This window comes from Rhinopithecus roxellana, chromosome 9 (assembly GCF_007565055.1).
Source record: "Rhinopithecus roxellana isolate Shanxi Qingling chromosome 9, ASM756505v1, whole genome shotgun sequence".
Taxonomy (NCBI): domain Eukaryota; kingdom Metazoa; phylum Chordata; class Mammalia; order Primates; family Cercopithecidae; genus Rhinopithecus; species Rhinopithecus roxellana.
In genome coordinates this window covers 102749345-102819958 of record NC_044557.1, presented here as the reverse complement: position 1 = coordinate 102819958, position 70614 = coordinate 102749345, and the positions used below count along the sequence as shown (strand labels likewise).

The window sequence follows — 70614 nt, the reverse complement described above, 5'->3', positions numbered from 1 at the left end:
CAACCTACTATTGCAAAGTGAAGGATCCACCAGAAGAAAGAAGGGCTCCTACCCAGTCCCCAGCAGCTAACAGCCTGCAGAGCCCCAGGGCATGCCCCAATAGACTTTGCAGAGTCAATGGAGAGTGCTGGTTAATCTGGCATATAAGTTAAGTGAGATTTATATTAAAAAGCCCCTATTGGTGGGGTGTGGTGGCTCATGCCTGTAATCCAAGCACTTTGGGAGGCCGAGGTGAATGGATCATCTGAGGTCAGGAGTTCGAGACCAGCCTGGCCAACATGGCAAAACCCTGTCTCTACTAAAAATAAAAAAATTAGCCGGGCATGGTGGCACGTGCCTGTAGTCCCAGCTACATGGGAGGCTAAGGCAGGAGAATCGCTTGGACCCAGGAGGTGGAGGTTGCAGTGAGCCAAGATCATGCCACTGTACTCCAGTCTAGGTGACAGAGCAAGACTCTATCTCAAAAAAAAAAAAAAAAAAAAAAAAAAAAAAAAAAGAGCCCCTACTGATAGAAATACACACACAATATGTATTTGTGTATGCCAGACACTCAAAATGAATGAATGAATGAAATACTTGTGTGGAAATGATTTTGCTTTTCTGGTTCTTTTTCTCTTCTGGCTCAATCTTTTCTAAAGACTGGTTCTAATTTGAACTGGTTCAGTAGGATTTTAAAAACAGCTGATTTTGTTTTCGGTGCAGTAAAAAAAAAATTGCTTGGGTTGGGTTCAGAGTTCAGACAATTAGTGCAGTCCATTTTGGTTTATGAGTCATATTCTCCTGGTCCACATTACTCATAGCAAGGAATGATTCAAAACCAGTGCCTTTTCCTTCTGGCTCAGAGTCTAAAAATGCCTTAGGTCTCTTTTGTTCTGAGCTGTTCCTGTTCTAAGCAATCCTAAAATGACACTTATTGGAGACCAAAAATCATGAACAGAAGGAGACTGATATAAAACCCCACTTGTTCTGATGCTGAAGACGGTCATCACACTATGGAGTAGGCAGCCCCCGTGGAAACCACTAACTCCTCTCACTCAAATGCTCACTGAGCAGACTGGCCCTCCCAGCTGCAGGCCTGTTTTCCAGGAAGAGGCCCAATCCCATCGTGAAAGCCCTGCAGACTCCCCAGGGACTGGTCAAAAGCTAGCTTCCTTAGTTTCCCCAATTTTTACTCATATTTCTCGGATGTTCTTTCTTTTCCCTTCCCTTGCGTGCTATTAACATTGGCTGTACACATTTTGAGCTTGTTTAATGTTGTTTACATTATGATCAAAAGACATCAGTATTTCTGGTTTAGTTACAAAGAAGTCATGGGACATTCTCTTCAGAACCTTGGGACAATTCCTTGGGTATCAGGCAGCAGAGATCCAAGGAGCACTTGGTGACAGCCTGCCTTGGGCACAAATTCTGCCATCCAAAATGGAAGTACAATCGGTCCACATGTAGGACATTACGTGATTTGCTTTGATTCTTCTCATGGCCTCCCTGCCTTCCCACTTTTTTTAGAGACAGAGTCTTGCTCTGTTGCCCAGGCTGGAGTGCACTAGCACAATCATGGTTCACTGCAGCCTTAAACTCCTGGGCTCAAGCAATTCTCCTGCCTCAGCCTCCCAAGTAGCTGGGACTACAGGTTCATATCACCATGCCCAGCTAATTGTCATTTTTTGGTTTGTTTGTTTTTTGTAGAGACAGTGTCTTGCTATGTTGCTCAGGCTGGTCTCAAACTCCTAGACTTAAGTGATCCTCCTGCCTTGGACTCCCAAAGTGTTGGAATTACAGACATGAGCCCCTTTGCCTGGCTCATGGCCCCTTTTTATAGGAGCTTCCTTCCTTCTATCTTGCTTAGCTGTGCTGTTTTCAAGATACACTTGTAGCATGAACCATATGGTATTGGATGAATGTTGAAGACATTGTATGAACTCATGTTTAGTTTAATATAGATCCAGATGGATCTATATCTATATCTCTATTTATGTCTATGTCTATATCATCTACCTACATATATGTATAAATAATTATAGATAAATTGGAGGCCATTATTCTGAATGAAGTAACTCAGGAATGGAAAACCAAATACCCTATGTTCTCACTTATAAGCAGGAGCTAAGCTATGGGTAGGCAAAGACATACAGGGTGGTATAATGAACTTTGGAGACTAAAAGGTGGGGAGGGGCAAGGGGTGAGGGACAAAAACTACATATTTCTTATAGTGTACACTATTTGGGTAATAGTTGCACTAAAATCTCAAACTCCACCACTATACAATTCATCCACGTAACCAAAAACTGCTTGTACCCCAAAAGCTATTGAAACTAAAAAAAGATATGTGTGTATACATGGTGTATTCGTCCGTTTTCATGTTGTTGATAAAGACATACCTGAGGCTGGGTAATTTATACAGGAAAAAGAATTTAATGCACTTACAGTTCCACATGGCTGGAGAGGCCTCACAATCTTGGTGGAAGGCAAGGAGGAGCAAGTCACATCTTACATGGATGGCAGCAGGTGGAAAAAGAGAGCTTGTGTAGGGAAACTCCCCCTTACAGAATCATCAGATCTTGTGAGACGTATTCACTATTACGAGAACAGCATAAGAAAGACCTGCCCCCATGATTCAATTACCTCCCACCGGGCCCCTCCCACAACCCTTGGGAATTCAAGATGAGATTTGGGTGGGGACACAGCCAAACCATATCACATGGGTTAGTATGCATACTTACATTTCCCACTTCTGACCGCTGAGTTGGCTCAGAAGTGATGACACCCCAGTAGCAATGACACCGCAGGAGCAGAACCAGGGTCCACATCTTAGTATCCAACCCCATTTTCCAATAAAAAGAGTCAGGACTCCTTGAAGAAATGACTGATTCTAGGGCTGGGAAAGGGAATATGCAAGATGAGCCTGGAGCATCTCATAGGGCTCTATATGAAGTAACTCAGGAATGGAAAACCAAAGTATACCACCCTGTATGCCTTTGCCTATCCATAGCTTAACTTCTGCTTATAAGTGAGAACATATGGTATTTGGTTTTCCATTCCAGGAACTAAAGAAATACTGAAAAAGCAAAATGAGAGGGTACATCAAAGGGACACAGAAGCCAACTGCAAGAGTTCCCAACAGAAAAAGCTAGAACTATTTGAGCAACAAAATAAATAATGTACTGTTGGGTTATAACCCAAAGTATACAATAAATTATCATAAGTCTATACTGATTTTAAAAAGTCAATAAATGGGGAAGAACAGACAAATATCCTGTTTAGAAGAATATTAAATAATTTATGTAGATACTCCCCCTCAAGGAGGTGGGGCCTAACTCCACATCCTTTGAGCATGGGCTGCACCTAGGGACCTCCTTTTAATGAGTACAGTACAGAAAGGGGGAACAAGAAGAGTAACTTTTTAGTGGAGAGACCTGACCAACACTACCTGAGCCAGGTGTTCAAAGTCAACCTCAACAGTGGTATGTTGTATCGGTAGCATGTTAATAGCACATACCCTTGATCTGATGTGATAAGAATGTACTTTACCTCTATGATATTCCTCAAGCCCATAACCCCAGTCTAGCCATGGGAAAAACGTCAGATAAACCCAAACTGAAGGACATTCTACAAAATTCCTGACTGATACTCCTCAAAGCCATCAAGGTCATGAAAAACAAGGAATATCCACGGAACTGTCACAGCCAGATGGCGCCTAAAGAGACACGATGAACAAATGTAACGTGGCATCCTGGATGGAACCCGGAACAGAAAAGCAACATTAGGTAGAAACTAAGGAGAAGCAAAGGAAGTCTGGGCTTTACTCAGCTATGATGTATCAATCCTCATTTATAAGTTATGACAAATGCACCGTGTTAGTGTCAGTGACATGGGAAATTGGCAGTGGGTATATAGGAACTCTTGCTAATGTTATTACACCTTCTCTGTAAATCTGAAATTTACAGAAATAAAATAAAATGAAGAGTTTATTTTGAATAATCTTCCCACACCCCTGGCCATTTCTTTTCTTTCTCCTGATCCTGTGTCTCCCAATGTACTGGTCTGCACCCTATACCCTGATCATGAGAGAAATCGCCTCAATACAGACAGGCTGACTTGATGTCTCTTCTAGGGACTCTTACTCATTGGCACAGGGAGCTGAATACCATTTCTGGTTTTCTGGCACTCTTATTTCTCTGCTTATCTAGTTTCTGGGGGCTTATCTGAGGCATTTTGATTGGTTCTAACATGGCTTGAGACATTGTTTGGAATCTGGAGGAGTTCTGTGCATTTGTCTCTTGCTGCTGAAGGAGTCAGGCTGCACACCTTTGGCCAGGAACACATTACCTGTGGCTGAGGATGGTGGGGTCTTCCGGGGGCTGTCACATCTGACTCCCAGTGGGCCGACATCCACCGAAAAGCAGCCATTTGTCCCTTGTCACGGTCTGCTTCCTTCGCTTCTTCTCTACCTCGCTCCTTTATGTGGTAAAACCTGTCTCATTTAGACCATTATTTTCATCTCCCTTTTCTTCTTAATCTTCCCTTTTCAACACTCTCCTAAGGAGAGATTTACAAGGATTAATGATGTGGTTATACGGGATGCCTCGAACATCAGAACTTAAAATTTTTAAAGTAAGAAACTGGCAACAAGGAGTTTTGTCCAGGGAGGAGTCTCTTGAATGGCTCAGCCCCTCTTAGGTAAAATAGATTGTGTGCAATGCCAGAACCAGCCCAGATGCTCCCTCTGTGCAAATTACCAGAAAGCACACTCTCTAGGCAGCTGCAGACCTGCAGCAAAGTCTTGGTGTGGGGAGAACAAGGGCTCAATTTCAGACCTCAGATATCCCCTCAGCCAGGCAGCTTTGCACAGTAGACAGCCTAGACAATGATTCACTGTGACCCTAAAATGTACACTGGGTAGCAGCTGATTTTTCCAGGAAAAGAGCGTTCAGGATAATTATTTCTTCTCATGCTGGTACCTGAGGACAGGGTGAAGATCGTCTTTGGAGTCCCCTGGGAGAAATGAGATTAAGACCTAGACCAAGGGTAATGCTGGCATGAGTTCCTATTGGTTCATAAGAGCCAACTGCTAATTTTTCAACACTTGTAGAAGCTGGTTGCTAAACATTTTAAAAAATTAAGTTATATAAACATACAATGAAAATATATTGATAACAGATGTAATAAATACTCAAAATTCATTCCTCATTATTGACTTCATTTTACTATTGACTATGCTTTTCAAGTCATTGAAGTCTCTTGCCTGTGTTTGGTGGGAACACTGTATGTCCGTGTGCTACTGCTCTGCTTTTCTAAGCCAGTGCTCTGTGTCATCATGGCACTTTCTTGAAATTGGCATGGTGAGAGTATTTACACCATGGAAATGGACAGACGCTATGCATCCATCTTTCCCACCACCCACCGCTGATTGTTAAACATCAACCAACACCCCACAGCCCCTGACTGTGACCCAGTGGGACCCAGTGTTTCCAGAAACTCTCTGACACATGGTCCTGACTGAGGTCATCTTGTGGGAAATGACACCAAAATCCTCAAAGAAGAATTCACCATGAGGAGAGGGAGGAAAACACTGGAATGGGAACCCAGGCTCAGCGCAAGGTTTAGGGCTTCAGGGAAGGCTGGGCGATACCACATGGTCCCTGGGCCCAGTCACACTGGGAACCATAGGGAATGTGGAACTTGAACCAAAAGGGGTGGAACCTTGGGGCCTGAGTGTGGGACACCCCCAAGGATGGGGTGGGACCTCAAAAGTACATTTAGAGTAAAACCCAGACACCTTACTGTGGCCTGCAGGGTGCTGCTCCATCTGGGCCTTGACCACCCCTCGCTCTGTCCTCCCTCACACAGCATCAACCACTGGCTGTCCAGGGATCCCTCGGCCACCCTTGTTCTTTCGTATGTCATCCCCATGTGCTCTGTGCCCCAAACTCCCCCTGCCTAATGTCTGGGTGGCTCTTCCCACCCCTCAGTCTCTCCTCAGAGGGGCTTCTTGGCTGCCCATGTAAAGAAGTTCCCTGCTCCCTCTCTTCCAGCCCAGGCCCCATCACCACCCACCACAGGCTCCAGTTTCTTTCTTTCATGGCTGGCTTTATAAGCCATGCTCAATTTCTGATTGGGTTTGTTTACTTGACAATAGTGTGTCTCCCTGCAAACCAGAAGAAGCACCATAAGGGCAGAATGAGGTGTGAGGGGCTCGCCCAGGAACCCTCAGCACCCAGCACAGTGCCCAGGGCATGGCTTGCGGTTCAGGCTCATTACGTGATTGGAATAGGGACCGGCCAGTTGCCCTCCAGCCCTTTGGACTTGAGAGCCTGAGTCCTGGCGAGGGGCGGGGCTGAAAAGAAATGACAAAGGACTATTGCCTCCAGTCACCATCAGGCCCCAGAAGTCCAGGTTAGGCAGTGCCACCTGTGCAGCAGGAGGCAGTGGGGTGTGTGTGTGTGTGTGCACATGCACACACATGCGCGTGTGTGTGCATGCACGTAGGACGGCATTTTTCTCTTCGATGTGATTGAGGTCGATGTAGGGTCCTAGCACCTGAGTAGAAGAAATAGGAGAGTTAGAGGCCAGAGAAGACTAAGAACATGAGTGGCCAGTGCCACTCCAAGGGCTCATGGGAGCAATGTCCCACCCTGGACCCTGGCATCCCGCCCTGGCCCACTCTGGAGAATGCCTCCTCGCCTTCCTCTGCTGTGCCCCTCCCCATGGGCTGGGAAGTCCTTGGGGTCCAGGAGACACACCCACTTGTGGCTTGGACGCCCTTTTCTTGACCTAGCACCTGAGACTTCAAAATGCCCTGCCCTGAGCCCGGAGCTGAGCCCTGAGCCCTGAGCCCTGAGCTGAGCCCTGAGCTGGCTTCCAGGGTTGCTGCTGGTCTCTTCCCAGGGTCCATAGCAAGTTGTGGAAAGAAGTTGGCCAGGTGGGCCAAGTTGTCCTCATAGTCCCTCCCAGTTCAGGACAGAGGCAGAAGCTGAAGAGATGGGCTGGACCCACACATTTGAGGGGTGGGCCTGCATGGGGGAGCCACGTGGAAGTCCCGGCACTGCTGAGCGGGATCTGTGGAGGGATGAAGCGCCCACAGAAAGTCATGGGACGCCATTGGCTCCTGGGGTCGGGTGGGAGGACTTTCAGCTTCTTCTGTGGTTCACCCAGACCAGCTCCCCAGAATCTATTCACCTACAAAACCCAGGTGACTCACTGTGAGTGAGCAATAGTGTGGAGCCCAGTCAGGGCCTGGCACAGAATTCCATGGGGAACGGCATGCCTTGGCAGGATATGCTCTCCTCTGTGCAGCCCTGGAGGTGGGGTTTGGAGCCCCCTACCTATCTAAGCATCTGGGTGGCAGAAGCTGGCATTCCTTTAGTGGCCCTAGAGGAAGGGGCCAGTATGAGGAACAGGGATGTGCAGTGGGGAGATGCCAAGATAGTGTTGCTCTCCTCTCTCCCTTCTTTCTATTTTAATCCTCCCCATTCCCTCTCTCCACAGGCAGGTGGGCTGGGGGCACCTCGGAGAAGTCAGAGGGACCTGGGCAGGGCATGGGTGTGTGGAAGGGGAAAAAGAAGACATTCCTGAGTTGCCTCCGTGGGAGAGGAAGGGTGGGGCATACCTGGGATGGACCAGACCCCAGGCGAGTACCTAGAAACTGGCTCCAGCTTGCAAGTGATGAGCAACATTGAGCAGCCACAGAAAGGAGCCTTGATGTCTTGCTCAGTGAAATTTTAGACAAAAGCACTTATGGACCATGAGCTAGTTCCGGCGAAGAGCACAGGCATTAGAGGCAGAAGGACTTGGCTTGAATTCTGGCCCTGGTGCTTTATGTGGGTGATCTTGAGTAAATTACCTGGCTTCTCCATCTTATCAGCCTCAGTTTCTCCACCTGTAAAATATCTTCTTGTTTGTCTCTGTGTGAATTATGGCCATCAACAATCTCAAACTGTGTCTGTTTTTAACAGATCTCTTTTCAGTCCATTGATTTGTTTTTCTGTCCTTACCATGAGCTCAGATCCCAAGAACTGGTTGTTTTGTTTCTGGTTATAAAAGCAAAGACCAGCTTTGGCAACAGATAGGTAAATACAAATATGTTTTGTCACTGAGCATGGTTCTAGGAAATAATTTTTTTATGTATTAAAGCTTATAATGACGGCAATGACTATTAAGTAGATAAACCAGGATGTTGAAGGCACTGATGTTAACATAACTTCTTAATATCTCCATCACTGTTTTGCAGCCACTAAAAAGACAGTTATGACATCTATCCCTAACTGATTGGGCTGTTTGTTATATGTTGATCATACCCCAAATGGTGTGAATGAGACTGTGCTACTTAGTAGTGTCAGGCACAAATAATCAGCCAATGAATGATAACTATGATTATTGAACCAAGGTGTCCAGGTTCTCTTGACAGATCCCTCTATGTCTAGCAGCCACTAAAGTGATTTCCCAAAGCCCAAATGTGACCATGTGCTTCGCTTAAACATCTCCAGTGACTGCTGTTGCCCAAAGGACCAAACTCATGCTTGGCAGGCAGAACCATGGCTGATGTGGTTCAAACCTATTTTCACAGCTGCTTTGCCTGCCTGCCTGACAGGGCCATTCCTTCCTTTCCACACATCTGTGCCCCAGGAGAATGGATTTCACCTCTTCCTGAACACACCCTGCCCACTCATGCTTCTCCAGTCTCTACTTGTGCCCTTCTTCCTTAATTTTTCTGGAAGTTCTTTAAAACTTTTCTGCGCGTTCTTTAAAACCAGCACAAATGCACCTCTGGGAAATGTTCCCCAGTTCCCCATGCAGAGCCGTGTGTTCTCTCTTCTTACTCATGGGTAGAGCCCTTTACCTGTTTGATATGGTTTGGCTCTGTGTCCCCATCCAAATCTCATCTTGAATTGTAATCTCCATGTGTCGAGGGAAGGACCTGCTGGGAGGTGATTAGATCGTGGGAAGAGTTTCCCCCATGCTGTTCTTATGATACTGAGTGAGTTCTCACAAGATCTGATGGTTTAAAAGTGTGGCACTTCCCCTCCCCCATCTCTCCTGCCATCATGTAACACGTGCTCTGCTTCCCCTTTACCTTCTGCCATGATTATAAGTTTCCTGAGACCTCCCCAGCCAGGTGGAACTGTGAGTCAATTAAACCCATTTCCTTTATAAATTACCCAGTCTCAGGTAGTTCTTTATAGCAGCGTGAAAATGAACAAATATACTGCTCTTTTTAATGCACTTACAGCATTCTATTGAATAAAACAGACATTATTGACCTGGGAATGAACTGCCCCAAGGGCAATCAGTGTTCGACTTATCTTTGTATCCTCAGAGCACAGCGCAGTGATTGGCAGATAGTAAGGAATTAAGCAGATGAATGATTACAGACCCGTTCTCATGTACTTCAAGTGATTTTTCCAATAAAGGCAGTTAGTAGCATGATTCCTGGTGTCAGCCAGCCCTGGATTGAAATGCTAGTTGATATGGTTTGGCTCTGTGTCACCACCCAAATCTCATCACGAATTGTAATCCTTATGTGTCAACTGTAATCCCCAGGAAAGACCTGGTGGGAGGTGATTGGATCATGGGGTTGGTGTCCCCCATGCTGTTGTTGTCACAGTGAGGGAGTTCTCATGAGATCTGCTGGTTTTATAAGGGGCTCTTCCCCCTTTGCTCACCACTCTTTCTCTTTCTTTCCTGCTGCCACGTAAGGTGTGCCTCTTCCCTTTCCACCATGATTATGAGTTTGCTGAGGCCTCACCAGTCCTGTGGAACTGTGAGTCACTTAAACCTCTTTTCTTTATAAATTACCCAGTCTTGGGTATGTCTTTATAGCAGTGTGAAAACGGCACTTGTAAATGAATTTAGATAGGTTACTTAATGTGTCAGTTTCCTCAACTGATAATTGGGAGTAATATTAACCTCATAGAGCTGTGGGGAGGATGAAGAATGAAATTGGGCTACTCAGTGTCAGGCACAAATAATCAGCCAATGAATGACAACTATGATTATTGGGCCAAGGTGTCCAGTTTCTCTCGACAGATCCCTCTATGTCTAGCAACAGTGGCTACAAGACTAAAGTTTTGGAACACAGAATCTATTGGTGTGGAACCAGTTCACTTCAGAGGTAGACCATCGATCTTGATCTTGTTGGCACTTTGCTCAGCTTAATTGTATTTGAAGATCAGATGAAAGACTCAAGTGGGTCAAATGTCTAGAGAATAAAAACCAGTTAAACAAGGTAGCAGATTAGGGGATTTTACCCTTAGTTACATTTTACAAAAGCAAGTGAATTGTTTCCTTATGACTAGCCTTGATTAGTGACCACTAAAAAATGTATGTTTGAATTTCACAAGTCATATATTTTCAAGACAAGAGCCCAAACTTATCAAGACAATCTTTGGAAAAGCAGTTAATGGAGGCATAATCCACAACTTTAATTAACAATGAGGCTTTCAAATTGAACACATAGAAGGAAAATTAATGAATTGTTTAATTTTGTCTTTCCTGTACCTTACTTGTGTGATGCATATTCTTCTAAACGTGCCATTACAAATGCATGGCTTTTTCATCAACTGCTGATTTCATTAGTGTTTAGAAAGCATCCGGTTACCATGCTAAAAGAAAGTGAAGAGGCAGCCCAGATGCTTGGTAAGCCAGAGTTCAAGGTGCCCTGCCCATGCATCTTAACGTTGCTGCCCTTAACTTAAACAGCTTGGCCTGGCTGCACCACTTAAGCTGCCAAGAAAGTAATCCAGGACTCTTGAGGGTTTTTGTGCAGAAGTATCATTTGCAAGTTTGATTTGGAATGTGCTCTTGACAAAGGCGGTTACATCCTGTGTTCCTATTGCCCTGGCTTGGCTCAGTGCAAGAGGGCTACTAGCAGTTTCCGGAAGTCCCCGGAAGTGTCTGAGTGAACCATGTCAGAGAGAGACTTCTGATACTTCTCCTGGAACTTTGCTTTGATCCCCTGAAGGTCTACCTGTAGAAAAAATAATAGCGGTAGAGACAAGAACATCTGTGGTGTGTTCACAAACAGTGGGCACTCTTCTACATACGTTATATTCATTTGCTCATTCATGCCTTAAAACAGCCCTTTGAGATAGGGCTTTATTTCCTATCATTATTTCCTTTATCACATTATTTCAATTTTGTGATCAGGAAAGGGAAGGCAGAGGTCAATTCCCCAAAGGTTGCAGAGGTGTCCACGTGTGTGTGTGTGTGTGTTTCACTAAAACTCTCGAATTTCTTTTCTTTCTTTCTTTCTTTTTTTTTTTTTTTGAGATGGAGTTTCATTCTTATTGCGCAGGCTGGAGTGCAATGGTGTGGTCTTGGCTCACTGCAACCTCCGCCTCCCAGGTTCAAGCGATTCTCCTGCCTCAGCCTCCTGAGTAGCTGGGATTACAGTCAACCACTGCCTGGCTATTTTTTTTTTTTTTTTTTTGTATTTTTAGTAGAGATGTGGTTTCATCATGTTGGCCAGACTGGTCTCGAACTCATGACCTCAGGTGATCCACCTGCCTCAGCTCCCAAAGTACTGGGATTACAGGCATGAGCCACCGTGCCTGGCCCTAAAACTCTTGAAATTCATACAGTTTTTACACGTTACAAAGTATTGTTTTTCTTTTGAGTTTTAAGAGTTATTTGAAAATGAATCGCCCTAAGCTAGCAGGACTGTACACAACCTGGCAGTGAGCCTGACTTGGCCTGCAGGCTGTAGTTGCTTGACACCTGGTATAAAGCTAAGAAAATTGTCAACACAGAGATGTGGAATTAAGCAATTAAGCAGTGTTTCCCTTATACCCTGATTAGCAAGGATATTAGTACCAGTCAACACAATCCAAAACACTATCAACTTGTAGGATTTATTGTGAGTGTAATTCACTGGAAGCTTGAACAACCTAGGTGCTGGAAGTGATGGTAGGACTCAGGATAAAAATAAATTCAAACATTGCTCTGCCAATAGATGTTTACAGCCCTAGCAAAGGAGGTGATACTTGTATCAGAAAAGATGTAATTCCAGGTAGAGCATAATGGATCTCATAGAAGAAGCAGAGAACTCTTTTTAACCAGGAGTCTTTCTTTTCTTTTCTCTTTTGGCTTAGACCCTTCCTTGTACTCCAGGCCCAAAAAGTGTGGCTCAGGGATCTGATTCTTTCTTCTCCTGCCCCAGTGAGTGGGCTGAGCTGAGAGAACGAAAGAAATGATCAGGATGGGAGTATGTAGGGGAGTGAGGGAGCGTTTGCAGTGGATGTTGAGCAGGTGGCCAATGCTACAGGAGACAGGTGGCGTCTGTCTCTCCCCCAGTCTGTGTGTCCCTCTGCTCCACTGCTTGGTTTCTTGCCCCGTGCTGGGGCAGGGGCAGGGGCAGGGGCAGGAAGGTGGAGGGTGGGTGGGGATGGGGTGTACAGGGCTCTGTTCTAGTGCCATGTGGCTTTGGGAGATTAGGAAATCTGGTCAAACTACTATATCTAGCTAGGCCTGAAGCCTTCTGAGGGAACTGCCCACATGTTGAGGTGGCCCAGGACGTGTGGCTGATTCTGAGATGAGATAGAGCTTCTTGGAATAAAACACTCTGTGGGCCACGCCGGGGTGATCATGGAACCCTCACAAGCCCTTTGGATGGATCCAGTCTCTCTGGGGACCTTTTGGAATCCTGGGTCTTCGTTGTGTTCAACCTGCCTCCTTTGAGTCCCTCAAGATCTCTCATCTCTCAGTGACTTTGGCGGGAGGTTGAGTTGCTAAGAGACAGAGGTACAGACAAGGCAGAAGACCTGGAGAGAAAGGAGGGAGAGGGGTTTGGAGCCATGGAGGAGAGAGGCAGAGGCATGGCAGGAGCAGAGCAGACAGACTGGCGAAGGGGAAGAGGGGAGAGAGAGAGAGACGTGGCCTTCAATAGAAAAAGACAAGTTGTGGAGGAGGAAAAAGGACGGGAGAAGAAATTCCAGGAATATAGAAATAAAAACGCAAGAACTATCTTATTGCGAAGTTATATTTAAAAACAGAGTCAGATGTTAAGTATTACGTGTTAAGAAGCCATGGATCAGAATTTGGTTTGGTGTCCCTCCCCCTTCACCTCCCCCTTCATTTAAAAACTTTTTTTTTTTTTTTGAGGGCAGATGTCTGTGGTTTTCAAGTGCTTAGTTCCACTTCATTCCCCAAGGCTTCTCCTGCTGCCGATGAAATGCCACTTCCCCTTTATTTTGTACCTCCTTCTGTCTGTGGCCCCATATCCCAAAGTGTTAGCAGTGACTTTTTTTCTTTTTTTTTTTTTGAGACCGAGTCTCGCTCTGTGACTCAGACTAGAGTGCAGTGTGGTGCCGTCTCAGCTCACTGCAACCTCCACCTTCTGGGTTCAAGCATTTCTTGTGCCTCAGCCTCTTGAGTAGCTGGGACTACAAGTATGTGCCACCATGCCCAGCTAATTTTTGTATTTTTAGTAGTGACGGGGTTTCACCATGTTGGCCAGGCTGGTCTCGAACTCCTGACCTCAGGTGATCCACCCACCTCGGCCTCCCAAAGTGCTGGGATTACAGGCGTGAGCCACTGCACCTGACCAGCTGTGGTCTTGACGGCTGCTCCCAAGCGGTTGGCTCCTCCTCTCCCTTCTCTTCCTTATACACACACATTTCCCGAGAGCAAGCACAAATTGACTTTTAGGGGGTGAAAAAACCCTTAATCTTTTTATGTATGAAGCACTGATATCCACGTGGTATATAAACAGATTTGTAGTGTTATCTCTGGTGTTAACATTCCTTGGGGAGAAGGGATGGCAATGAAGAAACACATATGTCTAAAAAGGCTCCTTACAGGAGCAATAGTTTTTAAAAAGATGGAGAACCATTGCCTTACGCTGATGTGCTTGCTTCTGCAGTGTGTTCAGTTAAGGAAAGGCCTCGCTCAGGAATTCGGAAATCATTCTCTTTTTGTCCCTGCTGCTGGCTGACCTCTTTCAAGTGTCTTTGTTTTGTCTTCCTTAACATGGAGCCGTGCATAGCTGCAGCCCCTGAGAACCGCTCAACAGGGTTGCCTCTGCACTCCTCCGTGAGCTCTCCGGAGCCACAGAGGACCAAAAAAGAAGCAACGACCATTATTGTATTTTTATAAGAAGAAACAGATTGAAGCAGAGCACAATGTCTTCTGCAAATTCTGGGGCTGTCTCTGTTTTACTTTTTCTGTAAATAGGCCCTTAATAGAAACTATTTGTTGATGACATCAGTGGTGGAAAAAAGAGAAGTTGCAGCCGCCTCTTTGGAGTCGGAGTGTGTCTTACCTCGGCCCTGGTCACGATTATGCGAATCAACGTCTCCTCATCCGTCCCCGCACCCTTCATTGACTTGTACAGACGTTCAGCAAAATAGCCCTCGCAGTCCCGGGCACATCTCACTGGGCAGGACGAAGGAAAAGAGAATGTGAGGCTTTCACATTTTGTGGAATGACCTGGGGACCCCCCTAAGTGTCACCTGGCTGCCCTTTGAACTGACTGGATGGTGAGGCAGAGGTTTGAAAGGAGCTGACTTGACACTGTTGTGAAATGAGATTCAGAAGATTCCCTGGTCAGAGCACCTGGAAACTTCAGGCAGAGCTCCTTCCCTGTCCCCTGAAGACCCTCTAGAGGAAAGCTGTGGCATCCTCAGGCCCTCCTGGCCACATCCATTATTCTTATTATTTCCCAGCAGAAATAACTTCCTATCGAAGTGAAATCTCTGATGCTGTCATAGGGTTCTGAAGGGAAACAGATTGGCCAGCAACCTTCTGGAATAAAACTTCATCATCTTGACAAAGTATCCAGTTGGACAGCCGCCCGCTCTCCTATGCTCAACAACCTCCCTACCCTTTGTTTTTCCTCACTGGGTTTGTTTTGTAAGCCTCATCTCTGAACCTATTCCAGGTTCCCCACGAACTTTTGGTTTGCAATCTGGGATGTGGACTTGATGAAATGTTTGATCCTTTTTAAAGATCACTTTCCTACGATGCTGCTATTTGCTCTTTCCTGGCCTCCCCTTGCCTTCCAGCTTTGATCTGTCCACAGCTTAATGAAGCATGGTCTCTATTCATCAAGCAGGTGATAGGGTGCATCTCTTCTCCTGGGAATAAATCATTCCTTCCCCTCCTCCCAGGCTCACATGGATCCATCATGACTAACACGTTAGAGGAAAAAAAAAATTGCCCTTTAGGCTGTTAACATTTCTCTAGAACACTTGATGATGTTAGTGATTAACAGTAAGTGATTGGCATAAATGTGGAATGTGCAACCTTACTGTGTCCCGTAATGGGGCTGTTGTTGTCTAGGGGACCATCAGTGTGATTGATGCTTATAAGCAGGGGAGAGGAGCAGAGTTCGGGAAGCAGAGTCTGGGTTGGGAACCAGTCTCCTTTTACAGGCCATGTGGCAGCTGCCACAGTTTCAATGGAAAAGAAAATCACACTGAAAAAGAAACAATGTCTGGCCTCTTTCCCCTGAGAACAACCCAAAAGCTGCTGGATTGGTGGTTCAGGGGAAACTTGCACGCTACTTTGGGGAGTAGCATATTCGAGACTCACTGTGGTCCCCAGACAATTTGAGCTAGCGAGCACCACAAAGGTTTCCTGAAAATCCTCTTCTGTACAGTGCGATTTGATGCGGGGATCATTGTCTGCCTGAAGTCACTGTGTTCCGCTCATGCACAGGGGTCTTCTCCCTTAACATTCCTTCTACCTGCTTTTTGGGAAGAAAACTCTCAACATTTCTCCTGTCTATAATCTATGCTTGGGGAACAACCTCTGTTGTTAGCAGCAGCAGGAATCCCTCAAAAGGCTGGGCAGGGATAGCCAGAGAAGATGTGGATAAAATTCTTCATTGCAGCCAGGCACGGTGGCTCACACCTGTAATCCCAGCACTTTGGGAGGCCAAGGCCGGTGGATCACTTGAGGTCAGGAGTTCGAGACCAGCCTGGCCAACATGGTGGAACTCCGTCTCTACTAATAACATAAAAATTAGCCAGGCGTGGTAATCCCAGCTACTTGGGAGGCTGAGGCATGAGAATCGCTTGAACCCAGGAGACAGAGGTTGCAGTAAGCTAAGATTGCGCCACTGCACTCTAGCCTGGGTGACAGAGTGAAACTATGTCTTGAGAGAAGAAAGAAAGAGAGAAAGAAAGAAAGAAAGAAAGAAAGAAAGAAAGAAAGAAAGAAAGAAAGAAAGAAAGAAAGAAAGAAAGAAAGAAAGAAAGAAAGAAAGAAAGAAAGAGGGAGGAAGGGAGGGAGGGAGGGAGGAAGGAAGAAAGGAGGGAGGGAGGGAAGGAAGGAAGGAAGGAAGGAAGGAAGGAAGAAAAGGAAAGGAAAGAAAAGAAAGAAAGAAAGAAAGAGAAAGAAAGAAAGAGAAAGAAAGAAAGAAAGAGAAAGAAAGAGAAAGAAAGAAAGAGAAAGAAGGAAAAAGAGAGACTCTTCACAGCAAGTGGCAGCAAGGGCAGCCAGTCCGGTGCTCTGTATCTTGCTCTCCTTTGCCTTCACAGCAAGTTCCTGAACTTCAGTGAGTATAACACAGTCACTTGGACAGTTTGTAAAAGTGTGGCTTCCCAGGCTCCCTTCCTGGAGGTTCTCAAAGGGAACCTGGAGTCAGGCCCAGGAACCTGCATTGTAACAGGTGATTCTGAGGCAGGGGGTCCATGGACCTCACTTTGAGAAATGCTGCTCCAGAGGCTGCATGTGGTGGGAGCCATTTGACCTCAGCTCCCTGCTCCTAGACGTTAGTCATAAATTGGCATCGCTATCAGTTAGGTGGGAGTGGGGTGGGAAGTGTCTAGAAAATAGTCATGGAGCCGTATTCTGTTATTTGTGTGCTTATTCTCAAGGTCTCTTCTAATCACATTGGCCTTTGCTACCACTGGAGTACAGCCCATTCTTAGAGTGTGTCCCCCAACCCCAGGGACTTGGCTTTTCCTTCATCCGTACCCTCTTTGCTCTTTGTTTTTATCTTTATCTTTAGCTTAATCTGTGGATTTGTACCCACCAGCTTAAAATCCACCATGAGTTCTTCTTAAGAGCAAGAACTGGCCTTATTTACCTCTTATCCCCACACCCAGTGCAAACCCTGGGCCCAGGCTGGTGTTGAGTAAATGTTAAATCATTGAATAGTTGTAATACCATCTTCTGACTACACTCTGTTGTTTTCCCGATTTTCACACCGCAAGTACAACAAGCAAGGACACAGAGCCTCAGAACTGGGCCATGAGTAGATCCCATTATCTACTCAAGACTCTTCTTAATTATGCCTAGTGTTCCATTATTGGAATACTAAGCATGTGGGAGTTATTTATATCCTACTGCTCAAGGTCATCGCCAAGGTCTGAATTTTTCACACATGTCTGCAATTCAAAAAGTTGCAACCTCCGGCATAAATGGCTTAAGGCCCTAAGCACAGTCACTTATACCAGGGCTCGTGTATATACCCTGTATGGGTCATGAGTAACACCAAAGATTTTTAGGCCTCCGGATATCACAGCAGAGGTCTTGCTCATTGAATGCAAAATAAGGATGGATTAAAAAAAAATCAATTGCTGACATTGTTCAAAAAAACCCCAAAGAAACCAAACAAAAGAGTTTGGCAACTGGAGCACATTTTTTAACTTCCAGGGCTGCTTATTTGGTTCTTCCTCTTCAGAGGACAGGTCTCTCCATTGCCCCTGCCATTTGGGTTGGTGCCCTGGATTCCTCACCACAGGAGTGTGGACAATGGACAATGCCTTCATTCCAGGGCTTGCAGAAAGAAAGAAGGAGTCTGCCAGACACAGCTCCATGCCCATCTCTCTGCTATTTCCTGCCTTTGGGCAACACCTGGAGAGGAGGTCCTGGGGTTTGGTTGGCACGATCAAGATCTGATCTCCCTCCCCTCTCTTTCCAAACAAACTTCATTCTTTGAAAACACTGAAAGGAACCAAATGGAAAAGGAAACCTGTGAGCCATCAGGCTGCCTGAAACTGGATAACGGTCCTAGGTTGTTGACAGGTGCGCTCAGGGACCCCTGGTGTTAGTGGGTGATATGGTGTGGCTGTGTCCCCACCCAAATCTCATCTTGAATTATAGCTCCCACAATTCCTGCCTGTTGTGGGAGGGACCCAGTGGGAGATAATTCAATCATGCGGGTGGTTTCCCCTCATACTGTTCTCACGTTAGTGAATAAGTTTCACGAGATTTGATGATTTTATAAGGAGTTTCCCCTTTCGCTTGGGTCTTATTCTGCCTAGTCTGCCACCTTGTAAGATGTGCCTTCCATCTTCCACCATGATTGTGAGGCCGCCCCAGGCACGTGGAACTGTGAGTCCATTAAACTTCTTTTTCTTTATAAATTACCCCGTCTTGGGTATGTCTTTATCAGCAGCATGAAAACGGACTAATACAGCAGGACTGCAATGGATGCTGTGGTGTGCCACTCAGATGCCTATTCAGGATCAAGACAGTCATTCACAGCTGAGTCCCTCCCCAGGAATCTCCCTCCAAGGGAGAGAGCTGGCTTGCCCCAAGTTGCGCATGCTCCCCTGGTACAGCTAGTGTTACATGACTGGTTGATGTGGGGGTGCAAAAGCCTGGTCCCTTTGCTCCACTTTGGACATCCCAGCTTCCGAGCTTCCTGTGGGATCAGCAATGCCCTTGTTGCAACTACATCACAGTCACTCTCTCTCTTGCTCAGTGCTGCTTAGATGTGTTGACCCCCAAAAGCTATTCCCTCAAATCTTCCTACACACAAACGTCTGTCTGAGTCTGGTTCCAGGCAGCCCAACCTAAGACAAGAACTCTCCGAACTTTACTTTACCGAGAGTTAAATAGGCCTTCTGCAAATCGCCTGATGTTTCTTCTTCAATGGCTTCTTCTATGTCTTTGCCAATGAGCTGCAGAGAAAACCAAAATCAGCTGTTATTCCAGGTTTGCCTTTGACCTTGGTACTCTTGGGGTTGTTCCTCTACAAAAAGCACTAAATTTTTCCAGATTTATTCCTATGGTTTCAGGGAACGCCTATCCCGACTCTTGCCTTGTAGGATCGGGGTGTTTGCCATCCATTCGAGAGGGGGCTGTCATTGCTGAGGAGTCAGTCTAGATTTGACTCCTAATGGATTTGACCCCTAATGGATTTGACCTTAGTTAGTGCCACTCCCTCAACCTCAATGTCCTCATCTGTAAAATTTGGGAGTGGAGAAACAATTAATGTATACTATAATCATAGATTTTTTTTTTTAACATTGATGTGTAGTTTAGTTCCCATGTGTTTTTTACCCTTTCCAGTTTCAATTTCCCAGGAGGCTGTGGTTATGATCATCTGACATGCACCTCCATCCTCTCCCTTGTCTTGGGACCAGGGACTTAGTCACAGTTTGAGTGAAATAAGTAGGGATGGTGAAGTTCATGATAACAACTTGATCTAAAGTTCCGAGAGGGTGGGTCTGCAAGAGCTGGAAGCCGACGGTGGGGGGACGGGGAGGAGGGGTGGCTGACCACATCAAAATGCCACTTGTCTTCACTCTGGGGTGATTCCAAATAATCCTATATTCACCACTGGCTCACATATCGCTCTGCACAGCATTACACATTAGGTTTCTTTCTAAATATTTACAGAAGCTGAAGTTCAGAGTAAATTGTGACTATCCTTAACACAAATACTGCCCGGGCCAAGCTCAGGGCAGGCACATAAAGAGAAAGGAGAATGCTTTGCTGGGTTTGGGGAAATGCAATTGCGCATTACAAATACTGAAACTTCTTTCTTAGAAATTATCTTTTGAGGATATGACACAATTGATTCTATAAATAATTGGGGACTTTGAGTATGCACCAGTGGAGTTTATGTGGTTTATTTTGAAAACACAGGTAAACAAAATGTTCTTTGTGATGTAAGCACAATATATGTCGGGGGAGGAACTGTGTCCAGATTGAATGAAACCCTGTTGCTTGATCTCCTAGTCATTGTTTGCGTATCTGGAGGCCTTGGTGTGTGGCAATAGAAACCAGATTAGAAGAGTGGGGGAACTGTCCCTTCCTTAGCTGCCCCCAGTCTTTCTTGGGTTTGATGTGGGAGTCATTATTTTGGAAGGGACTGGTATCCCTTTCCCAGAAACAAGGTTCTTGTTCTGTAGACTGAGATCATACTTCAAGAGAACATTTTGTTCACACAGGTCTTGTTTACTTTAAAAAATCCTCACATTAAACCATTTTCCATTTCTATTGTTAATACCAGGCTAGAACAGGGATTTTAAATTTTCTGTAGAATCTCAACCTACAAAACAGATGAAAGCAGAAAGCAGAGCTGTGCTGGGAGGCAGGAGGGGGCTTCTTTCCCTAGCCATTGGCATCAATACCACGTTTTTGCCCTCTCAGGTTTTTTCCTTGCACAACTCCAGGAGGTGCTATTCACACACTACAACAAGAAGGTACTGCCCTGTCTCCTTCCTGCCCCACCCCACTCCTGGTAGCTGCTGAGGCATCTCTGTGGGACACAATCTGAAACAATGGTCTGGCCCAAGCTGTTGGGACTGTACTTTGGATACTTCTCATTTCAGCTACTGCAACATGATTCTTAGGGGCTCTTCGTACAGAAGCAGGTTTTCTGATCTCAATAGAAAAATACATTATGAGGGTAGATTCCAAACAAGTCTCTAAGACTCTAGTTAAACAGGCAGCAATGCCTGCAGGGAGGTTATTAGAGGAGCAGTGGAGACATTTCTTTCTTTGAAAATCGGTTTCCCCAAATGGACAGCAGCTGACAGCAGAGCCCTCTGCGCTCTGGCACTGACGATAGAGTTAGAGGGCTGAAGCCTCTGGCGTGGAATGGGGAACATGTACAGGGGAGGGGCAAAGCATGAGGCACGCAGTGGGGAGGCAGCAAAGTGGGATATGGGTATGCGTACCTACCATTTATGCTGAGCACTGTTTGGGGACTTTACTTTGGCTTTATAGCTATATAAGTCTCTCATATTTGGTAACATTGGAGACTGTAATGTAATCCTGCATGATGCAGCAGTTTGGGAAACTCTATTGCTTGGCCTGGGATTGCTAGGAGTGTCAGAAGTTAAGACTCAGGCTTACAGCATAAATAAATGGCAAAACCTTGAGTTTTTGTGCTAAAAATTAAAATTCAACCCTAAGCCAGGATGACTCATGCTACATAAGAAACTGCAGTGATCTCAGACTAGCATCTCTGTGCTTTTGGTCAGAAGCCATCAGAAAACTCATAGAACCAGGGTCTAAGAGCAGGCTGAACTCTAAAAGCATCAGCAATAAATATCAAGAATGACGCTTGAGCAGGGCTTTTGAAATGGATGAATAGATAGCATTTTAGAGCTGGTTTCATGTAAATAATCATCAAATCCATAGATTACCTTATTGTACATGTAAGCTTTAGCTCTGATTTTTGGCACCGTTTGTTCACCCAGGGAGATTTCTGACAATTGCTAATGTTCATTGAACGCCTACTGCATGCCAGGTACTAAGTGCCTATTTCCGTTAACTCATTTAATCCTTATGAACCCGATGAAGTAGGTACTATTATCCCTATTTTACAGTTTGGGAAACCGAGGCACAGAACCCTTAATAACTTGCACAAGGACATACGGCTGTAGCCTAAAGCTGACTTCTTAAACTGTATACAGTCAAACAAATCACCTGGAACACCTGCTCTAACACAGATGGTCAGACCCCAGCCCCGGGGAAGCTGATTCAGTAGGTCTGGTGGGGACTGAGAATTATCAATTAAAACAAATTCTCAAGTGATGCTGATGCTGCTGTTTCAGGATCAACTTTGAGATATTAGCCTGGAGACTGTACTTTCAGGTAGACAGTCATACACACACACACACACACACACACACACACACACACACACACACACACGTACCCAGAAACTCCATCTGTGGGCCCCGTAGTGTGGGAAGAGGATCTCAGTCACAGAGAAGTCCTCCAGCTCAGAGGCTACACAGCTCCAGGAACAGAGACCAGGGGAGTGCAGGGTCGGCTGTCTTTGATCATGACTCTGGGCACGTTTTGAAAGGAGTGGGCCCTAAAGGTTTATATACAGTCATGATAAAATTCCAAAGCTTTATTGTCTTTTTATCTGCTGGCAACACATAGGAAATGCTATTTGGAATGAGGAGCAGCCAGCTTCAGCTGAGGTAGGAGCTCAGGTCGGGGATTCTTGGAGTTCTCATCCACTCTCTGCTACCGACTTGCTGTGTGGTCCTGATAAGTTACAGATGGTTCCTCACTCAACAGACTTTCCTTGTCCAGCAGTTGTGGGTCACAATAGCTGTTCAGCCTACATTACAGTTATGGTGTTGTTGTGAAATTGAATGAGACACAGAACATAGAAGTGCTTTGAACAGGTAAAAGCCCTCTACACATATAAAATAGGATGCCAAAAAAAAAAAAAAAATTCTGATATTCCACTCCAGGCGTTTTGCAAGTAAAGACTGCTTTTCAAGGAAGAACTTACTGCTAAGGGCCTTGAAATAACTAACTCACCTTGTGAGCTTAAATTTATCCTGGGATGAAAATACAATGTATGTGCATCTTTTCAGGAGCCTATCTTTGAGGTACATCATATCTGTCTTGAGAATGGTAGGCACTGTTAGCCAACTGTAAACTGGAGTAATAATAGCAAACGTTAGTATGCTTGCCACATGCCAGCTACTATTCTGAGTCTTTATCTTATTTAACCTTAAAATCACTCTGGGGGTGTGAAGATGATGTTCATGGTCCCTGTTCTACAAAAGAGGATGGAGAGATTTGGTCACTTGCCAGTGGTAGACCCAGGATTTGCACCTGGGCTCTTGGACTCTAAAGCTTTGCCGCTGAATGGGACACTTGCTTCCCTGGGCTCTGCTGTGCAGCCAGTTTCCAGCCTGGGTACTACATCTGGGTCTGGACGATTCTTTGTGGTGGGCTGTCTTGTGCACTGCAGGCTGTTGAGCAGCATCCCAAGCCTCTGTTCACTCGATGCCAGGACCACTACCCCCAACTATGACAACTCCAAATAATTCTAGACATTACCAAATATTCTCTGAGTAGGAAAATCACCTCCAATTGAGAACCACTGTTGTAAAGGTTCTTTACAATTCCTTATTGCAGATCTTGGCTTCTTTTGGAAATAATTTAAGACACTTTCAGAGTGAACTCTTTTGCCCTAATACTTTATGACTTACAATTTGATAGGCTTGAAAGGTGGCTTGTAACTGCTTGTAGCTCCTCTTGGCCAAGACTTCATTGAAGGCAAGCTCATCAGTGCCCCAGCGGCCTTCCCCTGCCTCAAGGGTCAAATACAAACACTTTGAAAAAGGCTTTTGTGAAAAGACTGATTATACAGTGCCCTGACCAGGCCTCACTTACAGGAAATTATAAACTATGCATTGAACAGAAGTCAAATGGACTAAGCACTTTCAGCTTCCAACCCACAAATGTATTTCACATACTTATTTATATTGTTTATACCATTCTTTGTTCCAAAATGGATCTGATGTGGTCAACCCCAGAGTATAAGAATAGGAAGCATTCATTTAGATTCATGGAGACTATATATGTGATCTATAAAGAGATAAGCATATCTTTGTTTCTTAAAGGTCATACTTATTTCCCAAGTAACTCCTCTTTGCATGAAATAAACATTTGTTGAAAATAATGCTAATAAATTAAAGAAAAAGAATTTGCAGAGACTGGCATGTCTGCACACATACATCATACAGATCTTTGGCATCCTGACCAGCTAGATCTTTGTCCACGTCATCTCCTTCATTGCGATTAGCCTAGAAAAATTGACACATTGTTATTAACTTGCATTCCTGCTTGACCACAGAAAACAAAAGGACAAAGTCCTGGAGAAAGAGGTGAGTTCTTTCTCAGCTCAGCTCAGGTCAGCCTGGCAAGGAGGCAACACCGCTCTTTGCTGCCATCTTTTGGGCACAATGGATAAACAGAGTAGCTTCTGTGGTAACACTTGGTTTTATCTTTTTTTTTTTTTTTAATGGAAACCAGACTCACCCACAAACCCCACTGACCTCTGAGCAGACTGAGAGCGATCTCTGATTTTCCCTAGAGTGAGTCCATTGGAAGCAAGTCCTCTTCATTTCAAAATATCAGATTTCACCACTCAAGGTACCAGTGCTAAAGAACCCTGAGAGTTGGTCATGGAAGTCTAACCCGAGCCCTTTGTGGTGGGCAGAATTCTAAGATGACCCAGTGGTCCACATCCTTGTATAATCCCCTTCCCTTGAGTGTGGGTGAGAGCTATGAATGTGAGGAGATGTCACTCCTGTGATTGTGTTATATTCAATGGCAAAGGGGAATTTTGCAGATATAATTCAGGTCTCCAATCAGCTGAGTTTACCAAGAGGGAGATTATCCTTGGTCAGCCTGACCCAATCAAGTGAGATCTTCTTAAAAGGTCAGAGATGGAAGAAGTCAGAGAGATGAGCTGCTGCTGGACTGAAAGAAACCAAACAGCCATGTGGTACACTGCCCTGGGAGACGGTGTGGAAGGGAGCTGCTGGCAGTCTCCAGGAGCTGATAGTAGCTTCTGCTCAACAGCAAGAAAATGGGGACATCGAACACAGCCATAAGGAAATGAATTCTGCCAACAATTAATGAGTTTGGAAGAAGACTCTGAGCCTCAGATGAGACGGCAGCCGTGGGCGACACCTTGATTTCAGCCTGTTGAGAACGTGACCAAAGCGAACCCAAATATTCCTCAGCTGGATCTCCAAGGTACTACTTGGACTCCTAACGCATGGAAACTGTGAGATGATAGATCTATGTTGTTTTGAGGTGCTAAGTTTGTGGCGATGTGTTCTGCAGCAAGAGAAAACGTAAGCACCCTTCCTGCTGCACTGGAAGCCTCTCCTGTTCTCTGCTGTCAGTGTATCCCATTGGGAGAAACCAAACAGAGAAAATGCACAGAGCTCATAAAGGTGGTTGTGTCCATGAGAATACAGATGTGTCTGTGTAGAGGTCCTGGGGGGACTGTGTCCCAGCAGGGCCAATTCTGAAAGCCCTGATGTCCTGGCTGAGTTTCTTGTGGTAGTTCTTACAGGCCCAGGATCCAGCGAATGCTGGAAGTCATTGCGGAGTTGTGTTGTGGAAGTGGCCTACTTGGGGTCAGCTGGTCTGGTTCTTGCTTCTGGGCTGTCTCTTACTGGCTGCATGAACCTGGGCAGGTTACCCACCCTCTCATGGCCTACATTTGCTCATTGGCAAAATGACAAGTGATGCTTAATGAGCTGATTCATTTACAAAGAGGGATTGTAAACTGCCAATGACTAGGCAGATTGTTTATATGGAAGTAATCCCAAGTGAATATAATTTCACCAGAGCTGGGCTGATGGAGCATGTGTTGATGATCCCTCGATAACATTTTTAATATAAGAAAGAAATGTTTATCTACGTTACCCTTTTTCGTCATGGTGCCATGTTGCCAAGGATTCTTTCCTAAGATGGTAAAACAGGTGTTACCTCTTTACTCTCACCTGTAGCAGGGACACCAGGATTTTTTTTAGGTTTCCACTTGTATCACCTTTGACATCGGATTCGAGGCTCCTGTCAAATACTTCGACAGAAGTAAAAAAGGTGGGAAGAAAGCAGATGATTTAGTTTCCCAGAGGTATTTTGAAAGAAACATACTTTATTCAAAGCCAGGATGAAATGTCACTTACGCCTTTGGTAGGCCTCTTTGATGGCGATGATTTCCTAGGAAAGGTAATTAAAAAAAATAAATACTCCAAGGAGGGATTAATCAATAAAAGACACAGAGATACAGAGAGAAGAGGCGTGAGACCATGTCTGGACACAGGGTGCCTTCAAGACTTCCTCTTAAGATGGTCATCCCTATAGGCCTAGGGCGTACGCCTGGAGCGAGTCCCTGGGGATGTGAGCCCCCCACCCCACACCCTCTGCAAACATCTCAAACACACAAGTAACAAATGCATACATTCTCCTTCTTTCAAAGTGAGCAGTTTACAGCCAGGCTGACACTGTCTTTCACCACCTCCTCACCGGGTCTCACTCTCTCTTCCCCACTCAGGTAACCCATGTTAGAAGCTCAGTGTGTATCAGAAAGATACACAGATTTTTTTTTTTTTTTGCATTTGTATATATATGCGCTACTGAAAACAGAATTGTATAGGTGTCATGTATTTAGCAGGTGGAATACTGTACCTATGATTCTTTGACTTAGTTTTTCTCTCAATAACAATATCCTGGAGATCCAGCTATGCTTGTACATGGATAGCCACCTAGAATTTTTTAAAGGGACACACAATATTCCATGCTACAATAAGCTATGGTTTACTCAGCCAACCTCATATTGACGGACGCTTAGGTCATTTCCAAGTTTTCTCTTCTTCAAACAAGGCTTCATTCAGTAACAAACTGGCTGCGTGCAGGAGTGCTAGTTTCTCTCAAGGGTGTGTTCTTGGAGGAACTGCTTTATATTTCAATGTCTAGTGCCAAGGGGTGCACCTCAGGAGCTGCCTCAGTTTACACTTGAACCAGCAGCATGTAAGAGCAGGCTTCCTGCCCCGTCCCCGCCCCCACCCCCAGCCCCGACCAAGCTGGTTAAAATGAAAGCAGTGGGTGGTGATTGGGAGAAGGTGGTGATGGGGAGAAAGTGGTGGGGAGCCTCGCTGCTGCACTCCTGGGCGGGAGGGAGGGGCAGGCCAGGTGCTGGGGGAGGCTGATCACTTGTGCTTGTGTAGCTCCCTCCCTTTTCTCCTTCCAGTCCATGACCAGGAGCTGCCTGAACCTGGCACCTGCTCTCTGCAGGTTTTTCTTCTCATCCCATCAGATCTATTTGACTGATCAATTGGTCTTGCTTATTGGTTGAAGCCAGGACCTTAGGAAAAGCTATGGTCACATAAGATTAGAAAAATATATATGAATGTATTTTTGAGACGAAGTCTCCCTCTGTCACTCAGGCTGGAGTGCAGTGGCACAATCTCGGCTCACTGCAACCTCTGCCTCCCGGGTTCAAGTGATCCTCCTGCCTCAGCCTCTCAAGTAGCTGGGACTACAGATGCATGGCACCACATCTGGCTAATTTTTGTATTTTCAGTAGAGACGAGATTTCATCATGCTGGCCAGGCTGGTCTCAAACTCCGCCTGACCTCAAGTGATCCGCCTGCCTCGGCCTCCCAAAGTGCTGAGATTACAGTCATGAGCCACTGTACCTGGCCTGAAAAATACTATTAAAATTAACCTTTTCACAAAGGCAGGTGCTGACTGCCCTAGTGTTGGCTGCCTCCCTGCTGGGACCTTGGTGCTTCTGGGAAGGGTAGATGCTGAGTGGGGGAAGTTGTGTGCCTCTTGGCCTCAACTCCCACTCCTGGGGGGGCCTGTGCTAACCCTCCTCAAAAGCACCATCCCAACCTGAGACTCTTTGAAATGGAGGATTTTTATTATCTTGTGGGGAGAAAAGAAATCCAGGGATGCTCCGGAAAAGGTTTGCAGCGGTAGCCTGGACCCTGGTGGCACTTCGGGAAAAGCGGCTGAGCAGCGTGAACGGGGCCCAGCACCCAGGCCTTCTCCAGCCATTTTTGTGTCAGGGCACTGTTCGCATTTTGCCTGCTGTCTGCTCCAACCTCTGCTTCTATTTCCTGCTGAGAGGCCTCAAGAATGTTGGGCTTCTCTGGCACTTTCCTTGCTGGGCTGCCGCATTCTGCTGTCATGTATGGTTACTGAAGAGGGAGGGGTCTCTCCTATGAATTATTTGTGAACCCTCTTGACTCTTGATGTGTCCCTTGGTTCTCCTGGCTTCTGGAGCCAGAGACAAATAGTTCTCCCCTGTGCCTCAACAAATGCTCTCTTCAGCCCCTGCAAAGGTGGCATGTGCCTGAGGGATATCCCTCTGTCTGATGACAGAAGGACACACAATCCTTCAGGGTAGTGCTGGCAGCCACTGAGGTGTTCACTGGCATCCCCCAGCACCACTCACCTCTCTTCCTCATTATAGTCTCTTTTGTACCCTATGCTAGCTGACCGCCATGGCCCAGGCAGCAGCACAGACATGCTTGTGCTGCTTGTTGATTTTTCATGTCGGAAGAGCCACAAAGTCAGGCTGGGTGGGGGAAAGTAGAATTGTGCCTCCTGCATATAAAAGCACCCATTTAGAAAAGAAGAAACTTGCTGGACACAGCTCTTCTGGAAAGATCTATTCTGTCAAGGGGCAGCAACACCAAGACTGACCTCTGGAAGACTGGAAGAGATGTCCTCCCACATGGACCAAGCACACATTATGTCTCCCCAAACACCTGCTCACTCCATGGATAGCTTGCTGGGACGTAGGGTCCCTTCTGGGGTCTGCAACCGTCTCTACCAGGTGTGTGATGCTCCCCTGTGGGCTCAGCTGGGACTGACCTTATTGGTCCTCGTGCACAGGACCTCAATGAGCACGGACTCATCTGTACCCAGACCCTTCATAGCCTTCTGCAGCTGCCGGGCAGCGTACTCGCTGGGGCGGTCCAGAAGGGCCAACGCTGTCTTCTTGAAGTTTCCACTCAGCTCACTCTTGAGTACTTCCTCCAGCTCCTGGCAGAAGACAGTGAGAGACCTGCTGGGAATGGCCCAGGAGGAGAGGGGCAGGTGTCTGCTTGCACTATTGCAAGTGCTCATGGTTGACAAGAAAGGTGCTGTGGACATGAATTCTGCCAACCTACAACCTGCTGAGAACATGCACCCTGCTGAGAACCCGCAACCTGCTGAGAACATGCACCCTGCTGAGAACCCACAACCTGCTGAGAACATGCAACCTGCTGAGAACCCGCAACCTGCTGAGAACATGCAACCTGCTGAGAACCCACAACCTGCTGAGAACACGCAACCTGCTGAGAACATGCAACCTGCTGAGAACCCGCAACCTGCTGAGAACATGTAACCTGCTGAGAACCCGCAACCTGCTGAGAACATGCAACCTGCTGAGAACCTGCAACCTGCTGAGAACATGCAACCTGCTGAGAACATGCAACCTGCTGAGAACATGCAACCTGCTGAGAACATGCAACCTGCTGAGAACCTGCAACCTGCTGAGAACATGTAACCTGCTGAGAACCTGCAACCTGCTGAGAACCTGCAACCTGCTGAGAACATGCAACCTGCTGAGAACATGCACCCTGCTGAGAACATGCAACCTGCTCTCAGCTGCCCAACCACCTTCCCCCAGGGCGGGCAGAGAGGAGCTCCCTGCTCAGGGCTGGAGACCTCGCTGATGAATCACAATAACAACAGTATCTGCAAAACATTTGAGGGCTCAGAGAGCTTTTTCAGCCAGTCCTCAAGATCGCTGAAAAACCCTCAAGATCTGTTGTACCTGAGAAGATGAAGCATTTTCCCCAAATATTCAGCTAGGAAGGACTGAAATACAGGGCTGTTATCTCTAGGACCGGAGAATTTGTCATCTAAATCGGGATGCTTTTCAGTGTGGAAGGGGGCACTATTAGCAATTGCAGAGGACAACAGGAATAAAGAGGATTGTCATGCGAAGACTGACAGCCTATATCGTCACTTCAGTTATCTCACTAAATCCTGGAAGGGACACACGTGAGGAAGAATGCAGGTGTGTAGAAGGCGAAGTACATGGAATTCTTACTGGCATCTGTTTTTTCTTTTTTTGAGACAGGGTCTCACTCTGTCACCCAGGCTGGAGTGCAGTGGTGCAATCATGGCTCACTGCAGCCTCGACCTCCCGGGCTCAGATGATCCTCCCATCTCAGCCTCCTAAAGTGCTGGGATTATAGGCGTGAGCCACCATGACCCCCAGCCTGGCATCTATTCTGACAAGCACTTGTCTTCCTTTTTTCTTTGAGCACCCTCTTTTTACAAGAGAACTAACTACCTTCTCCCTGCCTACCTCTGACAATGTGGTTTAACAGGATAAATGGTCAAGGATGGGCATCAGCCTACCTAGAGTAGTTAATGCCCCAACTTAAACCAAAGACCTTCACATGGAGCGACAGCCTAGGATAGCTCAGATTGGAGGCCCATAGGCCAGCTGGCATTTCAAGGACACGAACTATAGCATAGGGTGGGCAGCTCCCCAGCAATGTGGTATGATGGCAAGGAACACAGCCACGGCAGCTCTGTGACCTTGGAAATGTACTTAATTCCACCAGCTGTCAGTTTTCAGCTCCAGAAAATGGAGACAGTACAAGACTGACCTCGCAGGGTTATTCGGAGAATTAAATGTGACAATCCTTGTCGATACTGAGCATAGTGCTTGACATATTTTAAATGGTCAACAAATGCTTATTATCATTAATCTCCCATGCTGAAAAAATTTTCTAAGAGGAGGGAAATAGACTATTTCTCAAATGAAGCTCTGAGCTTTTGGCCTGGGAGAAAAACCTGGAATATTTTTGTTCAAAGCCCTGGGATCTGCAGTCCTACAAGGGGGCTGTAATATTATGCTTCTGCCCCACAGTGGCTGCTCCAGCCAACACTGCATCTTGTGAAGGCAGGTCTGTGGTCAGTACTCTATGGTATGGAGTCACCTAAAAATTGGAAATATATTTTCAGGCCAGGTAGGCATGATATACAGCTGCAGAGAAGAAAAATCCCAGCTTCCCACTCTTACAAGCCGAAGGCGTCACAACAAATCCTTGTGTGTTTACATTCTGTCTGGACAGAGTAGCAGGCTCGGGATAGCTCAGCTCTACTCCTGGTTTTCCTGCTAACTCTGTGTTACCATGGGATGTTTATTCTCTTTGGAGGTCAACTGACATGGGGCTGAGATTGGATCCTATCTAACATCTTCTAGCTTTGTGATGTTGGGATTCTAGATCATCTCTTTGGCAGTCTCAGCTCTCTGAAACACAGCTGAGACCAGAAAGTAAGCAAATGATTGGCAAATGAAGTATCACGAAGTTTTGTGCTAGAACATGCCCATTTAAGTTTTAACAGGATCCCTAGGCTTTCACTTTGAACCCATTTACTCTTCTTTAGACTAAAGATTAAGAAGCATTGTATCCGAGTTTTCTTTCTTTCTTTCCTTTTTCCTCTCTTCCTCTCTTTCTTTCCTTCTTCCTTTCTTTCTTTCTCTCTCTTTCTTTTTCTTTCTTTTCTTCCCTTCTTTCCTTTCCTCCCCTCCTCCCTTTCTCTTTTTTTCTTTTCTTTTCTTTCTTTCCTTTCCACAGGGTCTCACTCTATCACCCAGGCTGGAGTGCAGTGGTGCAATCACAGCTCACCGAGGCCTCAACTTCTTGGGCTTACGCAACCCTCCAGCCTCAGCCTCCTGAGTAGCAGGGACTACAGGCACGTACCACCACACCCAGCTAATTTTTTATTTTTGGTAGAGATGAAGGTCTCAACTGGTCTCAAACTCCTGGGCTCAAGCGATCCTCCTGCCTTGGCCTCCCAAAGTGTTGGGTTTACAGGTGTGAGCCACCCTGCCTGGCCTGACTTTTCATACTGGTAGGGTGAATGTGTCTTGGGAGGGTACTGGAATTAGGGATGTTGACAGGGATAAAAATGCAGCTTCAGACCAGGCATGGTGGCTTATGCCTTTGATCCTAGCACTTTGGGAGGCTGATGTGGGCAGATCACGAGGTCTCAGGAATTTGAGACTAGCCTAACCAAAATTAAAATAGAAAAATTTTACTAAAAACACAAAACTTAGCCAGGTGTGGTGGCACATGCCTGTAATCCCAGCTACTCAGGAGGCTGAGGCAGGAGAATCGCTTGAACCTGGGAGGCAGAGGTTGCAGTGAGCCAAGATGATGCCACTACATTCCAGCCTGGGCAACAGAGTGAGACTCCATCTCAAAAAAACAAAACAAAACAAAACAAAAAAAATTCAGCTTCATGCATTCAATTAAATGCAATTGAACTGAAGATGCACTTATTTTCATCAAAAATTACATTGATGAGCCTAAGAGTAAGGCGAGAAGCAGAAAAAGCACAAAAGCACAGCCATTTGGGCCATTTAGTGTATGAGCAAATAGCTCTACTTATGACACTGGGTCCTCCAGGAGCGGATACTGTTCTTGAAGTCAGAAGACTTGGATGTGAGTCCTGGTTCTCTGTCTTTTTTTTTTAGATGTGTGTTGTTGTAAAATGGAAACAATCATAGTCACCATAGCTTTCCTGTATTGGTACATACTGGCATTATCCTGACTGGTTCTCCCAGCAACATGAGAAGGGAGCTAAGTTGTCATCTTCTTCCTATCCATGAAAAGACCAAGGCCTGAAGCAATTGTTACCTGCTCAATATCAAATAAATAGGAAAACCCAGCTTCATCTTTCTATATATCTATTTATACCTACAGTGATTGAAACGGTAAAAGTCTGATAAATACAAATGAGAATACAGCATAATAATTGATATTCATTTTGCATGATAATTCTAATGACATTAAGGTTGTGTTCATTATATATTAATAAAGAAATAAGAAAGCCTAATGCATACTTGAAGACTTCTGTATATAACATTATTTTCAACAATAAAAAGAATGAAAGAAAAGAAAGAAAATGTAAAGAAAAAAAGGTGCTGATAGCTTAATGAAATGGAGGGTTTTTTTTTTGTAGTTTTCTGTAACAATCACTTATGAAAAATTCCTGTATAAAGACTCACTTGTGGAAACTGATATTCAAATTACTGATCTATCTACATATGTACAGTTAGTCCAAATTAAGTGAAAAAAACACTAGGGTCTTAACAGAAAAATGAAGTCAATTTAAGAAATAATGAGTTTAAGAGTCCTGATTTTACAGGCTATTGAGTTAACAAAGCAATTTCAGTTTTTCTGAACTCCATTAACGCTTTTAAGTGGTGATTTCAGTTTTCCTCCTGGGCTGACTCAATAAAGCTATAAAGATATTCTGAATGGCCGTGGGGACATGAGGAAGCCAAGACGGCTGAGGCCACGGCTGGGAGCGCGCTTGCTGACTACCCCTGGAATCACCTTGCCGTACTGTTGCCTTGTACTTTTGCTTGATTTGTTGCCTCTCATCTGATGTCCTGCCCGATAAGATTTCAATGATGGCTGCTTCATTGGTTCCTAAAATGCAGGAGAAACAAACAAAGCCACAGTGAGCAAGAAACAAGATGGAAGTTTGTTTTAGTCCAGGGTGAGGAAGCCGGGACTCACAGTTTAAAGGTGGTCGGAGGCATCTGTGAACCCAATGGACCCTTAGCTTTGACGCCTTGTGCTGAAAACTGTATTCTTTTCACTCACTTAGTCAAATAGCCATTGAGGCCTCACAGTGCATGGCACACAGTGCTAGGCACTGTGGTGGAAAGAGGAACGAGTATGGCCAGTTCCTTAATTGTATTCCTAGGGAAATGAAAACATTTATCCACCCAACACTTGTATGTGAATGTTCATAGCAGCATTACTCATAATAGCTCAAACATGGAACAGCCCCAATGTTCATCACCCGAATATGAATAAAGAAAATGTGGAATATCCATACAACGGAATGCTATTTGGTCAGAAAAAGGAATAAATTACGGATAGATGTTATAACATGGATGAACCTTAAGAACGTTATGCTAAGTGAAAGAAGTCAATCATAGCAGATCACATGTTATATAATTCCATTCATATGAAAGTCCAGAATAGTAGAATATACAGAGGCTGGAAGTATACTAGTGGCTGGGGTGGGTGGACTGCCTAGGGGGATGGTACCTGGAGTCTAGGGCTACTTTTTGAAGTGATGAAAATGTTCTAAAATCGACTATGGTGGCGGTTGCATGTATCTGTGAGTATAATAAAAACTATTGAATTAAACACTTTAAGTGGATGAATCATATGGTGCATGAATTATATCTCAATAAAAATGTTTTTAAAAACAGCAAGGAAAAAGATGGCCTGTTCCTTGGCCTCTGGGTGCTTACAATTGCACGAACAAGATTAAGATATAGGCTCAAACTGTTACAATATTAACCCCACCCATACATTTGTCAATCTCAGGAGAGAAGTCTTGATTGAAACCATGAAGGGCGGTTGCCCCTTTTAACTCCTATTACCTTTATGCTATTTTTTAAAAGCTTTTTTTCCCCTGATGCTCAAAGTAATACAAGCTCATGGCAGCAATTTGATCAGTACTGAAAACTATAGTGAATAAGAAAGAAGGGGAGAATATCCTTGTTTGAACCAGAAACCAGGATCAGAAAGATGACCCAGGTATTTCCAGTGTGGGAATGAGAAAGACTGTTTTACCATCAAGCCCCACATTAGATTTATTCAGGCTGGATTCAAATCATGGCTCCACCCTGTACTGACTGCATGACATTGGGCAAGTGATTTGTCTTGCTAAGTCTCAGTTTTCCCACCTGTAAGATGGGGGTAATAGTATACAATAGAATAGAAATAGAATATACATCAGAATGAAATGCGAGAATCCAAGTGTGGGTCCAGTCCGTGGTGGTCCAGAGAGTGCATGTGGGAAACCCAGGACACCAGGGGATGTAAATGACCACGCACCTGGCACTGCCTCACATCCATGCAGGGTGTGCACAGGGACCAGCCTCCGTGAACTGCTCACCCCAGTGATCAAGCTCACTGGGATCAAGGCACAGCAGTCAGCAATCATGGGAGCTGGAGGAAACGTCAGAGACTACCTAGTCCAAGCTCTTACTTACAGATGAGGAAGCTGAGGCACAACACAGTGCCTCTTCTCGGTTCCTGCGTGTACCTGACTGTTCTGCAGCATTTGAATTCTGCAGTTGGGAGTTCTTTTTTTTTTTTTTTTTGAGACAGGGTCTGTCTATGTCACCTAGGCTAGAGTGCAGTGGCATGATCACTGCAACCTGCACCTCCTGGGTTCAAATGATTCTCCTGCCTCCGTCTCCCGAGTAACTGGGATTACAGGCACCCACCACTACGCCTGGCTAATTTTTGTATTTTTAGTAGAGATGAGGTTTCACCAAGTTGGTCAGGCTGGTCTCAAACTCCTGGCTTCTGGTGATCCACCTGCCTCAGCCTCTCAAAGTGCTAGGAGCACAGGCATGAGCTGCCGCACCCAGCCTGCGGTTGACAATTCTTTGCGTGAAACACCTTCCTAGATGGCTTTGTACCTCCTTTCCCAGTCCTTCCTTTCTCCTCTCCATCACCTCCCTCTCAGCAGTTCTTGATTGGCCTTTATTCTTCTGCTGGCTTTTTAAACTCGGTTTTCAGTTCTCCTCTCTAATGGAGTCACTCCTTTCCCAGGCGACTCTCGCCCTTTTACTGATGACTCCAAGATCAGCGCCTCCAGCCCTAATTGCTCGTCTGAGTTCAGATCTTATTTCCAGCTGCCTGTAGCCAGCTTCCTACAGATCTCCCAAGGCATTTCAACTTCCACTGTAGCTTAAACCGAACTTATTTTGTCTATCCTTAAATCCATTCCCCATCCTGTTCCTTTGTCTCAGCGCATGGCATCACCTGGATTAGAGAAAATCCAAAGTCACCTTTGAGGGCCCACCTGTCTTTTTTACTCTCAAATATTACGAAGTCCTGCCTGTCTCACCTACAAGACAACTCTTTCACCTGTTCCTTTTCTTCATTCCTACTGTCACTGCCTAACAGGCCCTAAGTGTTTTTAGCCCCCACCCCGATACAGGCTCTGATCTTTGCAGTCCACCCTGGGAAGCTCGCATGTGTTCATTTCACGCCATACTTTAAATACCTTTAATGATTCATCTTGACTCCTAGAATTACATCAGAATCCCTTATGGTGGCATTGAGACTCCCTGCAGTTTGGTGTCATGCTTCTCTTCTAGATCCATCTCTGCACACAGCAGCCCAAGGCTTACTCACCTAATCTCAGCTACACTTGTTAAGTTTCTGCTTCCTCTGTTTTGGCACAGCACACTATTTACATGTATATTTCTAGGATCATTGCAGTGATTATCTAAGACTGCAGTACTGACATTCTGAGCCCGACACCTGGGCTCTAGGGAGTGACCACTAAATGGCAGTGTGTGCTGTTATGGTGCCACTCACTGCTGTCTTGCTCTGATTGGTGGGTGGACCTAGATGATGGCTGCCACCCAGCTGAGCCATCAGGATCCTGAAGGAACCAGATCGTGCAAATGCATTTTGATGCATTTTGATAGAAGGTTTGAGAGCAGGAAAAATCTAGGCCATGGGGATGGGAAATGAATGGAGGGAACGTAGCTGGAGATGGGAAAGAGAAAAAAAGGGAGCCCTGGCAAAAAAAAAAAAAAAGAAAAATGTGAGCTGTTTAACCCTCCCTCTGCGCCAGCACCAGCCCTCAGAGTCAGCTTTGGAAAGACAGAGAGGGGACTTAGAAAGACAGGCCTGAGCAGGGGTCTGATGTGACAACTGTGTTCCAAACCTTTGGGTCCTCGGACCATTCACTTAACCTCAAAGCGTATTTTCACCTCCACAGCTCCGGGAACATTTAGCTGTTTGGTTCCTATTGGAGAAACAGAATTCTAGGAGGAGCTCACTTGCAAAAATAGCAGGAGTGAGTTGCCTGCCTGGTGCTGGCTTGGTTTCAACACTGGGATTCACGTAGTCCTCCTTCATTTCCTTCCAGAGCTTTGCCTCCATCATGGGTATCCAATTGCTCATTCTATGACACTATTATGACTTTTTTAAAAAAAACTTTTGAGTGTCAGAAATCTCACTTCAAAAGGGATTTTCTTTTCTTGTAAATATCTCTTGAACCTACCTCTTTCTTTCCATTCAGGCCACTCTTGTCCCAGATGAGGGCCTCTGCCTCTCAGGCCTGGATCCTGGCAGGTGCCAAGCCCGGAAGGAGCCTTTCTGCCCACAGTAGCCCCAGTTACTGTACTGGGCCCACGAGGAAGCTAGGGCTCATGCCTGGCTCTCCCTTTTCCCTCACCCCACATTCAATCAGACTAAGGTCTCTCCATTCCACCTCCTTAGTGCCTCTCAGATGCACCCGTTTCTCTCCATCCTCATCTCCACCCCATCGCTCAGCACAACTGTGGATACCGCCCACATGCAGGTTCCTCTGTTGCTCTCACTTTTTCCAGTTGGCATTCACTGCCCCCAGAACAACCGTTCTGAAGTGTACATTGGCCTGCTCACCCCTCTCCTTCAAACCCTTCAGTATAGGGCCTCTCAAATGCAGAATGAGGCTTCAACTCTGCAGTGGGGCCTATAGGGCCTTTTGGCTGCTCAAAGTCTTGTCCTCCTACCTGTCCTCCCCCAGGCTACTTTCCACCCACCTCGTAGATGATTTGCAGCTCCTGGAACAAACAACACTTTCTTTCTCGACTCTGGGTCTTTGGATGGGCTCTTCCCCTCAACCGGAACACGCTGATCCTCACCTCTGCTCCCACTTCGCCTTCAGGTCTCAGCTCCCTGCACACTCCTGGACAGAGGAGGCATCTCGCCCTCTGTGTCTCTCATGCTGCCTGCTCTTCCTGTCTCTGCCAGGACACACTGCAAGTTCCATGGGAGCAGAGTGTTCTGTTCACCACGGTATTCCCACAGAAGGCTGTCAGAATTTATCAGATGACTTGCTGAATGAACGGATGCTTAAACATGTGCACACGCGAATGAATGAATGGATGAATGAGGAAGTTTGCATGTCATCACTGACAGAACCTTGTCTCTGAAGTAGTGTAAGTTGTATGTGATACTGAGATGGGTCTGCGTAGTGGGGACCAATAGAAATCCTCCATACTCTGATGCCACATGCAGCCCACATCTGGATAATCAGGAAAATGAAATTAATATTAAAAATAATAGTGCCGGGTGCGGTGGCTCATGCCTGTAATCCCAGCACTTTGGGAGGCTGAGGTGGGTGGATCACAGGGTCAAGAGATTGAGACCATCCTGGCTAACACAGTGAAACCCCGTCTCTACTAAATATACAAAAAATTAGCCAGGCTTGGTGGCGGGCGCCTGTAGTCCCAGCTACTTGGGAGGCTGAGACAGGAGAATGGCATAAACCCGGGAGGTGGAGCTTGCAGTGAGCCGAGACCGTGCCACCGCACTGCAGCCTGGGCGACAGAGTGAGACTCTGTCTAGGAAAATAATAATAATAATAATAATAATAATAGTGTTTTTTAGACATTCTTTCTGGGAAAGGTTTAAAAAAAGAGAGAGACCAACCCAAATGCCCATCAATGACAGACTGGATAAAGAAAATGTGGCACATATACACCATGGAATACTGTGCAGCTATGCAGCCATAAAAAAGAATGAGTTCATGTCCTTTGCAGGGACATAGATGAAGCCAGAAACCATCATTCTCAGAAAACTAACACAGGACCAGAAAACCAAACACTGCATGTTCTCACTCATAAGTGGGAGTTGAACAATGAACACATGGACACCGGGAGGGGAACATCACACACCAGGGCCTGTCAGGGGGTCGGGGTCTAGGGGAGGGAGAACATTAGGAGAAATACCTAATATAGATGACGGGTTGACGGGCGCAGCAAACCACTATGGCACATGCATACCTACGTAACAAACCTAAACGTTCTGCACATGGATCCCAGAACTTAAAGTATAATAATAAAAAAAAAAACTAATAAAAGTCTATGAAATTTTAAAGTTAAAAAAAAAAGGCAAGAAACCAGATTGCAAAACAGTCCTGAGACGGCCCAACAACAACCTGGAGGTTGGGGAAGGCCATGAAAACAACACTGGATTTCCCCCAAGTCCTTTGAGTCCAGTCTCAGGTTGATCCGGGCAGTGTTTCTACTACCCAGTCACTGAACAATGACCTCACTTTACATTTCACAATATGTGTATCATATAAGCAGTGCTGCTGAATGATTTCCTGTAAATACTTACAATGGTTTGAGGCACCAGGGCCAGTCCCCAGTGGTTCTGGGAAAGGCTTTTTTAAAAATGAGAAAAGAAGGACCCACACACTGGACACTGTAATTTCACAGTAGAGGTCAAAGCCGGGGCAATAATCAGCCTCAGGAAGTGCCTCTGGGCCTCCTTGGTTTTGCTTTTCCCAGAAATTTTCTGGGAAGATACCGAGTCACATTTCAGCAAGAAGGGGGCTCCAGACAGGGTGGGAAGGCCCCGGGCCTGTGTGGCAGAACAGTGATCAGGGCTGTGGTGGAGGCTCAGCTTTCCCTTGGGCTCCAGTGCCAGCCCAGCCTGCCTCGCTGGGCCCAGGAGGCTGCAGCCCCCCACTCTGATGCTGGAGGGTCACCCTCTTCTGCTAGCTCTGCTGGGCCGCGCTGTCTCTCATTTCTCCTTTGGAAATGGGAGTGCAGGGAAGACAGATGAAGTAACGAATGAGCACAGTCCTGCCTGCCTGAGCAAGTCACTGCTTCCCACTTGTCCACTGTCTCAGTGTCCAGAGGGGAGGCTGCTGATTCAACGGCCACAAACTTGGTGGCTTAAAACAACAGCAGCCTATTCCCGCACAGCTCTGGAGGGTGGAAGTCTGAAATTCTGGCGTCGGCAGGCCCACAGTCCCTCCAGCAGCCCTGGGGCGGAGTCTGTTTTTACCCCTCCTGGCTTCTGCCAGGAACCCTTAGCATTCTCAGGTTTGTGGCTGTATATCTCCAGTCTCTGTCTCCATCTGCCCATGGCCTTCTCTGTGTGTCTCTTCCTCTGTCTCTCCTAAGGACACTTGTCATTAGATTTAGGGCTCACCCAGGTAATTCAGGATAATTTCATCTCAGGATCCTTAACTTAATTATATCTGCAAAGACCCTTTTTCCAAACAGTCATGTTTACAGGTTCTGGGGGCATATATTTTTGGGGAGCCCGCATTCAACCCAGTTCACCCTCGGTGATGGAGAACAAGGACGTGACTACTCAACGCTCATACTGATCTTGCTGGCCTTGTGCAGATTTTGGATCCCAGCATATCGTTCCAAAGGAGGCTATCCACATACAACGAGGGCCAATGAGGTGCTGGGCTCTGTGATGCCTCTTTTATCCGTCTCCATGTGAGGAGACATTGTTAGCCTCATTTTGTAGATGAGAACACAGGTTGCACATTCACTCTCCCTCCTTCCCTCTCTTCCTCTCTCTTCTTTCTTCTTTCTCTCTCTTCCTCCTTCTCTTCTTTCTCTCCTTCACTCTCTCCCTCCCTCTCTCTTCTCTCTCTCTCTTCTCTCTCCCTATCTTCTTTCTTTTTCTCCCTCCTTCTTTCTCTTCCTCCCCCCATTGTCTAGCTCTGATTTATTCAAGAATTCTTAACCTATTTATGCCTGAGGTTGCAGTTTTTTGAATTTTTGCAATCAGACCTCGGCAATGACCTTGAGCAGTAGGATATAAATAATTCCCATATGCTTAGTGTTCCAATAATGGAACACTAGACATAATATGTAGGGTTTTAATATGTAGCCATCCCTTGTACTACTTTCCTACCAGATCTTCCCAATCCCAACTCCTGCAGACTTCTCAACATTTCTTGGGCAAGGCAACTATTCTATGGCTAGATAAGTTTCATATATGTATGTGTGTGTGTATATACATATATATGTGTGTGTGTGTGTATATATATATTTGAGATTGTGTCTCACCTTGTCACCCAGGCTAGAGTACAGTGGTGCCATCTCAGCTCACTGCAATCTCCGCCTCCCAGGTTCAAGTGATTCTCCTGCTTCAGCCTCCCAAGTAGCTGGGACTACAGGTGTGCACCACCATACCTGGCCAATTTTTATATTTTTAGTAGAGACAGGGTTTCACCATGTTGGCCAGGCTGGTCTCAAACTCCTGATCTCAGGTGATCCGCCTGCCTTGGCCTCCCAAAGTACTGAGATTACAGGTGTGTAATTACAGGTGTGAGCCACTGTGCCCAGCCAAGTTTCTTATATTAAAGCAAAATATGTCTCCTTGGAACTTCTACCATAGATCCAAGTTTTATTCCTCTGGAGCCATACAACAAATTTGTGCCCATATTTATTCTACCATGACACCCATTCTAGGAAAGTAAATCTCTACTAATCTACTTTTATGTAAAAAATCTATCACTTGTTTTTGTAAAACATTATGCCAAGTAAAAGAAGCCACATAGTGTATGATTCTATTTATGTGAAATGTCTAGAATAGGCAAATCAGTGGAGACAGGAAACCGATCAGTGATTGCCCGGAGCTGAAGAGAGGGAGGGGCTGCTAATAGGTGTGAGGTTTCTTTCTCAGGGATGAAATGTTCTGGAATTAGTGGGGATGGTCACAAAATCCTGTGAATATACTAAAACTCTGAATTGCATGCTGCAAAAGAGTGCATTTTATGGTATTCAAATTATATCTCAATAAGCAAAAAATTAATTCAATAAAACATTCTGTGGACTGAGATGGTTCCTACCTGTTGTTAATGACACTGAGCAATGTCTTCTCAGTCTGTCCCCACCCCCTCCAGGACTGCAGCCATGTAGCTGAGGTGCCCTAGCTAGGATGTCTCTAAATTGCTGGCATTTGGAGTGAGTAACAAGAATAGGTTCAATCCCCGTGTTCCCCACTTAATGGCTTGGTGACTTTGTCTGTCTTACTTAAAATGTCAGGTCCTCAGTTTCCTCAGCTGGAGAATGGATTTTTGTAAGAATTTGATGAGATTTTGTATATAAAGTGATTAGCCCAATGCCTGAAAGTTTAACAGTTTCTCAATAAATGTAAAAAAGAAAATCTGGAAAATTAATCCACTTTGCCCCTTGACCCCTTGGTCCCCTTCAATGATTTCACTTGCTAGTTGTTCTGGAACTCCTGATCAGCAAACCTGGGGTCAATCAATTTCTCCAGTCCTACCTTCAAGGATATAGGGAAAAATCACACAACCATTTGGGCTGGAGCCATGAGAAACCATGATCTCCCTACTCAGTGCCCTCAGTGCGTATCAGCAGTCTTCTCTTGGTTGTCTCCCACTTCTCTACTACTCAAGGGCTATTCCAAGCCACCACTCAAGCCCCATATTCCATTGTCAAACCCTTCTCTTCAGCAGACTCACCTCCCACTCACTGAGCAATGTCAGGTTACCAGGCATGGGTGCCTTCAATTTCTGCCCCGACAACACCTATGAAGGCATCTACTCCAGCTGTCAGTCTCAGCACCTTCCCTCCGTGTCCTGTTTAAGGGAAATCCTTCCATCTGTGCTTTGGATCTCACCCTCTTCCAGGCTTCTGGGACTAGACCTTGTGTCGTGAGTGGCTTTCCTGGATCTCAGGGCCTCTCTTCATGGCCCTAGACCTAGATGCTCTCTCCCTCATCCCACCCTGGTCCCTGGTCTACCTTAGTTTTGACTTCTTGTGGAGTCCCCAACTCTGACCCTTAGGATGTAAACAGCTTCTCCATTTTCAACCCTTGATGGTTGATCTTGGCCAGTTACTCACTTGATCTAGTTCTTTTTTCTTTTTCTTTTCTTTCTTTCTTTCTTTTTTTTTTTTTTTTGAGGTGGAGGCTCTCTGTCTCCCAGGCTGGAGTGCAGTGGTGCAATCTCGGCTCACTGCAACCTCCGACTCCCTGGTTCAAGTGATTCTCCTGCCTCAGCCTCCATGAGTAGCTGGGGATTACCGGCACCTGCCACCAACCCTAGCTAATTTTTGTATTTTTAGTAGAGATGGGTGTCACCATGTTGGCCAGGACGGTCTCGATCTCCTCACCTCATGATCCGCCTGCCTCGGCCTCCCAAAGTACTGGGATTACAGGTGTGAGCCACCGCACTGGACCGATCTACTTTTACTTGTTGCTTCCAGGTCCCTAATCCAGCTCTCATCAGACTCAATTCCCCACCATCTCCTAGGGAAGGGATCAGAGGGGTTTAGATCATACCAGGTGATATGGTTTGGCTGTGTCCTCACCCAAATCTCATCTTGAATCGTAGCTCCTATAATTCCCACATGTTGTGAGAGGGACCTGGTGGGAGATAATTGAATCATGGGGGCGGTTTCCCTCATGCTGTTCTCACAGTAGTAAGTCTCACGAGATCAGGTGGTTTTATAAGGGGAAACTCCTTTCACTTGGGTCTAATCCTCTCTTTTCTGCTGCCGTGTAAGAAGTCCCTCGCTCGGCCGGGCGCGGTGGCTCAAGCCTGTAATCCCAGCACTTTGGGAGGCCGAGACGGGCAGATCACGAGGTCAGGAGATCGAGACCATCCTGGCTAACACTGTGAAACCCTGTATCTACTAAAAAATACAAAAAACTAGCCGGTGGCGGGCGCCTGTAGTCCCAGCTACTCTGGAGGCTGAGGCAGGAGAATGGCATAAACCCGGGAGGCGGAGCTTGCAGTGAGCTGAGATCCGGTCACTGCACTCCAACCCGGGTGACAGAGCGAGACTCCGTCTCGAAAAAAAAAAAAAAAAAGAAGTCCCTCGCTCTTCCTTCGTTTTCTGCCATGCTTGTGAGGCCTTCTCAGCCATGTGGAACTGGGAGTCCGTTAAACTCTTTTTCTTTATAAATTACCCTGTCTCAGGTAAGTCTTTATTAGCAGCATGAGAACAGACTAATACACCAGGATTGCATGAACTGCGCTTCTCATGAAGTTTCTCTCACCTCAAGGTCAAATTAAATGTCACAATATCCAACTCCTAGCTGTTATATAGAATCCTGAAAAGTCATAGGATCCTACTATAATTTTGCGAACCTTAATAAAGAGGTCAGTGGAAGTGACTGACTTGCGTTAGCTTGGAATACACAAGATAGTGAGATGTCAGCTTCCTAACATCATGGGAAAGTTGGACATGAGACCAAGTTTAATCAACTTCAGAAGTAAATTAGCAACAAAATGTCTCTCATACCCATTCCTTTGCAGGCTTTGTTCAGCTTTTTGGCATCTCGATCCACATCAAAAACCTGAGGACTGCTCGCTTTAGCCTGGAGAAAATAATTGAGAAGGTGAGATGACAATATAGACATTCCTAAATGATCTCTGGCTAAAATCAGTAGCAAACTGGAGGACCAAACAGTCATCCTAACCAGGGACCAGCTGTCACTTCACACACTGGTACATGCGGACATCAGCTGGGGAGACTCTGGCCCCAGAGAGGTGGCTGGTACTCCTTGGGGCCAGCTGGCCTTGGATGACCAGGAGAATGGGCCCCTCTGTCCTCAAGGACAGTCATCCTGGCCAGCTCTGCAATGAGTGATTTTCATATCAACCCCACCTTTGTGTGTCTGCCTCTGAAACAAAGAATAATACTCTGGGCCAGTGTACTGGAGTGCTGGTTCTCCCCCTTTGCCATGAGACACAGTTATGTCTAAGGAATAGGTCAGAAGCTGACGGTTCTAGGACCTTATTACAGGTTCATTTGGTGACTTGGATCTTTGCCATCCACACAATGAGAGACATGTATTTGGTTTGTTGGAGATACTATAGGAACCAGTAAAAGCACAGTTCTGGTTTTAGTGCTCCTTGGAAAGGTAAAGTCCTATTTATATATTGTACTGAGCTGTTTCCCATACTTCAGTCATTGGCACAATACATGCAGTATTGCGTCCACAGTTACCTATGTCTAAATAATAAGCAAATTACTATTTGCTTATAATTATTATTTGCTTATTTTCCTTTCAATTGACATTTGTTTTTACTTAAAGTTATCTTAAAAAGGAAATCTTTGTTAGCACAAAAATGGAAACCCAGTATTGCTTGCATAAATGGAAGGTAACCACAAATATAAACACATAACTATTAAAAACTGCAATTAACCTGTGAGGTTCATTGTAGTTATGCAGCTGGTAGCTAGGAACACGCTGAGTTTCCTGTCTTTGCCTTTTCTAACGGAGCTTCTCCTAAGTGATATGTATCCATATATTTTCTTTTTTTTCTTTCTTTTTTTTCCAGACAGAGTCTCACTGTGTCACCCAGCCTGGAGTGAAGTTGTGCGATCTCAGCTCACTGCAACCTCCACCTCCTGGGTTCAAGTGATTCTCAAGCCTTAGCCTCCCCAGTAGCTGGGATTATAGGTGCACGCCACCACACCTGGCTAATTTTTTTTGTATTTTTAGTAGAGACGGGGTTTTGCCATGTTTCCTAGGCTGGTCTCGAACTCCTGAGCTCAGGCAATCTGCCTGCCTCGGCCTCCCAAAGTGCTGGGATTACAGGCGTGAGCCACCACGCCTGGCATGTCCATACAATTTCCATTCTTCAGTGAAGGCTGGTTTAAGTGCTACTGGCAGTACCACCATGGTTCAGTTCTCCCCTGCTTTCATTTCCTTTGGCACCCAGTGGAAGTGAACAGTAAACCACATGCAACTCACTGGGTATGTTGCCTTTCTCTGCATGGTATCCTTGTTTTCCTTATTTCCCCTTTCCCCATTGTGTGGCCTCATTGGGGCTGTTTGTCATGATGCTTGAGCCCCTTTGTCCTGCTCTTGGTCACCAATGTGGGCACATGCCCTGTGACTCTGGCAATCAGGATTGGTTCAGCAGTGAAGATGTAATCCAAGCAGGATTAGAGTCAATTGGAGTCTTTCCCTTGGTTGATACATAGATACTGAGAGAGATACACGTCTGCCTCCTACTGGGTCTGCTAGAGTGAAAGTGCGTGAGTCTAGGGCTGTTAGTGGCCATTTTGTCCACTACATAAAGGGAGAGAGAGAAAGAAACACATTGTACAAATCCTTAGACACAGCAGCGCCTGTGTCCTTGGGTTTCCCAGTTTCATTAACTAGCAAACTTCCTTGGTCTAAGTTAATATGAGTTGGGTTTCCATCCTTGTGACCAAAGTGTCCTGGCTAATATCTGTGGACTGAAGGCGAGCTGCCTTGAGGCTTTGGTTAATGGAGAATAATAGACTCCTAGAGCTGAAAGGATCATCGGAGCCACCTATCACTTCCCTGCCTTTTGGAACATGAGGGCATGCCCCATCTTGCAGCATCTGTTCCTGAAACAAGCCAGGAAGGGGACTGATATTGTTGTATACCTGCTGTGTGCCAGGCAGTTTATAGACCTTTCTTTATTATGCATAGGGAAGAGTGGGCATTACTAGTCTGCCTTCCAGGTAAGGAAACCTGGGTTCAGGCAGGTTAGATAATTTGTTTGAGGTCTGGCAGGATGCAGGACTGAACCCAGCTCAGTTTGCCTCCTAAAGCCTGTGCTCTATGCAGCGCACAATACTGCCTCACATTCTATGACTAGAGCTTCCATGATCCAACAGAGGGGTCGGATAACGCTGGAGTTGCAGAATGATACCTCCTGTTTTCCTTATTCAAATATTTTGTGAGATATAAGAAAGCTATTTGGTGCTTTTGAAGGCTTGTTGGCAGGACCAGTTCCATAATTTGCTGAGCTCAGTACAAAATGAAAGTGCAGGGTTCCTTGCTCAAAAATTACCAAGAATTTCAATACGGTAACATCAGAGTATTAAGCCAAGCACAAGGCCCTTCTGAGCATGAGGCCCTATGCAGTTGCAGAGGCTGTACACTTATAAGGGCCACCCTACTTTTGATCAAGTTCTGAAGGAGCTGGTCCTCTGAGTGTGGAAGTAGCAACTTCAAAATAGTAATGGCTTCTTTGCTTTTCATCCAAAGTATTATGGAGTGCCCAGGAAGTGAGGTAGAATTCAATCAGGGCAACAGAAATCTCTTATCACTTGGCTAATTCATAAGCTGTTCTCTATGTCCTGTTAGCCTCATCAGTGCAGAGAATTTTGTGGGACACATGATCTGTCCCACTTCACAACTAATGCGCTGAAACAGAGATGCAGGGCTCTGCAAATGGCTATGCGTGTTATGCCCTGCCTGAGGCCCTGGCTGAGGGGCTGGGGCAGGACTGAGTTGGGGGCACACTTGCCAAGCCTAGGTGCTGGCAGGACTGCTTCCCCTCAACGGTCACCTTTTTCTCATTTGCACAAAGAAGCTGTGAGGGCTTGCAGAGACCGTGTGGAGACTTGTCTAAGATCACCTGGCCAGGCAGTGGTTGAGTGGGAGCCAAGGCTAGAACCAGATTTTCTGATTCTGGCAGATCTAAATGACGTGCCTGCCCCTGATCCACTTCCTGTTTTAGGGAGGCCATTCCATGATACAAATATCATAGAGTTGTAGGAGCTGAGGGGTAAGACAAAAGAATGTTCTCAATATGCCCAAGACCAAAAAACCCAAATAACTCTGATATCTGGGAGGTGCAGCAGGAGAGTGTTGAGTCATGTGTTATGACTGACGATAACATTGGGACTTAATTTTTCCTTTTTTTAAAAATTTTTTGAGACAGGGTCTCACTCTGTTGCCCAAGCTGGAGTGTAGTGTCGCAATTTCTGTTCCCTGCAGCTTCTGCCTCCCAGGTTCAAGCGATTCTCCTGCCTCAGCCACCCAAGCAGCTCTCTTACAGGCATGTGCCATCACACCTGGCTAATTTTTGTATTTTTGGTAGAGATGGGGTTTCACCATGTTGCCCAGGCTGGTCTCAAACTCCTGAGCTCAGGTGATCCACCCACCTTGGCCTCCCAACGTGCTAGGATTACAGGCGTGAGCCCCTGCAACAGGCCTTCTTTTTTTTCCTTAACAAATAATGTGGGGTAGGACTCTCTGTCAGAGGCACTACCATCAGCAGGGCAGGTTGAGGTCCCAGTGCCCTGAATCCCTGCGGGAACCACTGTTAGCAGTGTTGGTTATCTTTCCTGATCTGCTTGAGAAGATAATTCAGGCTTGTTCCTTGTAACAGCAGGATATTTGATGTCAAAGTGAAAGAATCATGTGATGTGGTTTTAAAAGAAAGAGAAAAAGCAAACAGTCTGTCTGGCATTGTCCCCCCAGTTGTGGTGGGGGCTGCCTCCACAATGGCTGTATTCATCAGTGATGCTCAGTGCTGATGGAACGGGTGTCCTATGGCTTGTTCCCAGGAGCCGGGTACCAAACTTCTTCTCGGGAATGTATATGGAATGGACATTCCACGTCCATTGTTCATTGTTAATGGGATAGACAGCTGATGATGGGGCCTCAGGCCTGTTTGCCTATCCGGAGATTTAGTTTTTGAAACCTGAAGCAACTAAGCAGAACTTCTGCATACAGTGAGAATGCAAGTCAGATCCACAATGGGCTGCAGGGTACTCCAGGATGGGGTCAGACATGCTTGTGAGGCTTTAGGAGACCACACAGATATTCTGCTTGTTTTCAACTATGAGACATTGTAGAGCCAGGGCAACATTCCTTATTTTGTTTTCTTTCAATATGTTCATATTTTGACAGTGCTTGCACTGACACTCAGGAGACAGATAAAAACAGCAAAAGATACTAAACGTCAATAAAAATGATTTTAGAGGTCTGGGCTTTGAGCCCACGGGAAGCCTGGTTTGAATGCAGATCTGCCTCTTAGCAGCTGTGTGAACTTGGGCCATTAACCTGTAAGCCACCATCTCCTCATCTGTAAAATGGGAGCAGTCTCTGCGTTGCAAGCCTTGAGGCTTACGTGAAATAACTTTTCAAATGCCAGAAAACAGGGAGCTAGAGAAATGTTAGCCCTTTCCCTGCCTCTTTGGGTCATTTCTTGGCTTTTTCCCTTGTGATATTTATAAGATTTCATAAAAGTGATATTCACGCAGATTTCAATTCTTCATATTTAGATTTAACAGGTTTGGAAGGTATGTATGTGACGATAGATGCACACACACGTACCATATGTAGATATATAGTTTTCTAATTCATATATGTTTGATCTCAGATGGATAGATATCTCCCAAACTTGTCAAATATTTATCTTATAATGCCCCAGCAACATCATATTTATAATAGGTGGCCACTGAAAACATAATAATAGTAAAGTTGAAGAATGTGGCTTTATTGTCAAGTAAATTTGAGTCCCAGCCCAACTGCTTATTAGCTGTGTGACTTTGGGCAAGTTACAGAACCTCTCTGTGCTGTACTTTCTTCATGGTTGTAAGGGAGATGGCTGCGCTCTAGTCGGCAGTAGACCAAGGCGACTTTCCGAGGCAGCATGTCTCCGTGGGTTTGGAGTGCAGACGCACAACTCCACACGTTATGTAACCATGCCACGTGAGGCGCATTAAGTAACCACTCACATGTGCTCGTGCTTGGCTCGGAGCCATTATTGTCTGTAAAAGGTACAATTACGCTGCTAATGCTGTACCTATGGCTTGGGGCTCATGCCCAGGCTCACACCCAGGCTCGCTTGCACCCAGAGAAAGAGTGAAACCCTGTTGAAACTCCCTGCGATTCCTCGAGTGTTTTTCCAGCTAACTGCCACCCCACTGACTTTTTTCGGATCTCAGTTAGAACCTAACAATGGTAAATGGGGATAATAATAGTGCCTACCACGTAAGGTTCCTGGAGGAATTCAAGTTATTCATGCCAAGCATCTAAAACAAGCCCAGCTGACAGCACGGTCTTAGTAATTGCAAACAATTGATATTTGTTGAAGGCAAATCAGCAATAAACTTTCCAGAATATTTCAAACCCCTTTCCTGCTTGAGGAGTTTTCACCTTGTAAATGGCACTCTAAAGATCAATTTCTCATTGGTCACCTGCAGCTTGGATCTGAAGTTCCAGACATATATTTTACACCAGGCAGTCACGCTGTGGAGTCCAGGTGGCCTGGCATGATGTCCCAGCGTTACACCTTGTTAGCTGTCTCCTTTGACGAGTGTGATAATTCACACCTCATTGGGTGTGAGACTCTCCGTGGGATACCACTCTGGTGAGGTGCTGGCCATCGTGCCTGGACCTCGGGTCCAAAATGGAAGCAAGTGCTGTCAGCTCTATGAAAGGCACTGCCTGGTGCGTGAGTAAGGCAGCCCTGGTGCTGGGCGGACTTCCTCTTTGGTTTTTTCTTCCTTCTAGTAGGTCTACATGTCCTTCTCTGTGTATCTACGTTCCTGTGTTCACTCCTCTAAAACAAGGACATGAATGATCCATTTTTCTCAAAGGAGGAAGCATAGAAAATAAACTGAGATGCTCTGATCCTAGGAAGCGGTGTCACCTTGGCAGAAAGAATGCAGAAAACACCCACGCTGAGAAATGACTCAGGGATGTTCCTGCTGCAGCAGACCAGATTGCCCAGGAGGGAGGTCAGCTCTTCTGAATCAAGATTCTGATACCCCCAGCCAGAAGAACCAGAATGGAAAAACAGATGCCTCATCAAATGCCTTCTGTCCCAGTCCAATTCAAGGAAGTCTTAACTCTTATAATAGAAATGGAACATTCTAGGAACATCTTCCAGGTCGCAGCAAACTCTGGGGATGGAATGTGTGAAGGAGTTTGCTGAGGGATATGATTTGCAAATTGGTTGCTCTGTGTATTATATAGTAACCAGCATCTTCCAGAACACAGCCAGAAATACACTCATTTAAGTACATTCATACTTGTCAGTCCTTGTGTCCTGATTTTCTACTTCAATAGCTTCAAGGCTGGACAATAAGAATAGATTGTCTCATGAGAGGCATGTGAATTAATTAAGAAGAAATACGTTGCAGGCAAATTAGACTCTGAATTATTTTTCTCTCTCTTTCTTCTTCTTTCTTCTCCTCTTCTTTCCTCCCTTATCTTCCTTGAACAAACAAGTATTAAAATCTATTGTATGCTAAGCACTACCCCAGTTGAGGTGGACTCCATGATCTATGAAGCATAGTCCCTGTTTGAGGGAAATAAACATGTAAATGACACATGACAATTGCATTATGATACAGTAAGCACTTCTGGGTGCAAATAGCTGAGAGGAGAAAGGAATTTTTATGGAAGAGTTGACATTAGTGCTGGTTCTCAAAGGGCAGTAGGAATTAGGCAAGCAATTAAATAAAGACAGAGGTGGAGGTGGAAGGAAGACATGCCAGGGAGAGACAACAGCCTGATGCTTTGGGAATCTGTGTACTTGTGTGCTTACTATGACCTATCAGTGTGCTAACATGATTGCATCTAATCATGACATAATAGTCCACATAGTGTGGACTTGGGAGTCAGACCTACTCTGTTCAATTGCTGTTTTGCCCTTTGCTGGTTGTACCACCTTGGGTAAGCCGATTCACGTCTCTGAGCCTTAGTTGTCTCATCTTTAAAGTGGAGATGCGCCTGCCCATGGGGTGGTATGAGGTGTAGATGTATTCATGTTTGGGATGTAGTAGCACAGTACTGGATTACAGTAAGCACTCAGGTGGTGGCACGTAGGAGGTGGGATGCTGGGTGACATAGGATGTAAGGGTCATTTGTAAACTCTGAAAGTACTATCAAAATGCAATGGGAGTGGTATTTGTACTGTTTAATATTTCCTGTACAGTTCCTCAGAAGCCTTGGCTGGCTGCACTCTGCTCAGTAAATATTTGACAATGGTTACTTGATTATCTGGGCTGTGAGCCAGGAGGGCCCCTGGGAAGAGCCAGGGAGCAGAGGGCAGAGGGCTCGCTGTACACTGATCTACAGAGAGCTGCTGTTTGAGCTGGCATGAAATGAGATTAAATACCAGGGCCAAGATTAGAACCAGGTAGTGGCCTGGGCTTGTTAAGCACGAGCAAAATGGAGGCAAGTGAAGGGGGTGCTGGAGAGAGCACACCTGACTCCTCAGTTTAAGCTGTTACCATTGCCACTGTTGGTTAATGCCACCTTGCACCAATATTGGTGATTCTGATTAAGCTGGCCTTGTATAGTTTTTTTTTTCAAAATCCCTGAAAAATATTTTAAACATCTTTACTGAGGTATAATTGCTGTAAAATATATTGTATATTTAATTATACAATTTAGTGAATTTGGACATAGGCATACTCTCACAACACCATCACCACCATCAAGGTAATAAATATTTCATCAGCTATGAAAATCTCCTTGTGTCCCCTTGTGTGTGTGTGTGTTGAGAACATTTAACTTGACATCAACCCATTAAACAAATAATAATTTGTATCTAAAAAATTTTGTAGCAAGAGGGACTCACTATGTTGCCCAGTCTGGTCTTGAACTCCTGACCTCAAGCAATCCTCCTGCCTCATGCAATCCTTCAGTCTTGGCCTCCGTAAGTGTTAGGATTACAGGCATGAGCCACTGCACTTGACCTTAACAATTTTTTAAGTGCATAATAAAGTATAGGGTACAATTTGCTGTACCCCAGATCTCTAGAGTGAATTCATCTTGCATAACCAAAACTTTGTACCAGTTGAAGAGTATTCATTTCCCCTCCCTCTGGCCCCCAGTAAGTACAGTTCTATTCTTTACTTCTATGAGTTTGACTGTTTTAGGTACCTCATGTAAGTAGAATTATGCAGTATTTATTTTTCTGGCTTATTTCACGTAGCATAATGTTCTCCAGGTTTGTTCAAGTTGTCACAAATGGCAGAATTTCCTTCCTTTTTGAGGCTGAATAATATTTCGTTGTAAACTTGCCTTGTATAGATCTTAAGAACACTACAGAGTTAGGGAAACTGAGTCCAGTTTGGGGAAGGGTCTTCTTTGAGGTCACACAAGTTCTACCTCCTTTCTCACAGACATCTACCTTTGAACCAGGCATGGGGCTATTTTTCCCTCCATATCTTTTCCAAGGCTGTTTTCCCATCTGAAAGATGGTAACAATAGTACCCACCTCGTATGGGTTGTTAGGAGAATATGGATCAAGAGCGTTTGGCAGGATATTCAACACGTGGCGAGTGCTGAGTGTTATTTTTATTCCTTTCTTCCATCTTGACCTGATTCCTGTTGAGTGTTGAGTGAGTCCTTTGCATGGTGCTTTGTGTAGTGCCTTTAAAATTGGAAGTTTACTATAGGAAGCTCAAAATGTCTGTTTACATAAGCTTGTCCTAAATTAGAAATCACTTTGTACTCATAGATAAAGAGTAGCAGGGGCTAAAGGTCGAGGAGAGATGTATGGGAGGAAAACTCCAAATTGAGAATGACAGCAAAATATAGAGCACTTAATATGTGCCAGGCGTGGGTCCAGACAGTTTACAAATAACAACGCATTTAATTCTCCCAGCAACCTTATGGGGTAGGTATTATTACCTCCTATTCTGCAGATGAGAAAAACCAAGGCACACAAGTATGATGAGATAAGGATTCAAACCCATGCAGTCTGGATTCAGAAACTCTACTATTGACTTCTCATTAATCGATTTTGGGGGTTATTGTCTAAATAATTATTTTTTAAAAAATTAAATAATAGAAAAGCTCGGCCAGGTAGGGTGGCTCATGCCCGTAATTCCAGCACTTTGGGAAGCCGAGGTAGGAGGATTGCTTGAGACCAGGAGTTTAAGACCAGCCTGGGCAACATAATGAGACCCTGTCTCTACAAAAATTTTAAAAATTTAACTTGGTATGGTGGTATGTGCCTGTAGTCCCAGCTACTTGGGAGGCGGAGGCTGAAGCAGGAGAATAATTGAGGCCAGGAAGTGGAGGTTGCAGTGAGCCATGGTTGCGCTACTGCACTCCAGCCTGGGTGACAGAGCGAGACCCCGTCTCAGAAAGAGAGAGAGAGAGAGAGGAAGGAAGGAAGGGAGGGAGGGAGGGAAGGAAGGAAGGAAGGAAGGAAGGAAGGAAGGAAGGAAGGAAGGAGGGAGGGAGGGAGGGAGGGAGGGAGGGAGGGAGGGAGGAGGAAGAAAGAGAGAGAGGAAGAAAGAGAGAGAGAAAGAAAGAAAGGGAAGAAGGGAAGGGAAGGGAAGAAGGGAAGGGAGGGGGAATGGAGGAAGGGAGGAAGGGAGGGAGGAAGGAAGGAAGAAAGGAAGAAAGAGAGAGAAAGAAAGAAAAGCTCAGTTCAACTCTTAGAATGATAGTCTTTTACAGAAACACTAGTTGATACCTGAGACTTGTCCAGTGACCAGGGAAGCCAAGAACCTCTTGCATGACTGTCAGATCAATAAATATTCTTGATGATGAGAAAATAGAAAGTAAAATGAAAATGAAGTCACAACTATTTGCAAGGCAAAACAGACAGCCATCTCCCAGTGAGCAAAGTATGTATGCAGGAGAGGCACTATTGTCAAATTCTGCTCCCAATATTCCTTCCTATGCTAATGGAATCATGTTTTCTGCCTCTCATTTGTAAACTGGGACCAATACCTGCCCACCCTGAAGAATCTCAGGAAGATTAAATAAGACAATGTCAGAATGCTGGACAGGGAGGTTTCATTATGATGAGTCAGGACTTGCAGGGGAGGAAGTGGCCCTTCTGCCCTTAGAAAACTTCTTCCTTCTCCTCTCCTCCTCATTTCACACCCAGTCTTCCAGTTCTCCCTTTCCTAAAGTATCTTTCCCTTCAAGTAGAGGAGGGATCATAGCTAAAGGACTATAGTGTGCCAGGGGGCTGAATTTTAGCAGACACATTTTGGAGACTGAAAAGACATGAAGCCAGTGGGACAGCCAAGGTTTCCAATATGCTTACTTCTTATGGGTGCCTGCTTTCTGGCTGGATAAATTGCCAAATATATTTATAGGTAAAATATCACTTCTCCTTGCTTGACAGAATCTATGCAAATGGATTGCTGAGTTGTTTGATTCCCAACAGGTCCATCAGTGTGAGGCAGGGGCGGAAAAAGGGGGGATGCTGCAAGTGGATTCCTCCCTGTAACTTCCTGAGTCTTCGGAGGACCAAAGAAACTTGAGATTGACAGCACAGAGCCTCGTGACCCTCCTTTTTTTTTTAAAAAAAAACACTTGGTTTCCATTGATTCCATTGGCAACAGTGGAGAATGTTTCTACTTAAGCAAATAAGCTGGAGCCTCCCCTTTCTGAAACTATTCCTGATCCTCTCGGGAAGAATCGAATTCTTCCAGTGGTGTGCTGAAGCTAAACTGTTGGATTGCCCAGGACAGAGGGGTTCCCTGGAATGTGGGTCTTTAAGTGCTAAAACTGGGACAGTTCCAGGTAAACCAGGATGGTTGGCTGTGCTAGCTGGAGCTGACTTTACAAGCTGGCAAGAGCCAATTGTGTGATCTCTTCCCAATTCTGCTCAGCGAGATCATGCCAGTAACTTGAAATCAGTCACGGTGAAAGTATTTACACCATGGAAATTGGCAAGCACCACAAATTAGGTTTTTGTTTTCTCCTAGAGAGCTGGAGGTGAGACATTTTCTAGCATACCACTGACTTTCTCTTTTGTGCTACACTCCATTCTAGAGTCTTCAATCAGATCATTTTACAGGTACATTATCATGCTTTTTTATTAGTCTATTTCCTTCCCTAGACTGTAAGCCTTTTGGAGGCTAGGTCTATGTCATGTTCATTCTCATATCCCCAGCACCTAGCACAATGCCTGACACATTGTAAGTACTTGGTAAATGGTCTCTTCCTTTCCATGGGAGGAGGAATCTTCTTCCTTTGTATGTTACAGAATACAATGAATGCCTTTCCCTTTGCATCCTTGTCTTGCACCCAGTTTGTATTAATGTCAGAGTCAGTGGCAGTAGTAGGGACAGAAGAATGGAACAGGAAACTTATTTGGCTGGAAATCTTGAGCTGAGAATAGTGTCAAGCCTTCTAGGGTGATGAAGCAGAGAGAATGAAAAGAGGAATAGTAGATTTAACCAAGGTGTCTGGGAGGGCTCAATCATACCTCAGCTGGAGAAATAACGGGAATCACAAATGAAAGTGAAGTCCTAAGACCTTCGGGTGTGAAACAGTTTGAGCTGAATAGAGTTTGGGGCTCTTAGAATTCAATACCAAATGGAGGAAATAATGGACTCTGAGGAAGGTGACCTGGCCGAGATATGGATTAGTAGCCTTTCAACCCTGGTTGCACTCAAAATCATTTGGGCTCCCAGTCTAATCCTACGAAATCAGAATCTGAGGTATAGTGGTATATCAGGTATAAGTATTTCTAAAACTCCCCAGACAATTCTAACAAACAGCCAGGGTTGAGAACCATTAGTCTGAGAAAAATTAGAAACTTTCCCCATTGACATCCCAGTAAAGGAGGAAGACAACTTAGAAATGTGCTGAGGGTTTGCACAAGTAAGAAATCCTTGACCTTATCCAAGATGCTAAAGATAAAGGGAAGAGGTTTAGGATGAAATCTTAAAGTGAAAATTCAACCCAGGTTTTTCCAAATGGGTGACATGGAACGTTAAAGCCATTGGACCTCCAACTAGGAAAGGAACTCCTTTTAAAATTCTCTCCCAACTCTTCTGATTAAGTCTTTGCTTGGTGATAGTGGGTCTTTCACACTCATCTAATCCAGGGGTTGGCAAACTGCAGACTGAGGGCCATATCTGGCCCATTACTTATTTTTGTAAATAAAGTTTTATTGGAACACAACCAACCCATTCATTTACATTTGGTCTATGGCTTCTTTGCATTACAATGGCAGAGTTACCTACTTGCACCAGAGGTTCTGTGGCCCACAAAGCCTCATTATTTACTTTGTGGACTCCCACTGTATCCCATGTAGACCATGTAGACAGGTCCTTTTTTAGTCAGAGAATAGGACCTTACCCTTCAACTGGCAATATCAAATTTAGTTAGCATTTAATACATTCTTTTTGCTTTCATTTAGTTATCTACATTTATGTCAATTGATATTAATTTTCCATTTATGGTATCAGTATAAAATTCCCTTTTAAGATCAATTAATTTATATTAAAAAATGAGTATTTAAAATAATTAACAGAGTAATTAGTAGAAGAGGTGACCCACGTATTTGGCAACAATCATGAAGTTTGTACTTAAATCTGAAGTTTGGGAGACATTTAATGTATCCAATCCCCTCATTTACAAATAAAGAAACTGAAGCCTGGTTGTTAAGTCACCTGCCCAGGGTCACCTTATGGAAACACCCATCTCCTCTCTCTCTCAGAACAATGTTCTTTTACCTCTAACTGGTTACTCATTTGCACTTTGAAGCCAATTAGTACGAATGCGAATTATTGTATTTTTAACGTTCATAAATTCAGAGCCAGAAAATATCCTGGTAACATTTCCACAGACATGGTAAGTAGAGATTGATGGGCAATTTGAAACAAAATAGAGGGGCCATTCACATCTGAAGCATGAATCTTGGGTGATCAGTGACATATGGGTTTCATTAAGGCGATTGCTTCTTGGGCATGATTTCCTTGGAACAATAAATTTGATTTTTAAAAAGCCTTACTTTTTTTTTTTTTTTAAATTAAAATCCACTTAATTGCTTGCCAGAGCAAAAAGTAAAACTACCCAACAGAAAAATATATATTTGGCAGTATAACCTGTTGGGTATATTGAAGCACAGTTTGAATAAGAATATTTGGTATTTCATCATGTAGTTACTGCTGTTTTCATTAGGATTCTCCATGACCTCACACCAACTAAAAGCAAGCTAATTCCTTCATGCCTAGAACCTCTTCCCACATTAGAGGTTTATTCATCTGTGGGGGTTGATCAGAGAGCTGTTGGGAAAGTGTGTTAGGGAACTTGAGCTCTGCCCACCGTAGTAGAGTGCTAGAATGTTACAGAATTGTTCATTGCTGTTGATACCTCCTTTCCAAGATGCAGTGTTACAGTGACATGCATGATGACTAAGTGTTTGGCTATCACTCTAAAGGGGCAGAAATATTTGTATCATTTGACAAATAAAACTCAAACTAGAAAAACATCCATTTGGATCACAGCTCAACATGATTTGCTTACATATGCTGACTGTATGTTCTGAAAAATGAGTGTAATTCTTTAGATTAAAACATGACCTTTCTCTTACATTTGGGATTGCTTCCAGTGTTGGCATTTCAATGCCTTTTAACGAAAATTGGTATAGTTAGGTCATTTTACAGAAAGACAAGCTTCCTTAGGCTATGCCATCTGGGTTACACGTGTTGATGTGATATCTATTTACCTATCAAAGGTGAGTGCAGGGCTGGGTCGGAGCTAGGAGACCTGACTTGAAGGCCCTTCAATATGTTGTGCCTTAAAGTGGTAGGCACCATTGTACCCCAAGGTACTGATGGTATACTCAGGAGTGTAAACAATGTGGTCATCCTGCCATGCACTGAGCTCTGGTATAGGGAGTCCAAGTGGGGTACTACACCCAACCAGAGGAGAGGTGAGCCAATCAGCTCCTGATGGTTCCAGCCCACGTCTTTCCACGGGAGCACTGCTCATCTAGGCAGGAAATCCAGCAGCCCAGCAGCCTTGTTACTGACGGTTTCTGCAGTGAAACCCTTCTCACTCTGGTATAAGAACTACTATTTGATCCAGCAATCTCACTACTGGGTATCTACCTAGAGGAAAAGGAGTCGTTATACGAAAAAGATACTTGCACATGCATATTAATAGCAGCACAATTTGCAATTGCAAAAATGCAGAACCAACCCAAATGCCCATCAATCAATGAGTGGATAAAGAAGCTGTGGTATATATATACACAATAGAATACTACTTAGCCATAAAAAGGAATGAATTAATGGCATTTGCAGCAACCTGGATGGGATTGGAGAATACTATTCTAAGTGAAGTAACTCAGGAATGGAAAACCAAACATCATATGTTCTCACTCTTAAGTGGGAGCTAAGCTATGAAGATGCAAAGGCATAAGAATGGTACAGTGGATTTTTGAGACTTGGAGGAAAGGGTGGGAGAGGGTGAGGAATAAAAAACTACCAATAGGGTTCAGTGTATACTGCTCGGGTGATGGGTGCACTGAAATCTCACAAATGACCACTGAAGAACTTACTCATGTAACCAAATACCACCTGCTCCCCCAAAACTTACTCATGTAACCAAATACCACCTGTTCCCCCAAAACCCACGGAAATAAAGAATTTTTAAAAAAGAAGAAGAAGAAGTTACTCATGGGCTAACAGTTTTGAGAAAAACTGCTGCCTCTTGGCTGCTGCTGTCATCAACAGGAGGACAAGGGTCAATCTTCAAGAGAAGTTGACTTTTCCCTGTTATAAGAGAAGAAATCAGTGTAGGGACGTGCCTGGGCCAGAAGGGCAGGAATGGTGATTTCTGGTGGCGAACCAGAGACATAAAGACACTCTGAGGACATTTGCCCTGGAGCCTTGTTTTCCTATTTAAGCGGTGGTTCTCAGTCAATCAGGAGCGATTTTTGTCTCCCAGGAGACAATTGGCAATGTCTGGAGACACTTTCAGTTGGCACGAGTAGGGGAGTATTACTGGAATATCTAGTGATAGAGGCCAGGATTCTGCTAAACATCCTACAATAATGCATAGAACAGACAGCACCGTCTCCCCCACCACCCCGCCACACACACACAAATAATTACCTGGGCCCAAATGTCAGCAGTGCCAAGGACTAATGTGCCAAGGGTCTACAACCCTGGCCAAATAGTTGTAACAATTCCGTCAACGGATCTCTTTAAAAAGTGTGGAGAAGGCCAAGCCTCTGGTGGTAGATGGCACTCAGGTACTGACTAAAGCAAGGACTCCAGTCACCAAGGGCAAATTGCTGTGGTAACTTAAAAGGGAAGAATAGAAATGGACCATGATGTCTTACTTTCTTTAATTTTTTTGCAAAGTAACCCAGATGACAAATCTGAAAGATGAGTGCTGGGATAAGGTAACTAGGAGGAAGAGTGTGAGCTGAGATCAGTTCAAAGTGAGAAACCTGTTGTCACCTCCTGCTTCTTTGTCTGCATCAAGATTGTTGTGAACATCCCAGCCTACACTGGCAGGGTGATGTGGCCAAGTGACATCTCTCTGTTGACTCATTCTTAGGGGCCCTTGAGTGCTGTGTTGGGCTGGAGAACTTGGAGTTTCTAGTAGAAGTGGAATAACATTCATTATCTGGAAATAAGATTTTATGTCCTGGGGAAAATGACTGTCTGCTTTGAGGTTGTCCACAGATTGTTTGGGGAGTTGGAGACCTCTGAAGAGTGCTAAACTTCCAGATATCCAATTACTGCTGTATTGCATCAACAAAAGAGAACTTGGAGGATAAAGTGGTTGTGGGGAGATGATGGCTATTTCTCAACCGTGAAAGGAACCATGCCTTCAGGAGTTATGAAAAATGAAGCACGTTTCTCATTAGAAAAGAATGATCCATTTCCTTCTTATGTTGCCAAAGTTTGTCTTTTGCCAATTCAGTAAGAGTATGAACTTGGGATTCATTACTTGCAGGAAAAAAGGTAGCAAGTATACTCTGGAATCCTCAAGAGTTAATGATAAGTGGGCAGATTGGAATTGAAAAGTGAGAATATTGGGGGCTGAGCGGGGCCTTCATGGCATCAAATGTGCTGTCTGGCAGGATGCAATCAACAGTATGTGGACAAGTTCTGATTTGCTGAAAAGGAAACAAGGGGAAATAGCTAAATTTGCTTTGAGCAAATTTCTCTCTCAGTCAGTATCAAAACAATGAGTGTTATTCTTTCCCCTGGTAGAAGAGTTTATACATTGGATCCAAAAAAATTAATTCTTTTAGTTAATTAATTAATTTTTTAATCTATTAATTCTTTCTTTAAAATTCTCTTAAACATTTTTATCTTCCTTTTCATTCCTACCACTACCATCCAAGTCCCCATTGTTTGGAAAGAGAATTATTTTTCTCCCTTTCTTTCTGATCTTCAAGTTTGCATCCTCTTTCTATTTCAGTCCATCTAGTAGTATTAGTATTAGTAGTGGTAGTAGTAATAGCAGTAGTAATATTAATAAACATAATAGTTATAAGAAAGAGGTGATGATAAAGCAATATACCCCATCCCCAAGGATAGAGCCAATCTTACTAACTATGATTATTCATGGGGTAGGTACATGACCCAAGTCAACAAGAATTCTTCCCTGACATCTTATAGATACTTAGAGGAAGAAGAGATTTTCCTTGAGGCTGCTAATCTGGAGCTATGTGAGGCCATGGAGCTCTCTTGGTGCCTGAACTATCTATGGCCATGCCTCCCTCTTACCAACCCCTTTTGCTTCCCACACCAGGAAAAGAAAAAGCTTATTTTCAGTAGGAGAGAAAGAAGCCAATGCATAGAGAGAAGAGAGAGAGAACTGAGAAGATGATTTGCTCAGCCTCAGGGATGAATTATGATTCAAGAGTCTCCTCTTCTCTGCCAGTCTTGGGTTGGGCTTTTGACCAGTTCTGGCCCATGAGATAGAAGGGGATGTCTGCTGCTTGGAGCTTTGTAGAAAGATTCTCCTCCCTGATAGGGGAGTGGTACATAAGGAAGAAGGTATTTTTTCCCTCCATCTGCTTCCTTCTTGCTTGTGACTATCCTGAGAGATCATTAACTTGAACACACGACCGTTATCTTGCACCTAGGCGGGGAGACATTGCTAATACATCCAGAGTGGCAGGACAGAAAGGCAGACATAGCTTGGGTCCCTAATGATGTACTGAACTGCTGAACCAACACTGGAATCAGCTTAATTCAGAGCTCCTGTTAGAATTGACAATTAAATGCCTTTGTTATTTAAGTCAGAGTGAGTCCTGTGCTATGCTACTTTTGATCAAACACATACTAGTTGTCCAACAAACAAACAAAAACAACTGTGAACTCATATTTCCCAAAGATATCTCAAACTCTGTAGATCCCCAAACCAAATTCAATCTGTCACTGCCTTACATCCCTGGGATGTGCCACCATCCACCTGTGCACACATACAAACTAGACAAGACACCTGGAGTCACTGTCATCTTCTTTTCCCTCACCTCCCGCATCCGCTTAGCAAGTTATGTTCATTTGACTCTGATCTGCCTTCTTCTCCCCAATTCCATTGTTGCTGTTTTAGCTGATGAGGGCGGAGCGTGGCAGAAGGTCTTCATTTCTCTCCAGGGCCACTGCTTCCCAAGTTCTTGACTTGCCTCTGGCCATGTTTCTCTCCAAGCCCTTCTCCACTAGCTTCCAGCGTGGTCTAGCTAAAAGCAGCACTCAAGTTGTTACTCCCTTGCCTGGTTCTGACTTGGGCTTCCCTATGCCTATACCTCCTCAACCCAACTCATGTCTACTCACAGCTGCAGAATTCACCTTATTTGGAAAGAGAGTCTTTGTAGATGTAATTAGTTAAGGATCTCAAAATGAAATCATCCTGGATGTAGAGTATTTCCTGAATCCAATGATTGCTGTATTAGCTCGTTTTCAAGCTGCTAATAAAGACATACCCCAGAGTGGGTAATTTATAAAGGAAAGAGGTTTAATGGACTCACAGTTCCACATGGTTGGGGAGGCTTCACAGTCATGGCAGAAGGTGAAGGGGGAGCAAAGTCACATCTTACATGGCAGCAGGGTAAGAGGGAAGCCTGGGTGGGGTGGGGAAAGGAGCAGAATGGGGGAGTTCTCCAGGCTGCATTCAGGGTGAGAAGCCTGGGGAGGAAGGCATGGTGCTAACCCGGGTTTCAATGCCATCATCTGAGCATCTCTACAGGTTGAATGGTGGGAGTTCCCCATAGTCAATGCCAAGGCATAGCCCCATCCTGGGCATGGGAAAGACTTATGCTTCAACTGTCATTCTCAAACTTGAGCATGCATCAGTTTCATGTGGAAGGCTTGTTCAGATGCAGATTGCTGGATCCCACCTCCAGAGTTTTGATTCTGTAGATCTTGGATGAGGCTCCAGAATTTGCATTCCTAACAAGATCCTAGATTATTCCAATGATGCAGGCCTGGGAGACCTCATTTGAAAACTACTGCACTAGAATACCTTACGTTAGACTCGAGGCTCTCAACTTTGGATACATTAGAATCATTTGGGGAGTTTAAAAATATACAGATGCCAGGGCCTTGCACATGAATTGGTCTGGGAATGCAAATAGATATAGGAATTTGAACTCCAACTGGGCGAAACACTCATTTGTTTAAGATTTATTTAGAAAATGTAATGAATGCATCGATGAATTTATCCAAATTTTGTTAAACATCTACCATGCTGCAGGCATTGTGTTGGTGATGGGGATATAAAAGTGAACAAAATACAGTTCTACTTTCAGGAAACCATCAGTCCAGTGTGAGGCAGGTATACAAAACAGGTGGCTCTGTTGGGCGCAGTGGCTCGCACCTGTAATCCCAGCGCTTTGGGAGGTTGAGGTTGGAGGATTGCTTGAGCCTAGGAGTTCTAGACCAGCCTGAGCAACATAAGAAGACTCTCCCCACATCTCTACAAAAAATTAAAAAGTAACTAGTCGTTGTCATGCTCGCCTGTGGTCCTAGCTACTTGGGGATATGGAGGTGCTGAGGTAGGAGAACCCCGAGAGGCTGAGGCTGCAGTGAGCAGTGATTGTGCCACTGCACTTCAGAGTGTGCAACAGAGTGAGACCTTGTCTCAAAACACAAAACAAGACAAAAAACCACATGGGAGTGGAGTAATAGTTATGCAAAGAGAACCATGAAAGCCTTAAGGAAGAGCATTCAATCCAGCTTGAGGGGTAGGGGATGGAGAAAGCTCAGGGAAAGGGGTAAAGAGATGACAAGGTGATGATTCAGTTCAACAGTTTCAGAAATCCCAATAGGTTAAACTTCTATTTGGCATAAAAAGAAGCTTTATTGAACCCAAGGCATAGTGTTAAAAATTTGTGCCTAAATCCAAATCCATGCTTGACCTCTTACTCGTAGTCCAACTAGGGACAATTTACCTAAACTCTCTTTGCCTTACTTTCCTCATATTTAAAAGGGGGACTAATGATAGTATCTCCCTGATAGGATTGTTATGAAGACCAAATGACGTAACACATGTGAAGTGCTTGGTGGCGTGAAGAACTCCAACTTTCCAGGGTCACTGTTCACACCCTCAAAATAGCTCACAGTCTACTAAGCACCTTATAAATGTCAGTTATTATCATTAACATTTCAGAAGGTCTCATTTAAACCTCCAGTTACAACCATCACCACTGAGAGTTTTAGTTTTGGTTCTTGTTGCTGTGGCTGTAGCACTGGGAGGTGGGCTTGCGCTGCTGGGACATGCAGGATTCTCTCCCCTGCACCAAGTGGCCCCAGACTCCCGTGGCTCTAGAATTCTTGTGTTGAGGTTTCATTTTGCATGTTCTTCCTTCTATCAGTGTATCTGTCCTCTGCCGACTTCTTACCACCTCCTTACAATGGCTGCTTTTTTTTTTTTTTTAATCTACCATAGACAAAATATCCAAAAGGCTAAGATTGCATAATCATACCTAAAATGTAGCTACCCTTCGCAGTACATACCTTTAAATGTAGCATACCTTTAAATGAAGAAGGTATGCTTTGGTGCATGGCATGTTTTGACATCAGAGGCCCTTTCACTTCCTCCTACACTTTTGCAGTGATGTTCTGAAGGACTAACTTTCCGGGATAAAAGATTTCCTGAGGTCAGGTGCAGTGGCTCACACCTGTAATCCCAGAACTTTGGGAGGCTGAGGTGGGAGGATCACTTGAGCCCAGGAGTTTGGGACCAGCCTGGGCAACATAGGATGACCTATCTTTACAAAAAATTAGCTGGGCATGGTGACACACACATGTAGTCCCACCTACTTGGAGGTCTGAGGTGAAAGGATTGCTCGAGCCAGGGAGGTCAAGGCTGCAGTGAGCCATGATTGTGCCACCGCACTCCAGCCTGGGCAACAGAGCAAGACCCTGTTTAAAAAAAAAAAGTAATATTTCCTGATCTTATTTATTTAAGAGGATCTTAAATAAATAAATAAATAAATAAATAAATAAATAAGGATCTTATTTATTTTGAAGAAAGATCTTTTGAAATGATTTCGACTGCTTTCTGCTAGGGTTTGACTATGGGTCTTCTGGATTTGGGATCATAGTTTCATGCAAACCCTTGGTTAAGACCACACTTATTTTAATTTCAAATTCCCAGCCATATTTTACCTGTCTCCAGAGCCTCTCTTCTTTTCTCGGGAATCTGGACCTATTTCCCCACTTGTCATGCAGCTTTTGGGTGTTCTTGGTCCACCTTCATCTGAGCTCGCCTGGTGTTCACCTGCCACAAGTCCCAAACTGTTCCCCACTGGAGACAATATTTATGTTGGCTAAACATTGGCACAAGCAAGTCATAAACTTGGCATGTTCACAAACAACGTGGCAGACCGCTGAACAGATGTTCTAACATTTACAAATCGGTTTTCAGTTATGAGCATGTGCAATGACCATCTGCCTTTGTCCCCAGTGTGCAGAGCTCTTCTTGTAAGATTAGTCATATTCTACACTTCAGTGTTTCTCAAACTCTGCTGCACATTAGAGCCACCTGGGAAGCACTTACAAACCCTGATGCCCAGGACAACCACCAGACCAATTAATTCAGACTCTAGGGCTGGGACCCACGCATCGGTGGCATTTAGAACTCCTCAGGTGATCTCAATGCAGGCAAGTTTGAGAACACGTTCCATAGTCCATTGCCTCTAAGATTTTAACGTGCCTGAAAATCACTTGACGAGTCTGTTAAAATGAGTAGATCTGAGTGGGCTGAGCGTCTGCATTTCTAACAAGTGCCCAGGCAATGTGGATGCCGCTACAAATCCAGGGACCATACTTTGAGTAGCAGGGCTGTAGTCCTTTCTAGTGCCTGTTCATTAGCCTTGCAAGTAATTTCCCAGAAATCATGAGTCCATTTGAGTTTGTGATTATTTCCACATTTATCAATGGCTCTACTAGGTCTCCCTCCCTCTGTCGTTCTGCCCATATCCTCTAGCCACACTCCCATGGTAAAGTAATCTTAATATCGATCTCACTTCTGTATTTTTCTCTAGATAGTGATTCTTGTGAAAACAACCCAGACAATAGAAAAGTCATCTAGCTAAACCTAAGCAGATTTTTCCACTGATCTGATCTTTCTCTCTGTGTACACTCTATCTGCAAAGCTCACTGGACTCAAGGACATGTCCTCCAGGATAAGGAAATTATTTGAACATTGTGTGATTTGGCGAATGATAATGACCCGGTGTCTTGGTTGCTGCTGCTCCAAATAGGTTAGTTAGCAACACTAGGTCTTCAGTTCAAAAAAATCAGTAATAGTGGCAAAAGAATTGAGGATAGCACACAAGTAATTTTCATTTCAGGATTGGTTAGGATTTCAGATGATAGCACCTTGAAAAATGCAATTTCCTGGCCAATATTCTACTGGCTCTGCAATAATAGATGTCAATTATCTATGGCCCCTGGTCTGTGGACATATTCTTGGGGGACTAAAAACTTTTCTAGGAGTCTTTCGTATTTCATGCTGATAATAACTTAAAAATTAACATAAAGCACACTAGATCATCAAGGTGACCAAGTTCTGGCTCATGATTTCAATGTCTGCATTTGTGTTTGTATTTATGATTGTTTATATGCCAAATAGTCATACTTCAATTATTGCAGGCTAATGAATAAAGAAGAGTGAACAGAGGGAGATTTAATAGAAACACCATGTGTGTGAGCTGAGAGAAGGTCCCATGGCATTACAAGGAGCCTTACAAATGAAAGTGTCTCAGTAGGTTCAATAGAGAAATATGATAAAAGAACTCAGAAGTCACATACCACACCATATTTTAGATTTGCTGATGCTCAGAAAACAAACCAAACCAAAACAAAAACCAAGTATAACTCAAAAAATCCCAGCATTATAGCCATTGGGACCATTTCATGTTGAGCACAGCCATTTAATCTCAACAAAATAACATTGTCTATTACACTATGTTGATAACATACATTTAAACAGCATTGACTTATAACACTATCATTTAATTTATGTATTTGTTTTGGTTATGTAGTTGTTTCAAAACCACCAGCATTCTAGTTTTACGTTTGTACATATTCAAGTAACTTTCTAATGCAAATAAGTTAAGCCATTACTGGGATAATGTTTTGCTCTTTAAAAGGATTTTGTATTTACCTTTTTACATATATTCTTTCCTTGTGCACACGTTAAGTTCCTTTACTATTTTCTGAAATGTCATAGTGGTCCTGGTGTAGTCTCATGCGCTTGATTTTAAGGGGTTGTTAATGAGACACTGTTGGGAACAGAAACTAAGCCCCCACAAAAGTTCGTTTTTACAATACTTGTAAATACAGTAACAAACTTTTTGCAGGGAAAAATGTCCCTGCTTGGAAGTCACGCCTGATGATTGCTGGTGGCTGGTGGAGGGTCCAACATGACAGGTCACTGGGGGCTCATATTGGCCCCAAGAGACAGCAGGGGTCATGCCTACGATGTGGAGGGAAAATAAAAGTGCTTACAGGCTGTGGGACCTCTGGCTTTCCATTCCCTGATGGGTGGCTGAGAGGCTGCACGACAACCGAGGGCTGGGTGTCCCCTTTGGACAACTGTTGACTGCCTTCTGAGAGGGTGTATGACTGGCTCTGAGGATTCAAAAAAAAATACGTAAAAATGCTGGTCCACTCCTAAAGGCCAGCTGCCCCCTGGGTTGACTTTCAAAAGACAAAATTCTCCTCCTAAGCTGTGAATGCAGAGTCCAGTGATTATTCCTGGGGTGCTCTGCATCTATCAGAAGTATTTGAAAAGTAGGTTTCAGTTTCTCTGAAAGATACACTGAATGAATGGATGGTTCATAATCTCTGCTGGTATGAAAATGCTATTTGTAGATGATACAAAAAACAATGCCTTTCCTAAGAATATATTTGTAAGTTTGTAAACATCTGAGTGCAGGTTTAATATATAGTGAAGGAAAAACCTTATAGACAAAGTAACAGGTTTCAGAAAGTTTTGGAGTTTTATTCTCTGCTCGCAGTGTGCATGAAATAGATCATTCTTGCTGTGGGAAGTTATAGCAGGTACATAAAACCTTAATAAGATTTGTATTGGAATAGCTTTAGATATACTTCAGTGTAAAAAATATTCAAGATTCAACTCTGATCTGTCTTGTGTGTAGTTGGTTCCAAAAGGTAGTGTTTTAGTCAGTTTTTAGTCATTAACAATTTATAGACACACTATTCAGGAGCCTAAACATTTCAAAAGAAATTTAAAGTATTAAGTCCCTTCCATATATCTGCATGTTTAGAAATAATACTGGAATATTTTCACCTTTCAATCCAAGTTGTATGGACTTACAGGAGTATTTACCTTGGTCTATTAGTATTTGCAACATGAACCTGTGTTTCCCACATAACTCTGAATGGGCTTAGTTTATGAAGTTTTATACAAATTTGCTACAAACTAACAGCTTTAGTTATACATTCTACAGATACATATTAACCATTTGCTCTCTGCAAGGCACTATTTACCACCTTATTTTACATACTTCCTTCTCTTTAGACCCTCTTAAGAGATTTTTGGCCAATGAGGGAAAAATATATTCCCAAAGCTTTTTTTTTTGAGACGGAGTTTTGCTCTTGTAGTCCAGGCTGGAGTGCCGGCACACAATCTCGGCTTATTGCAACCTCCGCCTCCCAGGTTCAAATGATTCTTCTGCTTCAGCCTCCTGAGTAACTGGGACTACAGGCACATGCCACCACGCCTAGCTAATTTTTTTATTTTTTTAATTTTTTTTCAGTAGAGATAGTGTTTCATCATGTTGGCCAGGCTGGTCTCAAACTCCTGACCTCAAGTGATCCGCCAGCCTTGGCCTCCCGAAGTGCTGGGAGTACAGGCGTGAGCCACCACCTCAATACATTTTAAAAGCATGGTATGCTGTTGCTAAAACCAATATTAAAGGGTAATCATAGTGATAAAGTATACAAGTATCAGTCATGATTTTGTACTTTAAATTCTTCCACATGCTAACCAAAATTAAAATCAATTCCCAAAGGCAATGAGTACTTACATGATGATTGCCCATTTTCCTTTTTCCGAGATGGTTTTTCTGTATTTCATTAAGAGATCAGTCCTCCTACAGACAAAGTTTACACCGGTTTTCCTCCAGGCATATCTCTTGTGTTTAATAAGTAACTTTTGGCACTGAATTTGAATACATTGTTGGGGATGGGCAGGGAGTGGCTCTAGCTACAGATGAACTTAGACTGCCCAAGTTTCCTTGGTACCCATGTTTTTAAAATAATGTACTTCTTAATAAATAAAGTTTAGGCTTTTAAAGTTGAATAGCTTCTTCCCACCTAAAAGACTAAACCTACCTCACTTCTGAATTGTTGAGTTATTCTCTCATATTCTGGGTGTTCATTTTAAATAGCATGCCTTTTAATAATGAAAGCATTAACCAAATAGAAAAATCTTACTATTTTTACTAACATTGTTATTATTATTACAGAGAATTTTTTGAAGGCTATACTGCATTACACTAGATCATTTTTAAAATTTTACTTAGTTTTGAATTTAAAAAGCAGTATGTGCAGATGGTAAATTTGTTTTTAATAGAACAAAAACGTCCCGTGAAAAGTCAGCCTACTGACCTTATTCCTTCCCCCAGAGGTTTTCTGTGAGTCCTTCCAGAAGTGGTCCATGCATATTCAGCTATGTCCATCTGTCGGTCTGTCTAGTTACCTACTTCTCTGTTTATCTTTATCCAACTTGTCTTTTCTCCCTCGCCAAATGGGTTTGTACAATGTATTCTGTTCCATGCCTTGCATGTTTCTTTTCTTTCCCTTTTTTTCTGAGAAGGTTATTACACCATGTTTCTTTTCTTTCTTTTTTTTTTTTTTTTTGAGATGGAGTCTTGCTGTGTCGCCCAGGCTGGAGTGCAGTGGCGCGATCTCAGCTCACTGCAAACTCCGCCTCCCGGGTTCACGCCATTCTCCTGCCTCAGCCTCCTGAGTAGCTGGGACTACAGACGCCCACCACCACGCCCGGCTAACTTTTTGTATTTTTAGTAGAGGCGGGGTTTCACCATGTTAGCCAGGATGGTCTCAATCTCCTGACCTCATGATCTACCTGCCTCGGTCTCCCAAAGTGCTGGGATTACAGGCATGAGCCACCGCGCCCGGCCAACATGTGTCTTTTATTATGTGTACAAATTTATGGGGTACATAAGACATTTTGTTACATGTATATAATGAGTAGTGATCAAGTCAGGGTATTGAGGGTGTTCGCCTGAGTACCACAGATTTCTGTTGAGTACAGGCACCATACTCTACTATCCAACATTGAATTTATTCCTTCCATCTTAGTGTGTGTTTGTACCCTTTAACCCACTTCTCCTCTTTCTCCACACCCCCACAACTCACCCTTCCCAGTCTCTGTTCTCCATCTATCCACTCTGTACCTTCATGCGATCAAATTTTTTAGCTCCCACATACAAGGGAGAACGTGTGATATTGATCTCTCTATGCCTGGCTTATTTCACTTAATAGAGTGGTCTCATGGGTTGTATATTTCATATACTAAAGAGATACATGACATTGGCACATTTCTTTTTAAGTGGCTATATAGTAACCTGTTATGGATATGAACCAAACTTTATTTCATCAGTCCACCATTGAAGGTCATTTAGATTGTTTTTGGTCTTTTGCATGAATATTTCATACACATCTTTGCTATGCTTTCTTATCTGTAGAATAAAATCTTAGAATAGAATTGCTGGCTAAAGATTATGCGCACTGAAGAGTCCAATAGCTGTTGCCAAGTGGTCCTCCACACTGACATAAAATGCTGGACCACTCTCAAAGACCAGCTGATCCATGAGGCTTACTTTCAAAAATGAAATTTTCACTCCCACTATATGAATATACCAGTGTGATTTTTCCGACATATTGGCTAACGCTAAATATTGTCAAACTGTTTCATTTCTGCCAACTTCAAAGATAAAAATATGGTGTTTTATTACATTTACATTTCTTTCATTTGATATCCTTGCAATTGTATATCCCATTTATTTAAAGCCATTTGCGTAATTTTTTTCTGTGGTTTGCTTGTTTGTGGTCTCTATTTTTCTTTTGTATTATTAGTGTCTTCATTATTTCTCTGTAAAACACTTTATTTATAATAAAATCTAGGCCTTTGTGAAGTGCAACAATTATTTTTCCCCAGTTTGTTATCTTTTGTCTTTGTTTGTTTTGAGAGTATATATGTGAAGAAAGTATTAGCTCTGATGTATTCAAATATATCAATCTTTTATTTTTTGACTTGCTTAGAAAAACCATTTCTGCATTAA

The 70614-nt window shown here is 44.4% G+C and overlaps 1 protein-coding gene across 1 annotated transcript; it reads right to left on the bottom strand.

Annotated features, from left to right (window-relative positions):
* Positions 1-10776: 10776 nt before the first annotated feature.
* Positions 10777-68349, bottom strand: ANXA13 (annexin A13). Its single transcript, XM_030937499.1, has 12 exons — positions 68335-68349; positions 66791-66913; positions 43610-43685; positions 32890-32975; positions 28342-28512; positions 25644-25677; positions 25458-25537; positions 23673-23741; positions 23145-23246; positions 18773-18848; positions 14255-14367; positions 10777-10963 (listed from the first exon to the last, which is right to left on the bottom strand). The coding sequence occupies exons 1-12, from the start codon at positions 68347-68349 to the stop codon at positions 10844-10846; spliced, it is 1065 nt and encodes a 354-aa protein (XP_030793359.1). The 3' UTR covers positions 10777-10843.
* Between the last annotated feature and the right edge of the window lie 2265 nt (positions 68350-70614).

Excerpts from the sequence above, each read along its gene's own strand:
- ANXA13 (XM_030937499.1), bottom strand. Across the intron at positions 25,678-28,341 it reads TGTGCACGAGGACCAATAAG|GAAATCATCGCCATCAAAGA; the intron begins GTCAGTCCCAGC and ends TACCTTTCCTAG. Across the intron at positions 23,247-23,672 it reads ATGCCAAAGATCTGTATGAT|GCAGGGGAAGGCCGCTGGGG; the intron begins GTATGTGTGCAG and ends TTGACCCTTGAG.